Source organism: Rhipicephalus microplus, chromosome 7, assembly GCF_043290135.1.
Source record: "Rhipicephalus microplus isolate Deutch F79 chromosome 7, USDA_Rmic, whole genome shotgun sequence".
Taxonomy (NCBI): domain Eukaryota; kingdom Metazoa; phylum Arthropoda; class Arachnida; order Ixodida; family Ixodidae; genus Rhipicephalus; species Rhipicephalus microplus.
This window is the reverse complement of record NC_134706.1, coordinates 138141275-138213363: the sequence shown is the minus strand read 5'-3', so window position 1 is coordinate 138213363 and position 72089 is coordinate 138141275. Positions and strand designations below refer to the sequence as shown.

The 72089-nt window shown below is 46.8% G+C and overlaps 2 protein-coding genes across 2 annotated transcripts; both read left to right on the top strand.

The window, feature by feature from the left end:
- Window positions 1-40838: 40838 nt before the first annotated feature.
- LOC142767884 (pseudouridine-5'-phosphatase-like) lies at window positions 40839-49111 on the top strand. The gene is made up of 3 exons (XM_075870128.1): window positions 40839-40911; window positions 46607-46819; window positions 48849-49111. Exons 1-3 carry the CDS (start codon window positions 40839-40841, stop codon window positions 49109-49111), a joined length of 549 nt encoding a protein of 182 aa, XP_075726243.1.
- Window positions 49112-51388: 2277 nt separating this feature from the next.
- LOC142767883 (pseudouridine-5'-phosphatase-like) lies at window positions 51389-67110 on the top strand. Its single transcript, XM_075870127.1, has 6 exons — window positions 51389-51575; window positions 58593-58697; window positions 59199-59354; window positions 59686-59918; window positions 60432-60678; window positions 66821-67110. The coding sequence occupies exons 1-6, from the start codon at window positions 51440-51442 to the stop codon at window positions 67108-67110; spliced, it is 1167 nt and encodes a 388-aa protein (XP_075726242.1). The 5' UTR covers window positions 51389-51439.
- The last annotated feature ends 4979 nt before the right edge of the window (window positions 67111-72089 follow it).

Genomic DNA, 72089 nt, shown 5'->3' with positions numbered 1-72089 from the left:
TGCTCACCAGATATTTTTCCATTGCAAGCTTCTATCACGGCGTCTGCCAGTAGTGGACTAGTCAAGGTCTTGACCGGTAGCCCTTAGTGTGGTCGCATCACTATCTTGAAGTCGTCTTTGGGCAAGGGGGATAGCCGTCTGTGGGCAGGCCTATATCTACAGTTTCTGGTTGCTTCAGCTGGGGATAATTGTTGGTGGTACGACGTCGTCGAAAAATTTATGGACTTGTCCTTCTTTTCTTTCGCAAGAGCCTTCTTCTGCCACAGAGTGAGCACCGTTTACCAGGCTACATCCGCTTGGTTTTGGCTGTCAGTCTCGGCGTTCTGACTTGTTCGTTTCATTTGGCGTTGAGAGGCTCTTAGCTGTACAGTCTTGAAAATCCATATTTTCAAGCTTTTGGCGTCGCGTGTCCGTCATCCGCGAGGGTCCGGGACGCGCAATAGCGTCTGAGGGTTCATTCGCGAGAGACATCGTGTACGCGCGCAACGCGCACGGTAGCGTTCCTGCAGCCGCCTACATGACGGCGATGGCGTTGTCGAGCTCGCACAATAAGCAGGTGCGTTTGGGCTTCTAAAATAAAAAGTTCCGGCCACTTACAGCTGTGGTTGGTGTCAGTCGATGCGGAAGAACGTCAGAAAGCAATGGCAATAGTAACAAATGGCCGCACATATAAATTTCCAGAATGGAACCGGAAAATTCACGGAGCACTTGCGGACACGGCTCTTCTTGTCGGCGCCACCTAGCGTCCCACCGACACCCAACAACTTCTACAGTCTAACTAAAATTTGGTAAAGTGTGTGAGTGGCCCTTTAAGTTATGGCGGAAGCTAACGCACTGGTGCTTCGAACCACACAATGAGCTGAATAGTACAGGTGGATGTATCTTTTGGAAAAGTGTCGTGTCGCTACAACAGTAAATTTCGTTTGCCTAAGAGCGGCTTTACCGATTAAAGGGCCCGTAAACCACGCGGAGGCAGAAATGTAGATGTGGCGTTGCAGTTATGTACGAGTATGCAGTGAACGTAGGTGGAATTTCACGCGTTCCCTCATTTCGCTCTTTCCTTCACTACGCTGCGTTCGTCGGCTCCCTTGAACACCTTCCTCAGCGTCCATGGAGGAAACGCTACAAGCATGTATATGAGCTACTGAAAAGAGAACGGACGGATGGACGGCAAAACTTTATTCAGAAAAAGAACATGATTTCTTTCGCCCAATGATGGCGTCTCTGGTACGCAGCGTCGTTTGTATTGTGCGCAGCGTCAGTTGACGCCATGCCAGATGTCCTCCATACAAGAAAGGTACGGAGAGTAGCACGCGAGTGCCTGTTGGTGGTTTACAGGCTCTTTGAGGAACCGACGACGCCTAATTTAGAAACGTCCAAGAGCTACGCAAGACTTGAAACCTCGTGGCGCTTCAAGCAGACACTTCCGTGTAGATGAAGTCATTCACAGAGAAATTGTTGCATGTTGAGTGCTCGCAGGACACTCGAGACAGACGGGCTAAAGACAGATTATATTTTAAATGCGGAGCACCTACTCGCAAATTAGGCATCGGTGGTGTCGTCTACACCCCCCCCCCCCCTGCACAATCTCGCGTCTCATGCCGCATGCTCGCGGCTCGTGCCAACTGTTGCTTCCTCCCCATCTTTCTCTCTCTTTCGCCTCGCAAGGCCAACGAGGCAGCGTCTCCTAGTAAAAATTGACTGCTCGCACTACACAACCGTTCACTAGCACTGGATCGCGCGTTTGGAATTCACTGAAGGACATCTTTACTTGACTTTCGCTTAACTTGATGCTTTCCTTGACTCGAGTAGATGCGATGGAAGCAACAGTACCTTCAACCAGCAGTAGGGCACAACCTGACATCAGCGTCCCACCACTCGTTGAAGGGAACGCTTCTCCTTCATTCAATAGATTGCCATCTAACCAAGATGCAATGCGGTGTAACATAAAAAGCTGCAGAGAAAAAATTGGCCTGTTATCTGCATGTTTCACTGCAAATGTTGTCGAAAGACGATAGACTTGCGTCTGGAGAGTGTGAACAAAACGCTTATTTGATGATCTGCGCAAAAAAATGGGTGATTTGTATTCTGGAAGCGCTGTGTTAGAGAGTCTCGATCCATGCAGCGAAGGCCAACGAGCGCATCGAGACACGTTAGACACGAGCGCTATCTGGCAGTTATCTTCGCAAACGAAGGAAAGCGTTAACGCCTGTATCGGAGGCGATAGAGTGTAGAACGCAAAGCGGCGGCAGGTGCCACCACCGTGTCATCTTAGTAAAGCGTTAGAAGCACTTGCCTTTTTGAGCATCGGGTTGTACTGTCAGTGCTGTTTGATAAACGCAACGGTCCTTAGAATTACTTATGTGTGCCTGCTCTAATATAAAGATACATATACAAAATACTGGCATGTTGTTATGTTGCCTCAGATATGCACAATAATTGCTTTTTAATTCACAATCGCACAAGTATCAGCACTGAAACTTGGGCGCTGAGGATTGGGTTAGCCGTTTGGGTTGTCGCTTGGTGTCGTTTGGGTAGCGTTGTGGCAGACAGGCAAATGTGCAGACAGACAGAGAGACAGACCAAAATATTGGCGTCGAAGTTTCCCAAGAAAGACTATCATCTTTAAAAATTACACCATGTACCGGATAAGGGGACCATCATGCGATGCAGCTCGTTGGTGTGCCAAAAGCGTTTTAACCCGGTCCCACTAGGATACAACGCGTTCAAGCCTGCGTAAGTGACTCTGTAAGAGCCATTGGAATAAAACGCTATTGGCACACCCACGAGCTGCATCGCAGCGTGGTCCCACTAACTTAAAGCGCGTTGATTCCTCGCATGTCTGCCGAATCATCTTTGCCTACGCCATCACACGATTGCTGAGATGGTGTAAGGGAGAGAGGCCACAGCGTCTTACCCAGCTCCTTACCAGGCCGGAATGCGCTAGCGCGTGAGTGCTTTATCGAGCCAACTGCTGCGCAAGCGAAGCAAGGGTTGGCACGCGTATCGGATTGAGCTCCGCAATAAGCTGTTTTGCATCAAAGTAAGAGATGATATTTGGGTTCATTCGACTCTCGGAGAAGTAGCGTTCAAGTTCACGAAAAAAGGGACGTTGATTGTTATAGTGTATAAAATAAGCGGTCTGTTTTCTTTTTTCTAAGGGTAAAATGGCAGGATGGAGTGCACTTGGCTGTGAAAATTATTTAGGGGAGAAATGACCGTGACGATACTGCCAGGGTTGCCCGTAGATGGACTTCAAAAGACGCCCAAATTCGAGTCAAATATAGCCGTAGTAGCCACGTCGTTTAATACTGTCACCTAATTTGTAGCCAAATAGAAAATCACTAGTAATATGAACTTAACCTTTATTATTGATGAATAAATAAAGCAATTCTGAATATGTAAAACTAAAAGCCCAAGGCAAACCAAAAATAGCCATGGCGCCAACATGAAATTTTCGTTGCCAAATGGGTTGGTGCAAAGTAGCCACCCACAGTAACCCTGGATGCTGCAGTTAGCCCTCTCTCAACAGATTCAGCACAGGAGATATCTTAAAACAGGGAGGTCACTGGCTTCCCTCAACACATGTACCACAATACAGCTTATTTTCTAAACCTTAACGTGACCTTGGTGGAACAGTGGCTAGGGTGCTCAGCTTCTGACCCGCAGGTTACGGGTTCGATTCCCGCCACTCGGTCACATATTAAGGAGGCAACAGATAGAGGCCTTTGTAGTGTACGATGTCAGTGCACGTTTAGTAACACCAGAAATTCGAAACTTCTGTAACCCTCCACTAAATCATCTGTCATGATGATATCGTAGTAACTAGTCGTAACCAAGTAGTTACGATCACTCAATAAGAGATTTGTACCTGGTATAGGTTCAGTAAACTATGTTGCAGTAGAGGTATACCAGTGTCCTTTTTTTTTACTTAATGATCACTTTGATATTTTATCACACACTTCGTAGTCGAGTTTCGTTATTTTGCAGTTTGACTAGTTTATTATCTGCAACACTCATTGCATTACATAGCAGAATACATAGCAGAGCACATCAGAGAAGTTATTTCCACATTTTATAATATTTCCAAATGATTTAAAAGAGAAGCTGATGCCCCTATGGCCGCACCGGCTGCTCTTTCTCGCTTAGCAAACAATTTCTACAGCGCTAAAATAATCAAAGCAACAATATTTCCAAGCACTAGCACACCACATTTGTATATGAAGTTCTCGTGTCTGGCGTGAAAGCAGCCTAACGAACTGCGAGTGGGAACTGTGCCTTTATTGTGCTAGCAACTGAAAACGATGGGTGAACTGCGCGCGACAATGTTAAAACAAGGAATTCCCCTGCTAGTCACAAAGCCGGCGCTTTTTAAAGGAGCACTGACATCACATTCGAAGATCGAAATATGGCCGTCGTTTGATCACTAGGTATGCATAGGTCTTTTCGGCAAAATTTTAATGGCGTCCGTCGCGTCGAAGCTAATTTATTTGGACGTTAAACAGCATAGAAAAGCTAAGGAGAAAAAAAACTAAAAAAAGACAGCTCTACGACATCGATACTAGTGCTATGTGTTTGGTGTTATACATTCGACAAATACCATCCTGAGTGACGATAAGCTAGTAACGATGACGTCGACGATCTCTGAGAGTGTTTGGAGCCGACTCCCGGCCATGCTCTCACTATAGTGGTTCTCCTTGCTGTGTTGAAGCGTGTGGGAAATTCATCGTGTCGCATCGACTGTTTAACGTTGAGCTCCACTACGTGTGAGTACGATCATTCCGAGCGACAATACATGCCAGAATGTCTGGGAAACGCAGGGTAGTGAGAACCTGATCATCGAATCACGGGAAAGGCGGAAAGTTTGTGGCGTTTCATGCCTTTACAAGCCAGGAAAGTCAACGCAGCTAGTGGGTTATCTGCGTATGCGCCGTTGGACAGAGGAACTGGACGCCGCATTTGCTCCCTCCACTTTGCGGTAAGCTGCTACAGGGCAAATCCTGCGTTGGCGAACCAGTTACGTTTCACTGGCAGAACGAGGCTTCTTCTCGAGGCCGGAGCTATTCTCACCGTGTGCCCTCCTGCAGCTGAAAGCAGCGATTCATTCGCTAAACGTCCGCGACATGAGGTGCGTAGTTGGTGCTTCTGAACTCCGACAGTACGGCGGGTACTGATAAATACATTGCACTTAACGCCGAGCTTGTCAAGCAAGGACCATCGCGAATCACGGCGATACCGAGTTTCACGTCGCTTTCATCATCACTTGCTGATGTTGACCACGACGATGGTGAAGACGACGATGTTTGTGACAGAGGCATGTCTATGCCTTCAGAGACACAGCAGGACTGACTGTACTTGCGCGCCTAGCAGACGAAACGCCAGTGTGACGCCACCATTTTTTGTGAAAGCGGCATCAGCTGTGCAGCGGCTCCGACGTGGCCGCGAGGTAGCGCTGCCAGCACTAAAATTTGTCGGGCTTTCCATCCATTTTCAACCCTATTCTGTAGCGAATATAATAACCAATATTACAGATACTCATTCGTCTCTCAGATGCATTTGAGGTCACGAAATTCTCCTAGGGAGTCGATAGCTACTTCTAGACGCAAAAATATTTTATGAGTAAATTTGATGTCAGTGCTCTTTTAAGCACAACAATACTGAAGATGAAATCGGTGCGTGGCCGTGGCGCTAGATTGCGGCCACGCTTTATCGCGCAACCGCACGACATATTAGTAGTACAAACCAGGCAAAAATATTCATGCACATGACCAGGTTAGTTTATAAGTTCGCACGCATACGTACATTTAGAATGTTATTTTTGGCTAGATCAACACAATAGTAAAACACTAACATTTGTGTTTTCGCAAAGGTGTTGACGGACATCAAGATTGCAGTCTCTAAACTTAAGTGTATGCTCTGCCTATCCAGTTCGAAATTGCATTCTCTTCAACAAGGAATACGTACATCAAATAAACTCGGTTACATAAAACACAGAACAAAGCCTAACATAAACTTGCAATGTTGAAGCGATGATAACGAAGTGATTGAGTGCTTGGAATTTGGTCTTAAGTCGTTGCACGAGGCTGTGACTTTGAAGTCGATGCCATTTCGAAATATTATTTATTTGGAGGTTTCTTAACGAAAAATATCTTCGTTACTGCTAAAGTTAGGTGTCAGTGAGGGTAGCGATTTGGGCTTGTTGGTAAGGTAGCATGATAAAAATGGCAGCATATTCACGGAGTTAATGACGGAGCAAGGGGCGGAGCATCCGTCCATCCATGTGTCCGTCTGTGTGACCGTCCGTGCGTCCATTCGCCCATTCGTGCGTGCGTCTGTTCGTGCGTCCGCACGTCCCTCTGTGCGTTCGTTCCTGCGTTCTTCCATGCATCCGCCCCTGCATCCGTTCATGCGTCCATCCGTCCGTGCATCCATCCGTGCGTTCGTCCACTCATATGTCTCCGTGTCTGTTCGCCCATCTATTCAACACTCCAAGTATCACCATCTCGCATCTTTTCATCATATATTCCCCATATTGAAGCACCGCCATCCAGCGGACATTCCAAGAACTAAACGAGACGTGGCACACGCGCGCTTTCTTACGGCTTGCGCTTCGTGTCTACTTCCTACCTTTAACCACCTCGAATTCATGGTATATACCAGTTCACTGTATTCATGGCACTGCGGCCAAAAGCTCGCTAAACCTTTCTAAAACCAAGGAGGTTATGCCCAGCGAGTATAACGTAGCAACTTTCTTTGTCAGATAGTGCTCAATGTACATGGCATTGGCTGCTAAGGGGGAATGAGAAACAGGAGAATTTGGCTTTTAGTTAACGCGCACGCTGCGAATTTTTTATTGTTCAACAACGCACAGAAGAAATCTCTCACCGGCACCACCTTGGAGGTCAAAATGTAAGACTGGTTACACAATACTACTACAACTACGAGGAACGAATGGGTGCCGCTATAAGGAGCTTCGCCCCTAATATATTGTCATGACGTCGAAACAGAGATCTTGCCGCACAGATTAAGACACCAGAAGCAGGTCGGTCATTTAGTTAGAACACGCAAGCGGGTTCTGCTTTTTCGTCCATTTCGTAGTCCTTCGTGGCACATGCACAAGTGCCATCGTCTTTCTTGAGCAAGCACGTGACAATATGATAGCGTGCATAACATATGATGAATGTGCCTTCTTTTTTCCGCGTTAGGTGTCAAGTTTACCATGCTTCAATACTTCCAGGTTTATTCAGAGCCATCGCATTAGTTTGCGACCGTAAGGTAGCGCCAACAATACGACGACTTGAGTTAGAAAACACAAATTCAAGAATTGCGTCCTCAAGAATTGTCTACAGCAACACACATGAAAACTTCATGTCAGATGACATGCCTTACTTCAATGTTGTGGCATCCTACAACTAAAATTTTGCTAAACTGATAAAAACCTAAACACATATTGCTATCTCTATGTGCATATATTGACGCAAGGTAGGCTGGCAACTGTAATAGCCAGCCTCTGAACAGGACAACGGAGTAGTTCTCTGTGCGCGTGCTCTGGTGTTCGCGTTTTCTGGCCCTTGGGTTACGAAAGAGAAACGCCCTATTTTGTACCTGCGTGCCTGTGTCTTTGTGACATTTTCTGGTGGAGGTGAGGGGTACGGTAGATGATACGGTCCCCTGCGAGTACCCCTGACGCAAGCCCATCGAGTATCTCAGCCGAGCTTACCCCTGTGCACGTACGTTCCAGCCGTCGTCTCCAAGGACTCGAGCCACAGCACGGTTTGCTGCCTGAACATCAGAGGACTATGAATCAAACACCGCCTAACGTCACCGCGCCAGCACCAGCGCACCTGGTTATCAACCAGCCCAAGACGCCGAAGACATTTCACGGAGCAGCTTTTGAAGATGCCGACGACTGGCTCGAGCATTTCAACCGGGTCGCCGTCATCAACGATTGGACCCCAGAGCGTAAGCTACGCTATGTGTACTGCTTCCTGGAGGACTCCGCGAAAACGTGGTTTGAGTACCATGAAGCAGCGCTTACGTCATGGGATGAGTTTCAACGGCAGTTCCTCAAGGCATTTGCCCAAGAGGACAGGAAAGAGACAGCGGAGCGTGCTATAGAGGCAAAGGTTCAAGGCCCTAACGAAAGGGTGATGACCTACGTAGAGGACATGGATCGGCTTTTCAAGCGTGCGGAGCCCTTTATGTCCGAATCCAAGAAAGTTCGCCACCTAATGCGTGGCGTTAAAGAAGAGATTTTTGCCGGCCTGATTCGAAACCCGCCTGCGACACCTGCGGAGTTCCATGAGGAAGCCACTGCCATGGAGAGGGCCCTCCAACAGCGTGCCAGGCAGTATAACCGTGGTGTAAACCCAAGTGAGGTCACCTCTGTCACTCTCGGCAATGACATCAGCGCGTTGCGAGAGCTTATCAGAGCTCTCATTAAGGAAGAGCTACAAAAGATGCAGGTGACTGCTTCACCTGCAGAGCAGCTCTCCATTGCGGAGATGGTACGCGCCGAGCTACGGCAAGCCGTTCACGCTCCCCAACCATCCGAGGCGCCACAACAGAGGCACTGCGTCGAGATGAGCTACGCGGAAGCACTGCGACGTCCTCCATCGTACAGTTCAACCAGCGTGTTTTACCCCAATGAGCGACACGCTCAGCAAATGGAGGTAGGCTTCCGCCCTCGCAGCTTACCGTTGATCGCCGAAGCAAGACCGACAAAGAGTGACATCTGGCGTACACCCGACCACAGGCCCCTTTGTTTCCACTGTGGGAAAGCCGGACACGTCTACCGAACATGTCCACACCATCGTGTTGGTCTCCGTGGATTTTCGCCTAATGCCCCTCGTCCACGACCTGGCGAGCGACCACAGGAAATAGAGTTTCATCTCGAATCGTCGCAGTATCGAACATCGGTCACAAGAGCCTCGCTCATCGTCGCCTGCTCGCTACAGGTCACCGAGCCCAGTCTATTCATGCGGCGCTCCAAGACGCCGTTCACCCAGTCCTGCAAGTCGGGAAAACGGAGTTCAGCGACCTCCGGAGGTGAGGCCGCTGACGCTGACTCTACGGAAGATCCTCCACTATGACGACAGCGACAGCAGCAAAAATCTGTACAGACGCAGTCAAACGTGTTGCGAAGAGTGGTGACATCAAACATTGCGGTAACTGTGGACGACGAAGAAGTAATGGCGCTAATTGACACTTGAGCAGACACTTCCGTTATGAGCATGGGTCTTGCCTGCAGGCTGAAGAAGGTTTCTACCCAGTGGGCTGGGTCGCAGATACGTACGGCAGGAGGCCATCTCCTTACTCCGGTGGGGCGGTGCACAGCGCGAGTCAGTATTCACGGATTTACGTATCTCGGAGATTTTGTAATACTGCCGACTTGCTCGAGGGACCTAATTCTCGGACTGGACTTTCTGCGTGATAATGGAGCCCTGATTGATTTGCAACAGTCGCAAGTGACGTTTTCTACGGCACACGCTTTAGCGCGCAACCCTCACGACAGTTACGTCAATGCTTTGAGAATTGTTGACGATGACGTCACGCTACAGCCGAAGAGTAGCGTGTTCACCTTGGTAGCCTGCGACGTTTTTGACGAATTCAACGAATATAAAGGTATTGCAGAGACAAATATCCCGCTGCTGCTCAAACGAAACATATGCATAGCCCGATGCCTTGTTCGGTTAGAGAATAAACGCTCTCGAGTTCTGCTGACCAACTTCAGCAATGAGTTTCAGCACGTTTCTAGGGGGACTACCGTCGCTTTCCTCAAAGAAATCGCCAACTTTTTCGATATCGGCACATTGGATACGACTTCACCGCATGCAAAAGCTTGTGCTGACCTGGGAAGCCGCATTCACGTTAATCCAGACTTGCCAGATTAAGGAAAAGAGCGGCTGCTAAACCTTGTGAGGGAATTCTCGAACTGCTTCTCCACAGCATCGAAAGTTCAGCGTACCACCGTTACAAAACACCGCATTGTTACCGAGGGGTCGGTGCGGCCTCTTCGCCAACATCCATACCGTGTGTCCCCGAAAGAAAGAGAGGTGATTAAGCGTCAAGTTCAAGAAATGCTGAATGATCACGTCATCCAACCCTCGACAAGTCCGTGGTCGTCACCTGTTGTCTTAGTAAAAAAAAAAGACAACACACTACGCTTCTGCCTGGACTATCGACGCCTCAACAAAGTCACGAAACGCGACGTTTACCCCCTGCCACGGATTGATGATGCCTTAGACCGTCTACGCCAAGCCCAGTTCTTTACATCACTAGATCTCAAGTCAGGGTATTGGCAAATCGAAGTTGACGAGGGCGACCGTGAGGAAACCGCGTTCATGACGCCTGACGGGCTCTACGAATTTAAAGTGCTGCCTTTCGGTCTCTGTTCCGCTCCCGCCACGTTTCAACGCATGATGGATACTGTCCTAGCTGGACTAAAAAGGCAGACGTGTCTTGTATATTTGGATGATGTCGTTGTGTTTTCAACTACATTTGACGAGCATCTTTCAAGGCTAAAAAGTGTCCTCACTGCAATAAGGAGAGCGAACCTTACTATCAAGCCCGAAAACTGCTACTTCGGCTATCAGGAACTCAAGTTTCTCGGCCACGTGGTTAGCCCGGGGGGTGTTCGACCAGATCCGGAGAAGTTGGCTGCCGTTGCCGATTTCCCTCGTCCTGGAGACAAAAAGGCTGTTCAGCGATTCCTCGGACTCTGTGCGTACTACCGCCGTTTTGTCGAAGGATTTTCGAAAATTGCGGAACCTCTTACAAGACTGACACGGCCAGATGTGCCTTTCGTATGGACGGAAGAACAACAACAAGCCTTCGTAGAGCTGCGCAATCGACTGCAGACAGCTCCAGTGCTGGCACATTTCGACGACACTGCCGACACCGAGATCCACACAGACGCCAGACACGTGGAAATCGGAGCCATTCTAGTTCAATGGCAGAACGGCGCAGAGCATGTGATCGCTTACGTGAGCCGCAGTCTCACAAAAGCAGAGCCTAATTACTCTACCACCGAAAAAGAGTGCCTAGCAGTCGTTTGGGCCATCAGCAAGTTTCGACCCTACCTATACGGCCGGCCATTTTGAGCGGTCAGTGACCACCATTCACTCTGTTGGCTTGCCAATCTACGGGATTCATCAGGCCGCCTCGCCCGCTGGAGCCTCTGCCTTCAAGAGTACGACATAACGGTGGTCTACCGATCAGGACATAAGCATACAGATGCTGACTGCCTGTCTCGTGCTCCTATTTCCCCGACGTCATCTGACACTGAACAAGATTTACCATTTATTGGCATCGTTGATGTGGTACGGATGGCTGAGCTTCAACGTGAGGACACTGAGCTACTTCCTGTCATCCAGCATCTTCAAGGAGAAGACGTTATCGTCCCACGCCGATTCTCGCGTGGTTTGACTACGTATTGCCTGCGGAACAATGTTCTCTACAAGAGAAATCTTGAGAGCAGCCAGGAAACTTTCCTTCTCGCCGTTCCAATGGCACTGCGTGAGGAAGTTTTGCAGGCGTGCCACGACGATCCTTCGGCCGGTCACTTAGGCTTTGCTAGGACATTAGTGTGCATCCGCCAGAAGTACTACTGGCCACAGCTGTATTCGTCCGTTCAGCGCTATGTCCGCACCTGCCGTGACTGTCAGAGGCGTAAAGTTTCACCCGCAAAGCCCGCCGGTTTCCTCCAACCTTTAGATCCACCTCGAACACCATTTCAGCAAGTAGGAATGGATCTTCTTGGTCGCTTCCCTACGTCATCCTCTGAAAATAAGTGGATAATTGTCGCGACCGACTATCTGACTCACTATGCAGAAACGAAAGCTGTGCCTAAGGGAACTGGAGTTGAAGTCGCCAGATTCTTTGTCCACGACATTGTTTTGCGCCATGGTGCACCTGCTTTTCTCATAATCGATGGCGGAGCAGCATTTACGGCAGAGTTATTGCAACAAGTCACCAAGCTGACGCACACCAACCACCGGAAAACAACAGCTTATCATCCCCAAACGAACGGCTTGATGGAGAGGTTAAACAAAACATTGGCCGACATGCGATTTATGAATGTTGATGTAGAGCACAAAACGTGGGATAAAATTTGCCGTACGTCACGTTTGCGTATAACACCGCTGTGCAAGAGACCACAGACCTAACACCATTCGAGCTTGTTTATGGCCGTCGCGTCACAACACCGTTAGACGCTATGCTCCCCGTAGACCAGGACAACAGCGGAAATGACAGCGTTGACGACTTCGTTGAGAAAGCCGAGGGACCCCGCCAGCTTGCACGGAACCGCATTCGCGCGCAGCAAGATATCGACGCTCGCCGTTACAACCAAGGCCGAAGGAGTGTCCACTATCAACCAGGTGACTATGTATGGGTGTGGACACCAGTTCGACATCGTGGGCTTTCGGAGAAGCTATTGCGGCGATACTTTGGCCCTTACGAAGTTGTGCGCTGCCTCAGTGACGTGAATTACGAGGTAGTTCCCCAAAACTTCGACACCAGTTTAAACTGACGACGTCCACGTCCAGAAGTAGTCTATGTAGTACGGACGAAACCATACCACGCCCGCGAGTTATGAACACTTCGAACTTTTCCTTATTATCCACAACAGCGTGGGCTTTTTTTTCATTGACATGATCATTTTTTTTTCTTTCGTGGCCACCTCTAGCATCTCAGTCAATCGACCTGGACGGTCGCTCTTGAAAGAGGGGAATTGACGCAAGGTAGGCTGGCAACTATAGTAGCCAGCCTCTAAAGAGGACAACGGAGTAGTTCTCTGTGCGCGTGCTCTGGTGTTCGCGTTTTCTGGCCCTTGGGTTACGAAAGAGAAACGCCCTATTTTGTACCTGCGTGCCTGTGTCTTTGTGACAATATTAACATAAGTATTCAACTGCGCAAAGGCAGAAGTTCACAGAGGCCACGGGACAAGACCATTCAAGACATCCATAAGAGAGAACATTGCGATGTCTACAAGTTTTACTATACCAATTACGCTTACAATTTTGCTACTGTTTTCAGAACAATTGATAGCGATGTTCTCTACTGTGCGGACGCAGTCATCGGCTTACTGAATAAAGTCATGGGTGATAGTGATTTTCTCGTCTTTTGGAGTGTTCAGTTAAATGAAAGCAAGGTCGGTGCATCCTGTAGTGCCTGCTGTGAAATCCCCGTACCTAGGCGGGGTGACCCGGCATTTTGTTTATGAACACGAAATTAACTGGCCATCTACTTTTTGAATTAGTGGAGAGGTGACTGAAAAGGAATTATAGGAAGAAGACAACAAAGCTTAATATGCAACACAAACAATAAATAAGCATAAACGCCGTACCTCGAAGTAGCATTTCTTCGTCTTCGAAGAACCCGGAACAATTCCTTTCTGCCAGCCTTTCGAGTCGTATTTCCCAGCCGGTTTCGAAAATTCTGTGCACCACAGAAATCAGCTCCGATTGCAACAGAAAATCTCTCCTGACGGGGAAGCCGCCTATCAAACTATTAACCGGCTTCTTCCCTCTTGCTATAACTTTCTCGAATCGCATAAATCTGCATGGGCCGATGCTATCGGTAAAGAAGACGTGGGTGCCTCTTCTGGCACGCTCTAGGCATGACTGAAAGGTTCCTGTAAAATCGCGCCTGCTGCGAGCCCAATGCCTGCTGGCTGAGGCCATAGCATCGATAACACCGTGGCCGTTTCCAGTTGCCCTTGTGAGTACAACATCAAAGAAGGAGTTTGCTTCGGCGCAAGGTAGCAGAAGACCCTTCTGCAACTTGGGCAATATCTCATATAGGCTGTCGTCGGCCTCCCATTTTGGCCCAGCCATGAGTCTAGCTGTGAGTAGGCTCCGGGTGTAACTGACCAACGACAGGCAGGTCAACATCCAGGAAGCCATGATGAGGCGGATTAAAGTGCTGCGCGCGTGGTCATTCGCTAGCGGAGAGGAGAACGCTAAGGTTGTAGCCATAAGGGCGAGTACCACGTCACCCAAACCATCTGTGGGCTGCCTTCCTCGATGTATATTGAAGAAGATGATGCTTCCTGCTGACAGTAACATTGACAAGGTTGAAAGAAACGTCAATGGTAACCCAACGAAAGAAAATAGGTCTGTGTTGTACTTCCACGTCTTCTTTACGTAGAAGACTGCCTGTCCGAATCTGTTTGCCGTGAAGGCAAACAGGCGGTGACGATCACGAGTAATGCCTACGGAGTTGACTACTATGTCGACCTGCTTTCTCCGAAGCACTTCCACGAAAGTTCCTCTTTTTATGCCTATGACATCATAGGTGCTGTTAATCGCGTCAAGAGCCTGAGCTAAAGTGTTGTCGTCATGCGACATACAAGCCTCGCCGATGTGCGTCTTGTTCAGTACGATGCAGCCTATGGAAACTGTCTGACCAGCAAGTAAACCCCAAGTATTTGTTCCTTTTGGAGACCGTTGTTCGGAAAGTGTCGCAATGTTTCTTGTAGTTCTTTGCTGCGCTAGTGCGTAGATGGCAGCCCTCAAATGAGTGACATCACTGGGTGCGATTTTCTCCCTTGAGGTTGTAGCATTAATTTCCTTGATGGGTACCCACTTCACATGTGAGCACGAGCCCTGGCGCAGATTCTGAGAGAGGGGCAAGATGATCGACCGGGCGATGGTCGAGGCGACTATAAGAATGTGGTCGTGACAAAGGCAAGCTTCTGCTAGTACCTCTAGGTACTGGTTCCAGTCACCGCACCAAGAGAGAACGTGAAAATTAGTGCTGTTATCCAACGAAAAGAGCGGCCGGACATAAAGTCTTCTTTCACACAGAAAATGGATATGCGCAATACCGGTAGCGAAATAGTTCTCATTACCACGAGCGCCAAGTCCTTGCTGACCTTGAACGTGTTGGAGCCAAATGTAGAAAATAAGCAATAGGCGCCGCTTCTGGTTTGCAAATTCAGTGATTGGTAAAAGCACAGCCATGAAGTTGCAGGTTGCACTGTTCCTTTTATCATTGCAAGGTAAAACCTTATTAATCCTGATATACGCACTTGAAGATGGTGACAAACGCCAGAAATAGCGGTTTGCTGAGCCAATATGTAGGGTTTGGGTGAATTTTCCCTTTAAGCAGATCTACCACCGCCGTAATGCTTCAGTCCTTGGTGGTTATACTGCTGCAAATGCACTGATTCATAAGACACGGGTGCTCAAAGCAGTCCAATTTGCTGTCAGCCTTCGGGAATATCGAGCTTTTCAGTCAAAAAGCCTGCGTCGCAAAGCTGGGTTGGAAGCCTACGCGATGACAGGCCTTAATGAAAATGCCTGCGTTCTACCCTATCAATCGGCGTTTTGAGACTGAATGAAAACTGCAATTGTTGCTGTCGTTGCACGACATTCTTATTTATTACGTATGTCAAGTTTTATATTTACCCTTGTACTAGTGGAAACGCACTGCAGTCTTATTCCGATAAAAAATGCGCTGCCAAAACTTTAAATGAATGCCCACGATACAAAGGAAAAAAACAAAACAGATAGAAGAAGACTGATGATGGATGGTAGACAATAGATGTCTTGTTTGCGAGTTCGAACAAAAACGTGAATTGATCTGGAGCTTATGAAGAACAATGCCATTTTTACTTGTTCATTAGAGGTAAAGTTCCGGTGGCATTGTGATTCTTACACAAGTTAGACGCGTCAGTTGTGCATATCACTGGCGTGTTCGCTCTCTTGGCGTGGGGTTGGACCAGCGGAAACAGAATAAGGAATGAACGTGGAGATGAAATAATATTTTGGTGATTCTTTCGGAATCAGTATAGGTTCTCATCAACAGTACGTTAACCAACAATACTAAGAAGTCTATCTTTAAAAAAACATGGCACTGCATGCGAAACTGGTGTGAAAGGACTTTTTTTTGCGTCTAGAGGACATAACAAAGTTTTCAGGTTAGGCAGTTCTACAGTGGGACTAAGCGAAACGACGAAGTATTACAGACGGTGTGAAAAAAAAACGTTAGAATAGCCGTTCAAATGGCTTCGAAAACACAAAAACTTGGGCATCATTTGACTTTGGCTGAACATGTGAAAACGTTTCACGTCATTTTTTTGTCACGTTGCTGGACCAAGTCATTTATCTCACTCATACAGTTTGTGATTTCTGTGTGAGCCATCGCTTGTTCTTGCAAAGTTTTGTTGTTAATTTTCGTAAAGGTGTTTTTACTTGAATATTTTTGAAAGAGTCAGTTATGGCTGAAATTGTATTCTGGAAATACGAATGGACCTTTTATCTGAAAGCTCATACAAAAAAAAAGGTACCAAACATTCAAAAGAGGCGCTACCAGATCAATTGGTAAAGTTTCTGTCTTCTGCGTGAATATTCAAATTAAAAGAAATGAAGAGATAAAGGTAGAGCCCTTCTGAGACGTTTATTTATGTAGAAAATGGTGTTACTATACTGGACACGCAATAGTGGAATGACGCATTATGAACTCGTGAACCTTGACCCAGTAATGTGTGTAATCATTTGCGTGCCTTACAGTGCTCTGCATACGACGTCTTACCTTTGGTACGTTCTATAATCTAGTTACGTCACCTGAATTGTGAAGTTCCGCCTCTGCAGATTTGAGTTGAAGCAAGAGACAAGAAAGATATTTTGATTATATGAACACTATAGAAATATTACATTCTCTCTTTCTCCTAAAATTTTTATAAATATTTATATGTGAAATCACTTAAAGTATAAAGTGAAGGTCTTTTCAATTTATGATCATCGTCATCATCCCAATGACGGCACCCCCAAGAGGCAAAAGGGCTCTTTCATATTCCGTCTAACAAGGAGGTTCTTGCTTGCTGCGGCACCCGTTATGCACACAAACGTCTTCATCTCATCTGCCCACCAATTTCTGTCACCCCCTAGCACATCGTCTCGTCTTGGAATCTATTCTGTTATATTTAAGAACAAGTGTTTATCCTCCTTCTCGCAACAATATTCATCAAAGTTTATTTCTTTTTGATTTCGACTAACATACACTTAAAACTCGTTGTTTTTTTCTGCGACTCCACACTGGTCTGTTGTTTTTTTTAATATTACACCTAAAATTTTATTTCTATTGATCGCTTCCTTGTCTTCGTTCAAAGTTGAACCCTCTCTTTAAGCAAGCAACGCCAGCGTCTACCGAGAAGGCGGCGTTTATTCAGAAAGCGACGCAGTACGTGCGGAAGATCACCATGACGAGCCGAATGCCCAACCTGCCAACGGATGACTACAAGATCATCGTGCGACCCCGGGATGGCTTCAACGTATCCCACTACCAGAAGGACCGCGTCCACTGCTGCATACGCAACGCTGCAGGGCTGGGGCGTGAGGTAGCCGAGGAGGACAGCGTCTGTCTCAATGAGCGACAAAACGTTATTGTGGTAAGCACGCCGTCAGAAGATCGCGCTAGACAATATGGAGGCATTTGCAAGCTGCGAATTGGCGACCGTGAGTTCGAAGCGAGTGCCTACAGAGCGGCTCCGGAGAACACGTCCAAAGGCCTCATCAGGGGCATATCGCTAGACGAAAAGCCGGCGGACGTCGTGAGAAGTCTGGTTAACCACCGCAACCCGAACGTCCTGCATGCCAAGCGCATGGGAAACACGACCAACGTGATAATCCTTTTCGACGGCTACTACGTGCCTCGTTACGTGAACTACGGCGGGACGGTGATAAGGTGCACTCTTTAGAAGAAACATATCGATATGTGCTACGAGTCTGGTCGTCTGGGACACAGGGCCGACGTGTGCCCCAACCCGAACGACAAGAAGTGCCGTGGGTGCGGATGCGGTAACCCGCCCGACGATCATCGGTGCGAGCCGGTGTGCCAACTGTGCGGAAAGGGTCACCTCACCGGAGACCGCAAGTGCAAAGCCAAGTACAAGACACCCTACCTAGTCAAGCGCCGACAGTGGGAACGCAGAATGCGCGAGGAGGCTGAGGCCGCTTACAGCAGTAGCAGCACCGTCAACGACGGGGAGGAGGGCTACGGACGACGCCACGCACCGAGACGACGTCGCGGCAACAGTCGATCGGCCTCGAGGGAGACCCGCGCGCGGAGCCGCACTCGCTCCCGTACTCGTTCTCGAGCCCGCTCACGCAGCGTCTCCCGACCCCGTTCAGCGAAGCCTCGCAGCACGTCGATGGCCCGAGCCAACCACACAGCGGCAGCCAAAGGCGGAGGAGAGGTTGACCCCCATAAATTGAGGTGGGTGGACGTCGCCTCCGGACGCGCGCCCAGCGCACGGCTAACGCGAACCGAGACTGCCATTGATAGAAACCCAGATGTAGACAGACGCGGCAGCTCTGCTTACAAACGCAACAGCGACCCAGAAAGTCTAGTGCAGAAACGATTGGATTCATTCGAATCATTAATCCAAGAACTAAAGCAGGAAAATGCAAGGTTAAGAAACGAAATTGCCACGTTGAAGGGGGAGGCCCCGACAGTTCCCTTTCCTCCTCCTCCTCCAATTAAACCCGTCGCAGCCGACGCGGCTGCTAGTACGGCCGAGAGAGTGGAGGAAGTCATGGAGGCTCAAGACGCGCACCCCGCACCCACCAAACGTAAGGCACTTGACCCGGAACAATTCGACGCCAAATCGCAGAAACGCGAGGAGAAACTCCGCGAACGAGTCGATAGACTCGACGACAAGGTAGACGCGATGATGACCCAACACGCGCAGCAAACCGCGCAACTTAACAACGCAATCGCTCAGCAAACCGCACAAACCGAACAGTTGAGCATTGCAATATCTCAGCTCACAAAAATGGTCGCGACGCTGCAAACGCGCATAGACAATATCGAAATGCGACTTCCGGCCGCAGTGGGTCGCCCAGTACGAACGACTGGGAAACCGTACTTTAGGCCGTTACCCGACGAAGAGGCGCAGGATCAGCCGGACGGCAAACCATAACACGTACAGTCACCATGGCTCGACACGAAACCACACAAACACAACGCCCACAACAGCATAACACACAAAACACGTTCACTATCTGGCAGTGGAACTGCAGGAGGTACAGGAGGAAACGGGCGCTTCTCCAACAATTCTTACGTAGCCGGCAACGACCGGACGTAATACTATTGCAGAAAACCAATGACCCGGTCAAGCTGGCGGGGTACAAATCTATAGACGAAGCTGTGACTGCGGGAGCCCCACCGGCCGCTGCAACGCTAGTGCGACGCAACCTCACCGTGGCGCAACGTGAACTTATGAACGTTAGCATACCGCATGTATTCATAGAGCTCATTCCGACGAAAGGGCGCGGCCCCAGCCTGTTTGTGCTGAACGTGTATAGCAGACCCAAAGCCAGACACCGCTTTAGCACGTTACTGCGAGAGGCGCGCGAGGCAGCTGCCGACGGGCCCTTGCTCATCGCGGGCGACTTCAACGCGCCCCACGCGGCGTGGGGGTACGGCTACGAAACGCCAAAAGGTAAGCGCCTTTGGGACGATGCGCAGAATGAGGGCCTCGAGCTCATCACAGACCCTTCCGCGCCTACGCGCAGGGGTAACAGCGTATGTGCAGACACCTCACCCGACCTCACATTTACCAAGAACGTTGCTAGCGCGCGATGGCACAATACACAGGAGGACCTGGGTAGCGATCACTCAGTGATCGAGATCCAGGTCGACGCTGAACCTCACCACCGCGTTCATCGGGAAGGTACCAAGGGCAAGAAGCACCGGCTGGTGGATTGGGACGCGTTTCGCAAAGTCCGGAAAGAGCAGAATCGTGGCAATGTGGCTATTGAGGATATAGATAGCTGGACTGCGACGCTCAAGGGGGATTTAGAAACGGCGACGCGGGAGGTTCCGCCAGAAGCCCAGCTCGAAGTGGTAGACAGCAAACTCCTACACATGTGGGAAGCCAAGCGCAGCCTGCAAGACAGGTGGAAGCGTCAACGCCACAATCGAACGCTGCGCAGACGCATAGCACGGCTAAGCAGGGACATGGAAGAGCACGCGTTACAGGTATGCAAAACGCAATGGGAAGAGATCTGCAATGGGATGGAGAACCAGCTGGGACGGGCCAAGACGTGGCATCCCCTCAGGCACCTCTTGGATCCAGAGGAGACGAAAACATCGCACGCACATAAGCTTAACAAGTTGCTGCACGACTACAAAGGCACCCACGCGGACTTTCTAGATGACGTGCGAAGCCGTTACTTTCAGTCACGTAGCCCCCTCGCGCACTCGGCATACGCCTGGGAGGGTGAGGGTAACGCGGAGCTAGACGAGAACTTCAGCGTTGCAGAGGTGAGGGCGGTGCTGCACAGGCTCAACACAAAGTCGGTGCCAGGCCCGGACGGGATAACCAACAAAGCGCTACGTAACTTGGACGATGAGTCGATAGAACAACTGACGGCTTACATGAACGAGTGCTGGAATGCGGGCGCTATACCGAACTCGTGGAAAACGGCGCGCATAATTATGATCCCCAAACCGGGCAAACGAGTACAGATTGACAACCTTCGACCGATATCCCTGACGTCCTGCGTTGGTAAGGTCATGGAACATGTGGTTCTCGCTCGCCTTACCAACTACCTCGAGGACCGAAACATGCTCCCACACACGATGCTGGGGTTCCGTCGTAACCTTTCCACACAGGACGTTATGCTTCAACTCAAGCACGATATCGTAGACAATCCCACACGATCCACCAAAGCGATACTCGGGCTCGACCTCAAAAAGGCGTTCGACAACGTTAGCCATGCTGCGATCCTTGAAAGTATACGAGCGTTGGGACTTGGCGAGAGAACGTACCACTACGTACGGGATTTTCTTACGGGCCGCCGGGCCCGATTAGCGATCGGCGAACTAGAATTGCAGGACATATACATGGGTTGTACGGGCACGCCGCAGGGCTCCGTAATCTCGCCCATGCTCTTTAACCTCGTGCTTGTCGGATTACCACGAAAACTCGCTGAGATAGAAGGCCTCCACCATAGCTTGTACGCCGATGATATCACCCTCTGGGTTGCCGAGGGAAATGACGGCCACGTAGAGCAAACGCTGCAGGAAGCCGTCGACGTGGTGCAGGACTACCTTCGCGACACTGGCCTCGAATGTTCCGCTGCTAAATCGGAGCTCCTGCTCTATAGACCATCGCGCAGGGGCCGTAAACCCAAGAACGCCGATTCCGCATTCGAGTGCGCATATAGAGAAATTAATGTACGCACATCAGACGGCGCTGTCATCCCACAAGTTAACACAATTAGGGTACTGGGCTTGCGCCTGTCCGCCAACGGCCACAACGGCGAAACCGTTCGCAGACTAGAGGGCGCGGTCAATGAAACAATCCGGTTGCTGAAACGAATAACAAATCGGCATAGCGGAATGAAGGAAAGCAACACCATTCGCCTGGTACATGCTTTCGCTATGAACCATATAACGTACGTCGCCTCCTACCTCAAGTGGCAGGCGACTGAACGCACCAAACTAGATTGTCTCATCCGCAAGGCGTACAAACGCGCAATCGGATTACCGGCCAATACCAGCACGGAAAAATTTCTCGAGCTGGGGTTGCACAATACTCTAGATGAGATAATCGAAGCACACAACATCGCCCAGTACGAACGTCTGGCGAAAACCAGAACTGGTCGACACATCCATGAGACACTGGGTATCAACTACCATACGCAGCGCGGCGAAAAGGTCGGGATACCCAGACGTATTCGCGAGCGCATCGTCGTTCTGCCGTTGCCTAAGAACATGCACCCGACACATCACATCGGTCGGCGCAACAGGCGCGCCCAAGACGTTGAAAAGAAATTCGGCAATAGCAAAGACACAGTTTACGTGGACGCGGCCCGTTACGACTGCCACCGCGGCTTCGCGGTCGCGATCACGGATCATGTAGGAACTTGCGTCACGAGTGCGACGATAGGCTCGAAAGACATGGAGGTGGCCAAAGAAGCTGCCATAGCCCTCGCGATAGCCATCACGGACGCCGAAGTGATAATAGGTGACTCGCAGGCGGCGATACGCAACTACGCCAGCGGCCGGATCTCCCGCGAAGCGGCCCGCATTCTCCAAATTCACGAACGCAACATCTGCCGCAAAAACGACAGTTTCCTCGTATGGACCCCCGCCCACACGGACCCTCCGCTTGCGGGCAACGCGACTGCCCACGCCGCGGCTCGAGGACTTACACGCCGAGCTGCGACGCCTGCCGACAGCACCGATGTCTCGCACACTTCGACAGCGATGCGGGAATGGACGTGGGGGGATCGCATGACCACTTTCAGAGACATCACGCAACACTACAGACTGAACAGATGCAAATATCCACCACCCCACGCCAAACTAAACAAGAAACAGCAGGTTGCCTGGAGGCAACTACAGACACACACGTACCCGAATCCGGGGATCCTTCGCCTCTGCTACCCAGGCATTTATACGTCCGACGCGTGTAAGGCGTGCGGAGCCAGAGCGACGCTGCAGCACATGCTGTGGAAGTGTACCAGTAACGCGCAGCAGTCCCCTACGAACCCGGTAGACATGGCAGTCTCGAACCGCGAGGCGCGATGGGAGGCGGCTCTGCTCAGCCACGACCTTGCTGATCAATTGTGGGCCGTCCGGCAAGCCCAGGATGCCGCCCGTGTCCAAGGACTCGAGGCAGTACCCTAGGCCGGGGAGCTTGTAGCCCCACCCCGCTCAATGACGCCGGACATGTTAAATAAAGTTTTTACTCACTCACTTCGACTAACATATGCTGAAAATTCGTTTTTTTTTCAGCGACTCAACACTCGTCTGTTGGTTTTCCTTGATATTACACCTAGAATTTTTATTTCTATTGATCTTCAGTCAAAGTTGAACCCTCTCTTTAAGCCTGCCAGTTTATGCTCTGTAAATAAGTGCGTTTCTATGAAGAGATAGTGGTAAGCTACTAATGAAGAAGACCAGATGAATGTGCTGCATGCCATTGCTATGCATCTTGCAACTTGAAATTTATGGTCCAGCTGTGCGGTCACTACCTGCTCTGAGTAGACATATCGTTTATTACTTCCAAAGACTCGCCACCTATCACAAAGCACCTGCTCCTTTCATAAACTGTTTCATACATTGCTTTATTTTTCAACATATTAGGTTTTATACCTGCTAATCTGGTCATGAACCTTTCGATTCATCCCGAACGAACTTAAATGAGGTAGCTCACGTAGCTGCACGAGGGCTTACTATACGTGCACGACGCGCTCAGAATCCAATAACATGCACGCAACACGAGAACAGGGACAGATTGCTTGCACACAAAGAGGTCACAAAGCATTACTACATGAACAGAAGAGAATTCCTAGTGCCACACGCTAGACAAGCTCAACAGATCTCGAGTGGTTTCTTTGCAATTGTTACAAGCAAGAACTTACCCAAAATGGAAACTTTGTTAACAATATATATCCAAAAAGAGGTCGCCAGCAATCGCGGGAATTGTATGACGTCATTACTGTGGACCATATGCTTTGACAGTTTGCTGTCTCTTTCACACACTGTGGCAAGGAAAGAGCGTGCTATACAAAAGTATTTCCCTGTGAAGATATTTCAAAAAAGTACCGGCCGTCTGGAAGACCCACAGTACCGCAATAATATGAAACCCTACTCTCCCAACGTCGGAGCCGCCTGCGTCAACGTAAGCGTGCATCGTCAGGGCCGGGAGAAAGTTTACCATACTATACAATACCTACATTTGCTTCCCTTGTTCAAGTCAGAAATCATGAGTTACAGATGGTCTCTTCAGTCACTAATGCATCCAGTGTCATTAGCTAATCACCCGCCATGATGGCACTCTTCATGAACTCGTACCCTTAACTGTTCCGAATCTGGAACTCTGAGAACCACTTATTTACACACGTAGCAAATAGTACCGGAGGCCTCATGGTTCCCTACATTACATTTTTTGTTACTGGCAATGTTATGTGAACTATAAGTCGCGATCTGTACAATTCAAGATAGCGTCCGAAAATCGGTCTACCCCTTTGTCAACATAAAAACACATAGCCCTTATGGTTCATACCACTTTCACAAGATCAAGCCATGAGCTCCGCTGAAATAGATATGAAACCAAAATACTTCGCACAACCATGTCAAAAGCTAAGTGCTCGCCGCTAAATATCTGCCGTGGTGAGACAGGTTATATTTGCGCCTTGTTAACCTGCATGAGCGATGCTTAGTGAAACAAAACCCGCATGAATTACAAGGAATGTATGAACTGAAGGGCACTCCAAGCTGACCTGACGTATTTCCTGCAGTGGTAGGCCGCTAGCGAGTCTGATATCACTGCTGCACAGGACCCAATGTTTAAATGTTGACGGTTTCTAAACGTATCGCTCATTTGTTATTGATTACTTGCGCAGTTAGAAACACGGAGTTGCTTCTTCAACAAAACACACGCATTTTACATTATATTCAGATGCACTTGTAGGGAGCGTTAATTCTTTGCCGTTGCACTCTATAATATCCACAAAAATTGCTCCACATGCAATACACCAGAAAAACAAATACAGCATATGCACGAAGTGAATGATGGTCGCGGTGGGGCGAAGCGTTCGTCAATCCGTCCGTGCTTCCGTCCGTCCGTGCGTCTGTTCGTGCGGCCGTTCCTCTGTATGCCCGTCCGTTCGTCTGTCCGCGCGTCCATCAGTTTGTCCATCCGTCTGTCTATCTAGTGAACACTCCAAGTACCTCCCTTTCACATCTTTTCATCATGTATTCATCATATACAAGTACCACCATCCAGCAGATATTATAAGGGCCGCTCTCTCGGGTATGTGCCACTGGTGGTTACAAACGATAACGGGATGAATGCGTAACGCCATAAGGAGCTTCGCCCCAGAAGTGTGCTTTTATTTTAATCTCACTCAAGAGTGTGATATTTTAACATACAATCAAGGTGACTGACAAGCACGACGAAACATTAAGGCACGAGAAAACGTGAAGTCCGGCTCGCTCCTTGCGAGTGAGCAGCTGATCGCTCATGGTCCCATTATTTCTTGGAGCTTTGACAGCCTTCTACGTTCAGCTAAAAATCCTCGTCATCAAAATGGTTTCTTTGAACACTACTCCTGAAAGCAATCAGAAAAATCTCCTCCACCAAACGACTTTGGTCACTCCGCGTCACCGTCATCTGGACCCGCAGAATGTTTTGCTATGAAACCGTTCAACAAGCAAATCACTTGCAAAGTGCCGCCACCTATCAAAAACGCGCAAAAACAATTTAGCGCCGTGCTTGCAAATTAATGATGGCATTATTATAGAATAGCTTATCATGAACCTGTCCGAGTGCCCTCGTTCAATATCTTAGAATTCATTCACTACAAGAGCACTGCATAATACTACATGCAAGTAAAATCAGGTGAGTCTCCACTGAAAATATCAGGCGATAACATTCAATAAACCTACGTGGCTACAGAAAACCTCACGAAACTGATATGTGCACGTTGTTAGCTACCTTTTAAAGCGCGAGTTTCCACGCATTCTCACAAAAAGAACACTTCTCGCAAGAATGAATCGAATTAATCTTGTCATGAAGGGCCTAGTTTGTTCAATGAGGTAGCAAACATTGCAAAGTCGCAGTGTTGGTTTCTTGCTAACACGTTAACACTGTGGCTAGCACAGACGAACAAGGCAGCGTCTGCGTAGTGCTGCCTTATTACTTCTCTCCTATAGGGCGCTGCTTAATTCCGCTTAGATGACATGAGATGGACAATCCACAGGGTGACCATTCCTTAGAGTGACATGGGATGGACATCGTTCGAGTGCAGGGAAGCTAGCAGCAAGATAGAACTGAGGAAAATGGGAGAGGAGCGTTGGGTTAGGACAGTTTTCAGCTACTTGTACATGAAGAATGTTGATACTAAATGGAGGAAGCGAACTCAAAAAACTGTTAAACAAGTATTTAGACAACAGCAGCATACCAAGCCTAAAGGAAGCGTCGGTTAAGAATAAGGTGAAGGAAACAAAGAGGGAAATGTGGAAGATTGGAATGTTAACGATATCGTCACTGGAGACCTACCCAACTTTCAAGCAGGAAATTGCAAAAGAAAAGATCTACAATTATTCTTAGGGTGGTTCTCTGATGCTCGAGATCAGAACGGAAGTATTGCAGACCCAGACGTACCGAGCCAAATACGAAGACACATGCACGTTATGTAGTGCGTGTGGAGAGGAGGAAGAAACGGCTGAACATTGGATAAGGTTCTGCAAAGGGCTCCATGCGATAGTTCAAGATACAGGCACGCAATTTTCCAAAGATTCGGGGTTTAGGGACATTGAAGGCAAAATAGACTTTAAACGGGTCGAACTAGCCAGAAGAAAGTTAACTGATTGGTGTCTACAATAAAGGTGTGAGTGAAATTCAATCCTTCAAGACATATTGATAGTAATTAACTTTATGACCAGGTGGCGTGAGCCGCCGCCCGATCTAAAGGGCACAGCTGGATACATCCACACATTCATCCATCTATGGATGGCGCGAAGCTAGAGTACATTGTAGAGACGGTCTATGGGCATTGTTGTTGCTTTTCTTGTGGAGGACGGGTGGCTGTCGAGCCACTGTATATTTTTGTGAGCGTTTTAGGGACCAAGCTCCATAGTGTGTGGGCTTATCAAGAGCAAATACATGTAAGGTATAGGGATGATTGATTGATATATTTGGTTTAATGTCCCAAGACTACCATATGATTATGAGAGATGACGTGGTAGAGAGCTCCGGAAATTCAGACCACCTGGGGTTCTTTAACATGCACCTAGATCTGAACCCATGGGCCTACAGCATTTTCGCCTCTATCAAAAATTCAACCGCCGCGGCTGGGATTCAGTAGCCGAGTACCTTAGACCGGAGGTCAGCAGCCGAGTACCTTAGCCACGAGACAACCGCGACGGGGCGAAGGTATGGTCCAAGTCCGACCACTTCCTCAACGTCCACCGATCTTGGTATCAGCGTTTATACTTCAGCACCTTGTCGATGAAAAGGCAAATATTAGGCATATCTGAGGTGCAACGTGAACATGCTAATATTTGGTGGGGCGTTTCTTCATACCAAAAAGGGCACAGGTACACGTAATTATAAGGAATGTAGTGTTTTCACGCTGCGCTGACAAGGTGAAGCTATCAACAAAAATACAGGTGTTTTTGCTAACGCGACACAGTGCTGCAACCTACCCTTGGCCGTGTCTCTACGTTCTGTAAATTATGGCCTCCGAGCTGGCGGGCGCATGCCGTGCGCTCGTTGTATTGGAGGCCATGTACAGATATTTTTTTTAAGGTTACGGCCAGATGGCACTCATGTCCCCAGCTGTGCCTCCATGATACCATTTGCGATCTTCTCGCGCAAAACATGAGATAAACGTTTTATTCTCTCTCTCTCTGGACAGGATAATATTGTCCTTTGACGACATTTGCAGTGAAACATGCAGACACACGGCCATTTTTTGTCTAGATTTCTTCTTCAAGATAGTTTTTACACTTTGACACGAGCAGATATGCAAAATGATCCTTTACGTAAAAATGGTTAAATGTTCGCATTATAAATGGCTGGAAGAGCTGTATTAGCAGTTTCTATAGTAAAACACAAAGGCCTAATGTCCGAACAAACTATGGCGCATAGATTTTTTTTATGAACGTCACAAGAACAAGTTCATCTTTACACTAAAAAAACGTAGCTTAGCGGCTGTACAAAAGATGTTAAAGCACTGCCCTGAGTCATCAGGTTATCACAGAAAAAAAAACAGTGGCTCCAGATATCAAGGCTTATCTCAGATGATTGCTCAACACTCACCTTTATTTTCACATTTCAGTATAACTGAGACAAGTCATCAGCAAAATCAATTTTGAATGTTATATCGTTGTACAAGAAACGCTCGCTAATAGCGTGGTGGTACACCGAATTTATTAGGACTGGTTAAATTGCTGCAACAATCACTGCTGGTCCTTGAAAGTGTGGCAAGTCTACCCAATACTTTACAATGTTCAACACCGAGTTTCATTTGTGGCATGCCTGAAAGATGTTCAAGATAACAGGCTGGCCCACTTTGGTGCAGATAAGTTACAGACGCTTACAACTGAAATGTTTAATGTGTTCTTTTAAGCAGAGTACCACCGATATGTGTGATGGCTTAGCGGTTCCCTTTCGCAGGTTTTTGTTACAAATAGCATTCTTGGCTAATATTTGTTTCCACTTAGCGACGCCATGCAGGAATTTCGCGCGTCCCACGTGGCATTGGTAAAGGTGCTTCTTGTAGAAAAAACGGAACTCTAACTCAGAAGATATTCATGGCATAATCGAATGAAATAAAAAAAGAGATTTCCATTGTAAGCGCTCTTTGCCGTTGCGTAGCATTATAACTCCTTTGTTACCGCACGAACATGGTTAGTTTTTATAAGTGTTCCCGTGTGCTCAAATTTGGGTGCACGTTAAAGAACACCAGGTGGTCGAAATTTCCGGAGCCCTCCACTATGGCGTCTCTCATAATAATATGGTGGTTTTGGGATGTGAAACCCCACATATCGATCAATCATGTGTCTTGAAAAACTGGCTTTCGTCAGTTTGAAAACTGCTCCAGCATGCATTGCGGCAACTATATGCTCTTTCCAAAAAATATATGTTATCGAGTAACAAAGTCATTTTGGAACAAATAAAATGGGAAAAGTTTTTCGTTGCCAACTGAAAATCAGTGCAATAAAAATTACCATAGATACAAAAAAAATCGAAAAAAAAGTTGAGAATATACATTTGGAAGATAAATGACCCAGAAGCAGTGTACAAATATTAAATGTTGTACAAATTGCTTCTCTTCGCATAGGCAAATAACACTGCAACCGAGGAGCAGCTTCATTGCTCCTGCCATGCGGTGAGGCACTGCTTGGTTCCTTGTGAGACACAAGTGCTCACGAGAGACATATCAATCCAAGCATATTTCTTTGCATTTTGCGCATCGTAATAAAAAAATAAAACAACATCGCGTGCAGTTCTAAAACGTATTGTACTGCTTCGTAGTAAGTGTCAATATGTCCTACGGTGCCATACTTGCCGCGAGGAGAAGCTCTGCAGCCAGTGCCAGCACACAACACCCCACGACGTGTGGACATCGCACTTAGCCAGAGTAGATATAAGATTGTGCACAGGTGTCAGCAGCTACGCACTTTGAGCGCGAAAGATAACGTGAGGCCGTAAACAAAGTAACGGCTGCGCATGTTTCAAGCTGACGCAAAACATGGTGGCCATGAAACTTGAAGCTGACATGCTGTCATCGTCGGACTACAAACCCGTCCTCACTCGATTCAGGTGCAGCCGCAAGACAGCTTTACGCGGCACGTTTTTTTTTTATTCTGTTCGCACAGGTTCGCATCCATGCGCAAGTGACGCCACCGCTATAGGAGCGACCATAGATTGATTGATTGATATCTGGGGTTTAACGTCCCAAAACCACTATATGATTATGAGAGACGCCGTAGTGGAGGGCTCCGGAAATTTAGACCACCTGGGGTTCTTTAACGTGCACCCAAATCTGAGCACACGGGCCTACAACATTTCCGCCTCCATCGGAAATGCAGCCGCCGCAGCCGGGATTTGAACCCGCGCCCTGCGGGTCAGCAGCCGAGTACCTTAGCCACTAGACCACCGCGGCGGGGCAGGAGCGACCATAGAGTTTCCCACAATCCTTACTAGAGGGAACTCTGGCGCTAGTGTCTATGGGAGTTGCAACACATGGCGCTTCATTGAGCATGTAAATGATGGGTAGTACACACATTTGTCCAATTTTCGTACTTCTGGCCTGCTTCTGGCTCCGTGTGTGTTCGTGTGGCTTGGAGTTGTTTTTGACGAAAACATAAATAAGCAAATGTTCACCGTTCGCGCTTCACAACCTTATTCTTTTAATGATGAAGAACGTACAGCGCGAACACAAGACGGGAATACTAAAGAGTGGACACAGACAAGCGCTGACTAGCAACTGAATTTTTATTAACACAGAAGCGGAAAATATATACGGAAAAAACAACAGAAACAAGAAAACTGAAAAAATTACAGCATGACAAAGATTCTTTCAGTTTTCTTGTTTCTGTTGTTTTTTCCGTATATATTTTCCGCTTCTGTGTTAATAAAAATTCAGTTGCTAGTCAGCGCTTGTCTGTGTCCACTCTTTAGTATTCCCGTCTTGTGTTCGCGCTGTACGTTCTTCATCATGCAATACCAACTAGCCCAAAGTTTCACTCTTCTAACTTATTCTTTTAAGCTTACTATTTCAATCAAGTCCTTAAGTTCAAAAGGATTCGTTCTTTCTTTCAAAACAAAACCGTAACTAGTAATAAACAAAGCCGCAAGTACGATTCGCCGCCCGCAAGTACGAAGACTAGGCAAATGTGTGTACTACTCATCATTCCCATTGTCGCTGAACGATCGCAGCGCCTAAGTGCCCGCTAGCTGATTTTGGGAAACTCTATGGGAGCGACAATGAAGGTCAGGGGAAAAAAAACTGGAGTGGAAATGATTGCCCAGGAGTGAAGCAGTTGCTATGGCAAGATGGCGGCTGCGGCGGCCATCTTACTATGTGCATGATAAAGTATCGCCGTTCAGCGATCAAGAACGAAGCGTTTCCCTCGCACGCCCGACGAGTTTAATGTGGAAACATTTTCGGGTCACAGAGAGCTCCAAGTGCGTCTTAGTGTTACTAATTTTCCTTAGTGAGCCTCTAATTGGAGGCGAAGTTCTTTGGAGATTCAGTCATCCATACTTGCTTCTTTTCGTTATTTTGTCGGGAACAACCATCTTTTAATATAGAAGTAACGTAGCATTTACATTAACATATCAAAGCCACTTGATCTTTAAGTGGGCACTACCAGAAAAGAGCATGTTTTCGTCATCTTGGCAGTGGCAAAAGCTGGCTTGACTTCTTTTGGCAAGGCATCACGGGAGCTTCCACTCCGTGAATTTTTCTTTAACCCTCCTTGGTGACACCAGATGTGGCCCTGTAGCTGATATGACGATACAAGCGAAACCAAAGCTGCTGAAAGCTGGCTAAGATGACGATCTCTACACTTTATGCATTTTTATAGAATAAGTTTTAACACACTCGTAGCATCGGCTCTTTATTGAACAGCAGGCATAATTTTCTGACAAATATTAGTGCTGAACAATGTCATATTGTGACCCTGACACCTTTACTTGATATTGGACTTGCAAAGGTTCTTTTATTTACAGAAATTTGATGTTGCTTTAGAGTATACACGAGGGGCGCGCATTTATGTGAAGTTCACCAGCCGAGTAAAATTTCTGAACAGCACACGAACATTGCCCTTGGACAGACCTTTGTTCGCACAAAGGTCTGTCAAAAATCACTACGTTATCAAAACTGACCAACTCCATTTGATTCTGAAAGTTGAGTTGGCTGGACTGACTATTACTTAGTGCTGGGGCCTCGAGAAAAAAATTGAACATACCAAAATGGAGCATCTAAAGCGTCGATCACCCGTTATTGATTTGAATAGGTGTGGTACCGAAATAGCGTGAAAGCGTTAAGCATCTGCTTTCGCAAAAATTCCGGCGCCAGGTGGTTGTGAGCGAGAAATCAACTTGCGCGTGACCGAAAAAACAAGAAAGATGCAAATAAAATAAATTCTCGCCCAGGGTGAGGTTTCAATCCCACCGTTTGCGTGGTAAGCAAGTGTTCTACCGCAGCGCCACGCGTCGGCTTGGGAAGTGCAGTGAAAATCACTTCCTCGGCTTGGAAACACAGTGACAGAAACTTTCATTCTCTACTACCAAACACATGCGTCATTTATATGTGCTTCGGAATGTGGTAATGTAATATAGCAGTAATAAGTTGTGGTACAAGTGGACATTGCGACCACGCGTCAAAACATACGAGTATTATGAATTATTAGTTTAAAGCAGGCCACCCACAACAAAACACCCACATGTCACGATGTTTTTGCCCTTGAGGCCACGTGGTCGATGCATAGCAAGTTCAAAAATATTTGACGCGCACAATTTCCCGTGCTTTAAAGCACAATGCCCATTACACAGAATGCAGCTGTATGCGAAAGCTTTACTAATACAAATCATTTTAGATTCAGCCTGCATACGCGACAAGATATAACTATCGCGTTCAACCCTTAAAGCTAAAGCATAAGGATCCCTTAGTTTTTTTCGACAGTAAGGCAGGCTGGGCAGGCGTGTGCTCTTAACATTAAATGAAGCCCAATATCTCTTCTTTGAGCACAAACCTCGCCTTTTACAGCACCTCGAAATGGCCAAATGGAGTACTTTATAGGCGTTGTCATTTCTGCAGTATATTTGGTGCATATTTTGATACCAAATACACGTTTTGTCGTAACTTCATGAATGATCTGAGTTCAAGTAGAGTACATCTATAGAAAGGTGCTTGTGCCAAGAAAAATACAGCCTGTCTTGTTTTGTGCGCGTGCAATACAACACAGAAGTGACGGAGCTGTCAAGTTACACGGTAAGTCCTGCAACGACTGACTGGGGTCTCTTTTTATAGCAGCGCAGGAGGAATTCGGGTTATAGAATTTTCAACTATTCGATCAGTGGTTCCAGCAGAACACGCCGACCTACGCGCCGCCTCTAACGAGGACAAATAACTGGCACATTTCTATAGGAGGAAACGGTTGAGGTCGCCCATCTACTACTGCTGGTTTCTTTCTTCTCATCAAAGAGCCGTTTGTAAGAAAATTCAAGAGGTAGAGAAACAGCGCTTACAGCACAAAACCCGCCATAAAGATAAAACAAATGTGAAGTGCCAAATCCGCCTTGTCTTTTTTTGACCACCCCAGAGCAATTCCAGGCGAGTGACCTGCTAAATTTGATGTCCCAACCAGTTTCAAAAATTCTGTGAGCCAGCATGATGAGCTCCGCACGCAGTGGGTAACCCCTCCTAATCGGGAAACCACCAATAAGGCTACGAATGGGCTTCTCTCCAACTACAACATTCTCCTCATACCTTGAAAACTTGCAAAAATCAATGCCCTCGGAAAAAAGCACATGCGTGCCCCTCCTCGTCCTCTCAAGACACGCCTCAAAGCTGCCGGTGAAGCCCCGGTTGCCGTTCCTGCCACGCCTTGCAGCTGAAGCCATGACGTCAACGACATCGCTGCTGTTACCAGCGGCCATGCAGAGCAACACGTGAAAAAAAGAGTTCTTCTCAGCGCAGGGCACCAAGCGTCCTTGTTTTAGCTTGGGCAACATTTCTTCAAAGGTGTCATCGGCCTCCCAAGTAGGTTTAGCCGTGAGGCTGGCTGTGAGAAGGCTCCCTAGTGTAAGTGGCTAGGGAAAAGCAGGCGAGCATCGAGAAGGCTATTACCACTCGTCCGCTAGAACTGCGCGCATGGTCATAGTGTAGCGGCGATGTGAAGGACATCGTGGTTGCAGGGAGGGCGAGGACTACGCGGCCCAAGTCACTCATCGGACGTTTGCCTCGGCGCAGGTTCAGGAGAGCGAAGGATCCTACAGACAAGAGAGTCGACAAGGCCAAACGAGAGGTCCACGGTAGAATGCTGAAAAAGAAGTCAGCGTGGTGCTTACACTTCTTTTGCACGTAGTAGACAGCTTGCCCGAACTTGTTAACGCTAAAGTCGAAATCTTTGTAGCGGTCTTCGGTAAGCCCTACTGTGATGACCACAATGTCTGCTTTATTCTTTCCGAGGGCTGCCGCAAAAGCTCCTCTTTGCACCGGCGTAATGTGGGAAGAGACATTCAGTTGATTAAGAGCCTGGGTAAAAGCGTTCCCGTCAATTGACTCACAAGAGTTGACAGCTCCTGTCTGATTGTACTCAACGCAGCCTATTCTCACTTTTTTTCGCGACAGCTCAGTCCAGGACCTCGGTCCCCGTGAAAATGCTTGCGTCGAAAGGAGAGAGTCATAGCTCGCTATCCATTTGGATCCAGGGTGTTTAATCAGCTTCAATACAGAGTTCATTATCGTTTTATTCGCACTCACCTCGGATGAATTCTTCCCATTCGTTGTCGGCAGTTGCAGCCACTTGGCGTGAGGGCAGATAGCCTCGCGCAACTCGGTAGTTTCTCCTAGGATGCGTTTCCAGCGGTTGTTTTGTACCACTACCAGAATATCTTTTTCATAGAGACACGTCACTGCAAGACCGTTCACGTACTGGTTCCAGTTCATGTACCATGAAAGAGCCTTTTGAGGTCGAGTTTAATGGAAGTGGAAACCCTTTTGGAAGTATAGTATTGCTTCACAAAGCAAGTGAATATTGACATTTTCTGGTATTACGGGCTTCTGTGGATCCTCAAGTTTCACTTTGTCTTGTCCTTGAACGAAGAACAAGCCATAAAATGCCACCAGCAAGACAATTTGGCATGGTGACATGACTAACATAAAAAAATATCACCACTTGGTTATACTTGCTTGTAGTCTCTTTTATCCAGACAGAGCATCGGCTTTGAGCATGGTTGGTCTGGTAAATTAAGGATTTCACTAGATAGATGTTCGCTGCGTTTAGTTCTCCTAAGTCCAGTCGTTAAAAGATCACTCGAGAAGGTGCTGGTGGGACTGACCGACAAACGAATTACACTTCTGAAGCCAACAGAGATTTCTGGGCGTACCGCTGTTAAATTTAATGTTAAATTCAATGTTTATTTTTATTGAAAGAATGGCTTATGAGACACCAGAAGTCACTGGACAGGTTTGAATGCTGCCATGTCATCATCTTTCGTTGTTCTTTTTTTGTTGCCTTTGCCACGAGGCTCATAACGCAACATTGGCAATTGTGAGGTGCCCTTCTTGCCAAAGTGTAAATGCTCAATTGGGGGTTATGATGAAAAGCACAGTGCTGTTGAAAGAAAATCTTGAATGATTTTGTTACGCGAGGTCGATCAATATAACAGGTGATCGCACAGTATTTAAACTGGGTGTTCAAATTTCGACAACTAAAGTGAGCCTCATCGATTTGCGGAGAAAGCCGCCAATTCGTCTTGCTCAGCCATATAGCGCGAGCTAAAGGCCATGGCCAAAGTTGCCATGTTCGCCTTGCAGCTTTTACACAATAAGGCAGCATTGAGTTTGATAGAAAAGAGCCTTTATAGGCAAGAAAGCCATACCTGCTAATCATATGTAGGTACCATTTTGTATGACCTGGTTCACAATCTTCCTTTAATATCCACAAGGATGTTACTCAAAGAAACATTTCACAATAGCACACATATGTGAATATCAGTACACTTTCTTTGTTACCACGTACACCGCGGTGATGTAGAGACCAGGGCGCTCGACTGCTGACCCGAAGGTCGCAGGTTTGATCCCGACGGCAGCGGTCGCGTTTTGATGAAGGCGAATTGCTAGATGCTCATGTGCAGTGCGATAAAACTGTACAATAAAGCACATCAGATCATTAAAATTTTCGAAGCCCTCCACTACAGCGTCTCTCATATTCAAACCGTAGTTTTGGACGTAAAACCCCAAATATTGTTATTTTGTCTTCATTGCTGCACGGTCTAAACTGGATGGTGACACGACAACAGTGTTGATTCAAACACACGGGAACTAACCTAGCGTTATAAGCGTTGTTATACACCGGAGATCCACGAAAATGTGGCCACCTCCTACCCAAGCAGCATCGTATCCCGCTTATGACTCAATAGCAAAGTGAAATGAATATAAATAATAAACGAATACTTGAAGTTTTTGTAATAATTTGGAACAAGGCTTTGCGTCGTTACTGGCAGCGTGGGCTAAGCGACACTTTTCGAAGAAAACGTGCAGGCGTAGCATAGTGGGGAGCTCTTCCTCCGAGAACCTGATGCAGCCTGCTTCAAGTCAGGTTTATGTTTGCGCAGGTCAGAGCATAAACAAAACAACATGCAGGTGTATTTGAACAGCACATTAATAAGCTCTCGTTGCTTCCAAAAGTTCATTCACAGTTGTGGAAATGAACTGCGCCACCTACTTTGACAGATCTTTTTTGTTTTCTTGGCTCACATGATTTGACGAGTGCATGAAGGGGAGTGGGGCTATAGCTAAGATGAGCTCACGGAATTATAGAGTGTCAAAGGAATGCCTAATGCAATGTCAATGGCCCGCTCTCCGTGCTTATCGATTCGGGGTTCAAAAATGGCGGCGCCTTCTAACGACGCATCATAACAAAGTTGCCTACGTTTGTCCGGCAAAAATTTGTACATCGACTCCTCGTACTGTAATAATATAGTGGGGGTGGGGGGGAGAGGAGTTGGCAAGTTTTATTTCCCTAAGGCACAATGCGTTTATGAGAGATGCCTTAGCAGAGAGCTTCAGATATTTACCACTTTAGTTTTAAAGACGATTGTCATTCTTGGGGACCTTCGATGCAAAAATATTGGTCTGTCTGTCTGTCTGTCTGTCTGTCTGTCTGTCTGTCTCTCTGTCTGTCTGTCTGTCTGTAGATTTGTCTGTTTGTCCACTCTTAGCAGTACCGGGTATTTGAAACGGCCGACCCCATTCGCGGCGCCCATTATTGTTGCTCATGCTTAAGCGTTCATACTTGTGCGATATTCAATTAAAAAGCAATCATTGCGCATATCTGAAGTGACATAACAACACGTCAATGTTTTTATGTGTGCCTTCATACTATAGAAGGCACACAAGTAATTCATACTATAGAAGGCACACACAAGTAATTCTAGGGCCGTAGCGTTAAACACGCTGCGCTGACAGTGCGATGCGGTGCTCAAAGGCAAGTGTTACCAACGCTTTGCTGAAACTACACGGTGGTAGCACCTACCCGCCGCTTTGCGTTTTACACCTTGTCGCCTCCGAGAATGGCACGCAACTTTCTCCGCAGGGCGCATGCCTTCCTTCGTTTTCGAAGATAACTGGCAGATGGCGCTCGCGTCTAACGTGCCTCTATGCGCTCGTTCGCCTCCGCTGCACGCTCGAGGCAGTCTAACGCAGCGCCTCCGGAATACCATTCACCACTTCTCTTGCGCAGAACATCAAATAAATGTTTTGAGCACTCTCTTCACACGCAAGACTATCGTCTTTCGACGACATTTGCAGATAACATGCAGCTACGGGGCCAATGTTTTTAACGTGCACTTAAATATAGGCACGTGGGCCTCTGGCATTTTGCTTATCAGTCAGTCTAAAATAATATCAACCTAAATTCTTCATTTTTTAAATATTTGATTTGTAGTTTTTCTTACTTAAGTTTATTAAAATACCTATTTCTAGCCTATAGAAGAACTATTGCAAAGAGAATGCTGAAAAAGTTCACCTAATGCTCAGTCAATCCCCTGCATTAAGTATAAGGCATGAGAGGAAGACAAGAAGAAGAAGAAGCCGTCGTCTCTGCTTCATGTTCCCGCCTCAGTAACTTTAGATATTGCTAAAGCTTACACGTCAAACTAATTCGCTTACGCAAATGGGTTTAGCAAATTACTTCGTGGTAACGGTTTACTTCTTTTTCAAAGTTAGAGAATTTTAATTCTCTTAATCTGGCGTGTCTTCTTCAAAGTATGAACGAACTAGAGGTCTCCCTCAAGGTTTTGGTACAATCAGTATTAATATTTAATGTTTTATTGTGCACCATTCCAGTACAATATGACGTACAGGTGTATGTATACACTTACGACATCGCAGTTTTTGCTACTGCTACAGATGTACATACACTATATCAGATGCTACAGTTTCATATGAACGCTCTGGGACGTGGTCAGATGACATTATTATGTCATAAACATCAGGAAAAGAGCGATCGTATTTTTGCCGCTAAATGTTCCAGAGCAGATTTCAATGCTTTACAGACAGGACATTATCTCACAGATGAAATAGATTAAATACTTAGGAGTGACTTGTACTAAAAACCTCAATTACAGTCCGCATATAGAAAATGTGGCAACTAAAGGAGCACGGGCACTTAGGATGCTTCGTAGACTCAGCAGTAAACGATCGGCTTTACGTCGTGGTGTGCTGGTCCTGACATACCGTTTGTGTATTCGCCCGCTATTGCAGGTTGGCTGTGTCTCTTTTTCTGGAGCACCCGCCCACAAAATTCAACCACTGGTACTTCTAGAACGCGAAGTGTTACGATTATGGCTTGGGCTCCCTGAATTTGTCGCAATTTATATTCTATATAGGGAAGCACGCCTGCTTTCTCTTCGTGCAACGTTCCAAGTACTGGCGTTCCGTACCTACCTAAAAATATATGCATCCCCACAGGGGAGGTCAAGGTAAGTTTTCATTAATGATCCGACGTCTTTTTTTTTAACCAACAGTGGTCTAGATTAAGGTGCCCACAAGTCATTGTCGTACAGGAGCTCTTGGAAACATTACAAGTAAACCTTCGTGAAGTACGACTAAGAATACCTGTTCAAACATTGAAAATAGAATTTGAGTATATATTTTGGAATAATTGCGAAGATCTTCCCAGTGGGTACCTAAGTGGTATTTCGAAAGACACTAGGCAAGATTAGAAATAAAGACCGTAATAGCAACTGATGCTTAAGTTTGCGAAGAAAAGGAAGGAGTCGGAATTGCATCTTCAGAGTTAGATCGATCTTTTTTAATTCGTTTACCTGATTTTATACCTCTTTATCTAGCGAAATTACTTGCAGTTCTCTTAGCTATATGTAAAGTGTCTCAATCTTTAACAAATTGTATCATTTTTACAGACTGCCTGTCTGCGTGTATTTCACAACTGCATCTAATATGTTCAACACTTTTCGGAATGTTTCACGCTTGCCTCAAGACATTTACGAGTCATTCTCTTGGTGCGGATGCCACGACATAAAGGTTTAACCCTCAATGAATATGCAGATGCACACGCAGTGACCACACATAATGGTCCCATATTTTCTATATTACCGACGCTAGCATTTATCGCCGTGGCACACTTTGACAAAATTGTCATATTCGATCATTTTGAAAACTCTCGCTTGGCAATATCAGATTTTTTTCATTGAAAGTGCCACCCTTAGAAAAATCGACGGTGCTCCTCTAAAATGGCGGAGATATCAATAAAAAGACTACGATGCTGAGTTCCCCCCCCCCCCCCCCTCCCGCAAAATTTTTATCAACACAGGTCTGGTCTGGCACAGTCTCCCCTATGCCTCCACTGCAACGAGAGTGAATCTCTGCATCATTTCTTCTTAAAATACAGGTTATTTACAAATCAAAGAAAATGACTGTTAGAAGGACCTCTCCGTAGGTTGCCTTTAAATTCATCCCTTCCGGTGGATCTTTCCTTCGGAGGAACGCAAAAGGGATTTCGTCACAGGAACGTTTGCAAGGCTGTATTCAATTTTGTAAAGGAAACAAAACGAATAGAATGTCAAGCTGACGCATAAATTCACTTTATTCTCAACCATAGCAGCTTGCTGGGTTTTCTTTTTATTACTTCTATTTACTCTATATCTAATCATTGTTTACCAATCTGTTTTTTGTTAAAACATACATATCTAAACATCCCGGCTGGTAAAACATTTAGATCTCAATGATGACGCACCGTCCGTTGTACGGCCTATTCCCCATAGTTGGTTGCGCCAGGGCTCTCAGTAACAACCAACCAACACCCACAATCGCGTTGCATACGTCGTCGAGCTGGCGCAGTCGTCGACGAACCATGCCAAGGGAACCGGAGCCACTCACCCGGCTGCTCAGCCTGCGCAAGGCAACCATTGCCCGCTCTCCGTTTGTTGCGATATATTTAATATGAGATTGCCAGTTCAGATGTTCAATATATATAACTCTGATGTAATTTAATAAATCCACTTGCTGGATACCGTGCTGCTTGTAAGAGATATTCTCACCGGATCGCTAATGAAAAAAACAATAATAGCACAGTTATTGGTATTAAGACTGAACTGTAAACAATCTAGCCAATTCTCTAGCTCACTCAAATACGACTGAAAAATATTGTGAAGATGTTTTGCCAGCAATCATAGCAAAAAAAAAAGCTATGTGGTCCGCATAAACATAAGCCTGCGGCCCTGATCGAATGGGAATAGTACACATCAAGATGTTAAATATTGCTGGTGAATGTGCTGACCCTTCAGAGACGCCTCGCCTAAGCTTGTGCTTGCAGGAAGAAAAGCCATCCTCAACGCAGTAAAACTTACTTTCTTTTAAGAATTTTGTCAGCCATGCTTCAATAAAAGCATGGAATTCGTTGTACCATAAATGATTTATTAACATAGATTGTGTTGACACTATTGAATGTTTTATATATCTCAAAATAACGAAAGTTACGTACTGTTTTGTTCTAACGCTCGGCAATGCGAACATTACTTTCGTGGTCTACATGCGTATACCATATTGAATGTCCAGATCTAAAGCCAATTTGACTAGGGCTCAGTAGCTGTTGGTCATTAAGAAATGTTATTGTATAACCATGAAGGGCCTTTTCAATAGGTTTTACTACATTTGATGTAAATGCTATTGGTCTTATATTGTCAATATTAAAGCCGGCCCGCCACTTTTTAAGCAGTGATATAATTTTAGCAATCTTCCACTCATGAGCTATCCATGAATTCCTAATCGAGCAGTTTATTAGGCTTAGGTTATCATTGGGGAATTCCCGATTATGATTAGCATTGCGCTTTTGCACTTTCATTAACATCGGGTGCGGCTTCTGTACAGTAACTGTGCGCGCGCTCTTAGAAACAGCGCTACGAAACCAGCGTCCCGGCTAGATCCACATGAAACACAAAGGCTACCTGCACTCTCACACTCTTCTTTTTTTTCTTTTCCTTTTGTTTCATTTTTCTTGTGTCACAGGTCCTACTTCTCTAGATGGCTGGTGGCCGATCCCCTGGGGTGGGTTGTGCCATTCTTTCGGTAACATCATCATCATCACTTTGGTCAATCAGCCGACCAATCATGGCGGCAAACAAGCAAGCAAGCTTCAATCCTGTTACGCGCGTCATTTTCGACCTCGATGGCGTCGTTTTAGGTGAGTGGAATAATTATTAGGCACTGCAGCTTGCATTCTCTTAACTCTGAACATCATTCATGTGCTGGATAAGATACTGCGTGCCAGCGGCTTTTTTTTATCCTTTTTACAACTTGGAATAAGTCAGCGCAGCGAACGAATATTACCTATTCCGAACTCCAGAATGTCGCTAAATAAGAATTCACCACCCAGTAAGGTTAATCAGCGAAATTGAAACGTGCGTCTTTATTGAACGGTATCCTGTCCTACCTTCTGAATTTTTTACCACCACATTAAAAGATGCGGATTTCAAACTTTTCGTTTGTTGACGTTAGTTTAAAGGATTATGAGGACACCCAAAGGATCTTACGAGTAGTGATTCACGATGTGGCTGGTGTCATTCCCAGTAATATATGCTGAAAAAAATCTGAAGTGAAACTAAGGCAGTCGCAAAGACTCTTCGAGGTAGTGTATGGTAAAATTGTTTCGTCAATATGTTTTCTGAACACTTACACAGTGCCAGGTTTTCCCACTCGGCATCAGGCTCAAATGCCTCAGAAAATGGCTTTATTAGGAAGCCCACTATCTAAATAACACATCTAACAACCTTCCTCTATATTCGGCATCGAATGGCTCTAGCCATCCCCAAAAGCGCCCGCAAGTTTCAGCAGTCGAGCAGACCATAATCAATCAACATGATTTTAAGGCAAAAGCCTTTAATATCTCATACTGATGGTGTCCGTCCGTCCATGCCCTGTAACCGTGTCAGCTGTGGCCTCTCACCGTCACACTCTTTCAGCAGTTACGTCGTTGTTGAAAGTGTAAAAGAGGAAGAGAAACAAAAACAAGAAGTATAACAAATGAAAACAATAAAGAGCTGGAATAGTCAGTTGAATAGCCAAAGGCTTTCATCGAACACATTTTCAAATTTACAGTGTCCATCAGTATTCTTTATGGAATATGCGAGAATCGTTAGCCGATTTGAATAATCGGTGTTACAGTGTTGTTAAGTTGCAAGACCTGGCAGGGAACAATTAGGAGCTGCAAGACAGTTCAATTTAATTTCATTTACAAACAGCGATTTCAAAGCAATCATCAAACGAATCGGAAAACGCATTTTGTCTGGCGATGCTTTTGCAATATACCCTTAACCATCAAAATCCATCATTTGTGTGAGAAAAAACATTTTTTACTATAACAAGCTTTTTATGTCGTACATTGTGTTCGATGAGTGAACACAGTGATTTATGCATGAATTATTCCTTGGTTTTCGGACTTAATCAGCACATGTGTAGGCTAGCGTATACAGTGAAAATGTTGCAAGTTGAAGCATACATTATTGATCACAATTGCTTTAATGTACCAGTGCTTTGAAAAGGCCTGTTTTTCGAAAAATAATAAATCCATGACTCGTCTCTTGCTTATGGAGCAAAAGCAAGCATTCACCTGGAACAAATAAACATTCAAATAATGAGTATTTATAGCTGTCTCGTCATATGTACTGAACGTTGACTGCATTACTATTTGCTCTTAATAGTTTTACGTTTCCATACTCATGCATTCGTTACAAGACACATTGCATGTTTGATCTTATTCTTAGTAGCCTGATCAAAATAAAACTTTTGTCAATGCGCCATTAAAACTTTCTCTCTGTTCAAATGCACTTTCAGTGTTTTCAGTCGGATCACATTATATTCGAGCGCTCCTTGGGTGAGAATGCTAGAGTGACCACTCTATTCCTCGCAATACCAGCCCAGAATACAACATTTTGCTTGCGGTTGACCTCTGAGCTCAGCCAATGTCTGCTTGATTGATTTGTGGGGTTTAACGTCCCAAAACTACCATATGATTATGAGAGACGCCGTAGTGGAGGGCTCCGGAAATTTCGACCACCTGGGGTTCTTTAACGTGCACCCAAATCTGAGCACACGGGCCTACAACATTTCGGCCTCCATCGGAAATGCAGCCACCACAGCCGGGATTTGATCCCGCGACCTGCGGGTCAGCAGCCGAGTACCTTAGCCACTAGACCATCGTGGCGGGGCCCAATGTCTGCTTCGTCCTCGCACGTGTGTCATAGCTTCAGCGCTATATTTATCGTGGTTCGTACATCGCCACCCTGGCGATCGAAGCACGTAGTTCTCAGCCGCTTCCGCGGTCGAATGTGGCCGCTCGCTGATACGATGCCAGCGCGTAACGTCAAAGGCTGGCTATATTGTGGCATATTCAAATGCAGTACTGCGTATCATATTACCCTATTCATTTCTTTTGTTTTGAAAGCTATGAATAAAAACAGGGGCCTCGTTCTGCGCGAGCAGGCGGGCGAGCAGAAAAGGTTCTGCTCTTGCTGTTCTGTCGCGCAGCGTCAGACAGCTCACTGAACCAAATTTTGCGTGTTTGATAGATTTGTTAATAGAGAGACGGCATGCAGTGGAACTCAGGATGAATAGGCCGAACTTACCCGGTACTTTGTCAAGAATAAAATGATCATATGTTGCATCATACGGCATACAAAAATTTCATCTTATCATCTTATAGAAACGCCAAGCCACTTAAACAGCACCGTGCCATCAAACATGCGATACGCATATAGTCTGCATGGTTTGCAAGAAGTTACGTAAGAGGAATCTCTGTTGTTGAAAACACATGGCGACGCAGCGATGCTTGTTGAGTCATAGCTCATCGAGGTTCGTAGAGTCATACCGTTTCAATCACACTGCTTGAGGTTTTTCAAAAACGTTCTTTTCACCGTGTTAAAGGGGCCATCTAACACTTTCGATGGCTTCATAGTTTTACATGTTTGTCTAGCTGGTTGCGTACACTGACTGCTTAAGAGATAAGTGCCGCAAAAACAGCATTGATAGGGCCACGCAGTGCAAAGCCAGTCAGCATAGAGATATCGAAATACAATAAAATGTATGCTTACCATCAACTCAATTTTCGCGGGCTCACCTTACTGCGTTTCCCTCGCCCTCTGACGTCCAAAGGTTGCCCAATGAAATGAACTGAAAACTCTACCGTACAGGAAGCTCGCATGACATATTGCCTGTTACGTCTTGCGTAATAAGGTGTCGCTGGTGATGCAGACAGTTACGCGGCTCACTTTTATCTTCTTTCCTCTCTTTCAAGAATCACTTACAGCGTAATAAGGACGCCATTGCTATGGTAACAAGCAAGGCGGTACTTGAAGAGGGAACGACACATGCGAAACGAGCCAGCTCGCGAACGCTTCTGTATTGTTTTGTAGCTTTACGGATATTTATTTTTCCAATTACGTGTATATATCAACGCTCTTACGTAGTTTTTTATTTTATTTTCTTCAATAATGGCGCCAGCGTCTCCAGCGCGTTTTCTTCAGCACATTGCGTTCGGCGCATCCTTTGACCAGCTGGGCAGTTTTCAAGTTGGAAAGGTTGAAGAGCTTTATTCTCTATCGCGCCGAGGGAATAATCATGCTAATTAAAAAATAAAACAAATAGCGATTTCTATTTTGATGCAATGCTGTGATCACATTTAACGTTACAAGTATCAAGTCATATGGCGGCAATCTTCCGGCGTCGTTTCCGCTCGCAGTAGTTCTTGTGAGCGCCACAACGAGTTATGCAGTCGGCACCGATGTTTTCAAGCTTTAGAGGACCCCTATAGGCTGTTCGACACTGACTGACGACGCACACGGTAGGCATAGCGAGGGCTAAGCCCCCTCAGAACATGCGGTAAAATACAGTCTCACGCAACGAGTAAAACACAAAAAAAAAACACTTGGATGTTGCGCCAAGTGAGCGAACGCAACAGGTCACGAAGCCTGAATATATTTGAACGCGGATCCAAGAAAATCACTTTCGCTGTTATTCCTCAGTATGCACACTCAAAACGCGAAAATCGCCATGTTGTCTCTTCTTTTCTAGGTTCCTATAAATTCATCATTTGGACCACAATAGAGCTAACCTACGCGGTTTGTAAGTTCTCTTACGTGATGTTTCACTGAAGTCGCATGTTGATGCCTATGGCGGCCAGTATGTTCGCACGGTCGTTGCAGCAGCCCGAAAAAAGTGAGGTTTAAAACGGGCATCATTATTATAGGCAGGATATAGAACCGAAATACGTCAAAATTGGCATGTCGAATCTTTACTGAAGAAGGGAAAATTAGAACCGGGCAGCTTCATTTTCATTTCACGGCCCCTTTAAGCTTTGTCTTCCTCCATGGTTATTATCTTAGCTCTGAAGAGCTCTCTCATTTCAAAGGTATTGACGGAGGTGCCTAGGAAGGCATCCGCATGGTGTTCAAGGTAGAGCACCGGATGCCTAACCTATAACGAGCGTGCCAGCGTTACCTTACGTACAGAACCCAAAAGATGCGCTCCCGAGAGAGGGCACATCCGCTTCTCTTCACCTACAACTTGTAAACAAAATGCGTACATCGTGCTGCTGCTAGTCAATCGACAATCTTGATTTAACCATTCTACCACACTATTTTTGTTGGCACATTAAATTTAATGGCACCGTCTCCAACCAGCAAAACTCTTATAAGCTGTTAAAGGATGGGCTAATTACCCCAAAGTTGCAAACGGGCTGCGCGATGTTTTGTAGTGGAGTACTCGCTGTTATTCTTCGTTTGCTGCTCTTTTCTTTTGTTTTTGTTTTTTTGAATTCAAACAAAGAAACACATAGGTGTATTTCTAGGTATATAGCATTCACTAAATATGCTCGCTGCAGAAGTAGCGGCCACATTTTATACATTGTTCTCTACACCAGAACGTTCTCACTCAATTTATCTTCACTAGCAGTATATAACTTCCAGTTGTGCGTTACGCGATAATGAGCAGTGCACTAACGCTTCACCAATACGCTTATGCTACAAAGTATTATTATGATGCACTTCAGTGTATGTGTTGCTTCGGAAAATACTTATTTAATGCAAAGGAGTTCTGCGGAGACCCGATGGACGCGGGATTGTTAAGAAAAATAAAGTAGACGACCACGTGCTAGTAGCACGAACTCACAACGAAATCCGTGTGGATTGCTCAGAAAGACAGGCCTCTTAGTTGCCGCAAAATTCACCCAGCTCCAGGGATCGAAACAGCGAGAAACGCCTTTCTGGATAAACGCCTTTCCGGGGTGGTCGCTTTACTAATTGAGCTCACCAGGAAGCACAATTCGCAGCGCGAGGGCGATTTTATCAACAAGTTGAAGTACATGGACACGAGTAGTGCAGTTGAGTTCTGCGGAGACCGGCAAGGCGGTAGAAGCGATAAGAAAAAAAAAATAGAAAACCACGCGTTAGTGCATGGTTGTCTATTGGTACTGTATTTTTTCTGATAATATTTAGTTTTATAGCGTGGTCACTGTTCGTCTTTCGTACATGGAGATTGAAGCATGTTGTGTTTGCCCTCTGTGCGGCGTCTCACTTTAGTTTCAATACTATTCATCATTCATCTGTAAAGCCATGCCCATAAGCGGAACATGGAACTGTTTATTTAGTCTATAGCATATCATCACACCGTTGTTGTTGTTTCTTACCACTACTCTTTTGTGTGCATGTGACGAGCTCAACTTTCTCAAAGGTATTACAGCGAGCACCATCCTTCTTTCATCAGCTTCACCAAATCAAGTCTTTTTTATTTTATTCCAGTTCTATTAGGTAAACTACTAACAAGTGAGGAAGCTTTTTAACCTACCCCTAAGTATATTTTGTACATCTTTCGTCTCGAAGATGCAGACAAGGTGTACACAGCCGCCGTGGAAGAAGTGGCCGGACGGTACGGAAAGACATACACGTGGGAGCTGAGGAAGAGAGTGATGGGAATGCCGGATGCCGATGCAGCCCGGATCGTCATTGACACACTGGAGCTACCGATCAGTCAGGACTACTACTTGTACGAACTGGACCACTTGTACAAAAATTCACTACCCAACTCAAAGGTCATGCCCAGTGAGTCTCCTCGAAAAAGAGGTAATCGGCTTTCCTTTTCTACACATAGGTTACCGAAACTTGCGCAATAAAGTTAGGTAGCATTGATCCCGATATATTACCACGCTTGAGGATATAGACCTTAATGATTATTTCTGATGCGTCCGGTTGCTGTACTCGATGACCATCTATTTATGCAAAAAAAATTTCGCTAAGAAAAACATGTGCAGAATTGCGCCTTAAGACAGAGCAGCCGGGCTCGTCAAATCATTTCGGCAATGCTGACTTTAAACCACCTCCGGAGCTTGGGCAACAGATACCACGCAATTGAGGGCACATTCATAATGGTGAGAAGTTGCGTACGTACATACTTGCTAGCTTGTATACAGCTCCTAAGATATCAGTGGAGTTACTCCCGGTGAAGTCGCCCCGCCGCGGTGGTCTAGTGGCTAAGGTACTCGGCTGCTGACCCGCAGGTCGCGGGTTCGATTCCCGGCTGCGGCGGCTGCATTTCCGATGGAGGCGGAAATGTTGTAGGCCCGTGTGCTCAGATTTGGGCGCACGTTAAAGAACCCCAGGTGGTCAAAATTTCCGGAGCCCTCCACTACGGCGTCTCTCATAATCATATGGTGGTTTTGGGACGTTAAACCCCACAAATCAATCAATCAATCAATCCCGGTGAAGTCGGTAGGGCTTCCGTAGTAGCTCAAGCTTACACGTTCCCAGGGTTCGGCCTTTATATAGGCTTGATGTGATAAGAGACACGCCGTTAGTTGTTCATCGTAGGCCTGGCCAGGGTTGCCGCTGAATTTCGAATGAGGTTTGCCAAACGACGAGCAAAACAGCGCCAAAAGTCGCCATTTTCATGAAATTTCGCCAAGAAATTTGTCCCAGTACATAGGTCTGGCGTGCCTAGAGATAAAAATTGAAAATCATGTATAGCCCCGTAAAGTATGTTGCCATTTAAAAACTCCAGTCGCATCACTCGCTTCACCAAGAGAGCAATTAGAAAGGGCATGCATGCACTAGCATCATTTGTGAATCTAGCGCCTCATAACAAAGTTTTGTGACGAGTTCAGTCGTAGCGAATACAGGATGAAGCAGTCGCTACAAGAGAGCGTCAGCGTGCGTAGCTTTGCTGCATATTTCGAGAATTCCGCTGCAGTGTAATCATACGTATGATAAGCAAAGAACCTAATTACGAAGCTTCTGAAGTATATTCAAAAGCAATGCGCAGCTGTTTCAATGCGCGCACCACTCTTTCTGTGTGGCCACGCTCGCGCTGTACATTCGCCGAGCTATATAGTTTCTGAACTATGCCCAAAGAAGCCCCACTTCTTGGGCCACCTGAAAAGTATATTGAAGAATTTATACTCAACATACAAAATTAAAGGGTGCCGCAGCAGTGAAAACGTTGACAAGCTATTCACGACAGTTGGAGCTGCGGTGGGTAGACAAAACCTATATCCATCAAATAGCCACTTCAGAAGCGAAACATTTAAGACGCTAGTGTCCATTCCTATGCTGGCAATGAGAAGCCGAAGGACTGAGCGTTCTTTGTCAGAGTTAGTGTCTTAATGCAGTACTTCTCTTATCCACTCTCATGAGCGAGAAGCAAATACTGCGGGTAGAGAGCGAAGGAGTGTGAGAAGCACAAGGAGTGTCAAAAATGTGATCTCGGTAGGCGCCGATGGCTCAGTTGGCTAAGCACGTGGTTCCTATTGGCCCGGATTGATAAGTCATTGGTTTGATGTTCGCGTGTCCACATTTCCAAAGTTTCTCTTTTCTGGTTCACTTTTTTGATGCTGTACATGTTTTAACAACGACATATGCTTGACAGAAATACGTCAGTAAGGACTTGGTGGACCCCATCATGCAACGCTTTTGTGCTGATATATCCTGACGGTGCACAATGCTCACAACATTACTGAACCAACATGACATAACTAGCACGTATATATATTTACCTTCTCTAATGGCGGGTACAATTTACCTGAAAGTTTGCGAATTCCGACAGCATTACCAGACGTACTATTCACTTTACAACCAGGTGCCGAGCAGCTGATACGCCACCTCCATGCGCACGGCGTTCCTATCGCGGCCAACACTAGCTCCGTACCGCTTTCTTTCGGGCTCAAGATGACGCACCATGAAGATGCCTTGTTGCTCTTCAACCATGCGTTCATATCGGGTGGTGATCCGGAGCTGAAACATGGCAAACCAAACCCCGACATCTTCCTCATCTCAGCGTCCAAGTTTCATGACCATCCAGCACCCGAAAAGGTATTGTCACGGCCTGAAAATATGACTTAGTATGACAATGACGAAGTACTAAGTAGAACGCACTTGGACTGCAGCAGCGTTTTATGCTTTTGCTCACAAATATATCCCATATACCTGGAGGATTACAAAAGGAGCTCAACCTAATTTGAGGGCGACACTTCGAGCAACAGAAAGTAAATAAATAGGGGTAACTCTAAGGAACAAGAAGAAAGTTGAGTGTATAGGGGAACGAAGGGTGTTAAGGAAACCGTAGTGGAAATTAAGATGAAAAAAATGGCCATGGGCAGGGAGGGCACTTGGCTTGAAGGCAAGACAACCTCTGGTCATTATTGGGGCACTGACACAAAGCCTGTGTGGTCTATTCCCAGAAACATTTGTATATCATCTGCAAAATGTCAACTGCGAATATTGCTTGGCAGGTATTTTAAAATAATTTTGATGTTTGCGTGAGCCCTCAACTCTATCGGGCCATTAACACCATAGAGGGGACCCTTTTGGTACCCCCTACTACCCTCACGTCACCACGCTGCAGTTAACAAAACTAGTTAGGGTGATGTCATAGCTGCCATTTTTCTTTTGCCACGCTTGTTCCCGCAGTCTTTTATTTCTCGGACGCTGGTTGCGAGTGCGTGCACGTGGCGCACGCTTAGAAAGTTTCGTGTTTAGCGACATTTCAGTACCGTTTTCTATTCGAAAGCAATTCTTGATGCGTACCGTGCGAAACTGTGTCGATGTTCTATGTGGTGACGCAGTCAAAAGCTGCACATGCTAGGTGGCGACAGTTGCACCGAGTTTTTGCAGCTCTTTCAAATGGAAACTGAAACCGGTCGATAATGACGAGCCTGTAATTATTTATCTGCAGCAAACAATGTGTCGTGTCATGACTAACAGGCTCCCAGCAACACATTGAAGCATGAAACCTTATGGCAAAGTTTTAGCAGCAATATGGCAAGTTTGGCCAGTTCTGTTACGTTCATAATTGAAAATTTTCTTGAAGCGCACTAAAAACAGATGGACATAAGAGGCTGACAAGGACAGTGCTTGTTTTCACACTTATCTCGACACCTAGTACTTGTAAAATATAACAAATTATACATAATATGTACAATTTTTGTAATCCTGACAAGAGAGGTTTCTGTTGCACCCTGTTCTGATGCACATGCGCGAAACACTATGTATCCGCTTTAAATACCTTTTCTGATTAATAAACCATCAGTTGTGAGAGCAAGCGCTCTCCTTGTCAGCCCCTTGATTCCGTCCGTTTTTTAGTGCGCTTCAACAAATTTTTAATTATGTCAAAGGTTTGGTTTCAGCACCCCTTTAAGGATCACAGACTGGATTCCAAGAGAAGGCAAGCGGGTGAAGGGGAGAGACAAAGTCGAGTGAGCAGATGAGGTTAGACGTTTGTGGGTATAAAGTTGCAGCAACAAGAACAGGACCGAGTTTAGTGGCGGACATGGGAAAGGCCTTTGTTCTACAGTGGGTATACTCAGGATGATGGAGATGACGATGATGATGATTATGATGATATCCCCGTCATGTCCTTGGTGGAGGTGCCAAGCTGCTTGGTCCGTCTTCATAGTAGCATCGATCGCCGTCCGCTGCAAAGATATACCTCTTGGGGTTGTAGTGAGTCGTACCCTGTGAAATGCTGCAACAGATACTGACTTCTAACGAACAGCAAATTTTTTCTGTGCACACAGCTGTCTAACATATTGTCATGTTTACATCAACTTCAGTAAAAAAAAAGGCGTTGCTTCAATGCAAGTAGAGAACGCATCGATGTAATTCATGCGTTTCGGTTTCTCTAGCTTATAACGTGTCGATGGCTCGTCAAGCGAAAAAACTTATGACGTCATCGGCGTACCACGTTGGCGGTGTTTTCGGGGCAAATTTAACACGAGTTATGCAAAGATCATCACCACGTGAACAGGTCACACGGAACGTCATCCTGACGTCATAGACAACCATGTATCTGATGCCATCTTGATTTCATATAGCACCAAAAAGCCTTTTCTTAACGATGTCAATATTAACTATGATATCATCATTTAGTCTTAGGTGACCTAGTCACGAAGACAATGCAAAACAAGGTAAGGTGCAGAAAGCGCTTCCGTTAAGAATTGAAAGGTGGAGGACTACTATAACGATTCAGAAGCAGACAGCTTTCATCATCGATTTGTCTAACGAGAATGCATAAAAACCCCGTGCAACTTTTGAAGGGCTCAGTGCTACACGCGTCTATTTTATGGTATTGTTCAAAATGTGCTGTTCACCCCCTTTATTTATTGTGCGCGAAACAATGTTCTGGTATTTGAAGACACGCCCGCTGGTGTGACGGCTGCCCTGGACGCCGGAATGCAAGTCGTGATGGTGCCAGACCCTCGGATGGACCAAGAAAACCGAAATAGGGCAACCCTGTGCATCGATTCGCTCGCGGACTTCAAACCAGAGCTATTCGGACTGCCACCCTATCCGGCAGCGGCTAAAAAAAGTGAGAACGGACTTCTTTTCGAGCTCTGTCAATGCATAACAATATATTTGCGAAAAAATTGATGAATTGGCTACTCACACAAAGAACAAAGAAATCCAACTTTAGGGCCACAAAAGAGCTGTGTCGCTCCACAAAAAGTTTTGTTCGCATCGCCGATCATTTAATACTCGCCAGCTCAAGCATCTCAAGAAAAACCGGGATTTTTCGAAATTAAAAGTATATGTGCATCCCGCCTATGCAACGTATCTGACGTTTTGATGGAACAGCTAGAAACTCAATGACATTAGGACTGGGGCCATAGCACGAGAAGGTTCATTCGCACGACGAATGCGATCGTGGACAGATAAGTCATGTGACATGGGACGTGATTCGCATCCCTCGGCAGCCAGAATTTACTCGACAGGGGAAAATCAACGCAACAACGAATGCCAAATTCCGTCGTTTCACGAATCTTTCTGCACTGACTGAAGTGGAGACGCGAGAACGAGTGTCATGTGGTGACGTAGTAAGCAATCCTCGGGGTTGAATCGTGATTTCATCCGTCGTCTAAATACAGCCGAAAAGAAACCAAGGTAGAGGATAGGGCATGCGCTATCTTTCAAGTGAATTATGGCTTCTATGAACGTGCTTAGGCAACTAGGTCAGAAGTTTCTCCCCTTTGAACTTAATTACATTGGTCCCGTTGGATCTTTATACCGCAAATACCATAAGAAAAAATAGTCCCTCACGCAATCTTTAGCGACTGAAGTTCCTTAGCAGCTTACCTATAGGTGCACATCTAGCAGAACGCTATCGTGTCCAAAGCATATATATTGTCGCGGCTTATCAATTACAGGGGGTTTATTTAAAAAACACGGACTGTTGAACTCGTAGACACGCTCTCAAAAGAAGGCCGCTAAGATTGTCGTCTTCTTCACTCGCCTGCACTGCGGCTCTCGAGCAAATCCGCGTTCTTCGTTGTCGTCGCTATCTCGCCGCTAAATGCAGCTACGCACGCGGCATCACCCTCCCGTCAGAGTGAGCGTCGTCCCGAGGAGGAGAAGGATGAGGAGGAAGGGAAGAAATGAAAGTCAGGGAGGTCAACCAGACGCACGTCCGGTTTGCTACCCTGCACTGGGGGAAGGTATGAGGGGATTAAAGGAGAAGAGAGAGAGAAGTGAAGGGCAACGTGTGTGTAGATGTGACCTTGTCCATTGCACGCTTATAAGCGGTCGCGTAGTCCGGTCGTCTTTAGAAAACTCAGCAATGCCCGCGTCGCTTTGCTGGCCTGCGACGCGTACAGCCATGAACCAAGGATCTTCTCTTCGGTGCTCCTCACGTAGAGATGCGGCTAGCGGGTGTTTACATCGCTGAGAGTAATAAAGTTTCATGCGGACCACGTGCACAATCTCAGGCATATGCTGGCGACGCTTCGAACAGGAGGAGGCATCGGGCACGACTTCGTACGTCACGTCGCTAAGACGGCGCAAAACCTTGTGGGATCCGAAGTATCGGCGTAAGAGTTTCTCTGAGAGGCCTCGTCGTCGTACAGGAAACCAAACCCGGACTCTATCTCCTGGTTGATAAATGACGAATCGATGGCGAAGGTTGTACCGTTGAGCGTCAAGTTGTTGCTGGCTCATTATTCTGGCGCGGGCAAGCTGCCTTGCTTTCTCAGTGCGCTCAGTGAACTATGCGGTGTCTGTCTCTGAATCATTGCAATCGTAAGGCAGCATGGCGTCAAGCATTGTAGTAACTTCTTTGCCATGAAATAGTGCGAACGGCATCATTTTTGTTGTTTCTTGGCGCGCCGTATTATACGCGCATGTGATGTACGGCAATATTCGGTGCCAATTCTTGTGTTCCACGTTGACGTACATGCAAAGCTTGTCAGCGATTGTCTTGTTAAATCGTTATGTAAGCCCATTCATTTGTGGGTGGTCAGCCGTTGTCTTCCTGTGCGCTGTGCCACTGAGCGTAAGCACAGTGCACAAAAGCTCAATGGTAAACGATACCTTTGTCTGTTATGACGACAGCTCAAGCACTATGTCTCAGGACAATGTTCTCAATGAAGAACTGGGCCACTTCAGCTGCAGTGCCACTCGCTGTTGCCGTGGTCACCGCGTATCGGGTGAGGTAGTCTGTCGCCACTATAACCCATTTGTTGCCGCCTTCCGATGTTGGGAATGGGCGCAGCAGACCAATTTTGATTTGAGAAAACGGAGTTTCTGGCACGTGCACAGGTTGTGAAAGCCCAGCGGGTTTGACTGGTGGTATCTTGCGCCGCTGACAGTCAATGAGTGTTCGGGCGTAATGTTTCACCTCTGCTGCGATTCTTGGCCAGTAATATTTTTCTTTGACGTGTGTCAGTGTTCTTGTGAAACTGAGGTGGCCCGCAGTGGCTTCATCAGGGCAGGCTTGTAAAATTTTGCTGCGGAGAGCTTCAGAAACTACGAACTACGAGCAAATAGCTTCTACCCGTTGATGAGAATTTTTTTATATAATTCCGTCCCGTAAACAGAATGACGATAAGTTCTTCCAAAAACACTTTTGGTGCATTGGCGGCTCGTCCGTTCAAGAATTCTATAAGCGAGTTAAGCTCCCGATCATCTTGTTGCTGCCGAGAAACGATAGCTGCATCAACAACTCCTAAAAAACCAGGGAATTTATCATCCTCTGTTGCCGGTGATTCAATCGGTGATATTGACAAACAGTCAGCCTCTAAGTTTTGTTGCCTTCCGCACTTGTAAACTACGGCCATGTCGTACTCTCGGAGCCGTAAGCTCCATCGTGCTAAACGTCCGGATGGGTATTTCATGCTGGTCAACCAACAAAGAGAGTGATGGTCGTTTACAACATGGAAAGCGTGGCCATATAAGTACGGGCGCAACTTCGCAACTGCCCAAACGAAAGCCAGACACTCCTTCTCCATTGTTGAGTAGTTGGACTCGGCGCGTGTCAACATTCTGCTAGCGTAGGCAACTACTCTCTCCACACCATCTTGGCATCGGACAAGAACAGCACTTAGGCCCATATTGCTGGCGTCTGTATGGATGGCTGTTAGTGCATTCTCGTCGAAGTGGGCGAGGATGGGTGGAGTTTGTAGATGCTATAGCAGCTCGTTGAACGAAGCTTCTCGCTCTTCATCCCATACAAACGCAACGTCTTTCCTTGTAAGGCGGATCAGTGGAGAGGCGACGTGTGCAAAACCTGCTCTAAATCGCCGGTAGTAGGCGCAGAGACCAAAAAAAAACGCCTGACCGCTCTCTTGTCAACAGGCCTTGCGAACTTTGCAACGCCCGCAGTTTTATCTGGGTCAGGCTTCACACCTTCGCGATTGACCACGTGTCCTAGGAACTGGAGTTCTTCGAAGCCGAAGGGGCATTTTTCCGGTTTGAGTGTGAGTCCAGCGGACCGTATGGCTTTAATGACTGACAGTAGCCGCTTTATATGTTCTTCAAACGTGGCCGAAAAAACAATCACGTCGTCGAGGTACAAAAGGCATGTTTTCTATTTCAGGCTGGACAGAATGGTATTTATTAGTCTCTGAAACGTGGCTGGGACTCAGCATAGACCGAAAGGGAGGACTTTGAATTCATAAAGCCCCTCTGGCGTCACGAAGGCGGTCTTTTCTCGGTCGCGCTCATCTACTTCTATTTGCCAGTATCCACTTTTAAGGTCTTTTGACGAGAAGTAGCGCGCATGTCGTAGCCTGTCCGAAGGGTCATCGATCCGTGGTAATGGATAAACGTCTTTTTGTAACGTGGTTTAGCCTACGATAATTGATGCAGAAAGGCAAGCTGCCATCTTTCTTTTTCACGAGTACCACTAACGATGCCCAAGGATTCTTTTATGGTTGGATTACATCATCCTCTAGCATCTTCTTGACTTGCTGCTAGATTACCTTACGTTCTTTCTGAGCGACGCGACATTGGTTCTGTCGAATCAGTCTTGTTGTGTCTTCCGTAATGTTGCGATGCTTAGTCACAGTCGTTCGACCCACTCGTGATGTCGATGAGAAGCAGTCCTTGAACTGGTTGAGCAGCTCCATAAGACGCCATCTTTCAGTCGGTGTTAGACTCGGACCGATATCTACTGGACTCTTTCATGGTTGGATTACATCATCCTATAGCATCCTCTTGACTTGCTGCTGCATTACCTCACGTTCTCTCTGAGCGACGCGATATGGGTTCTGTCGGATCGGTCTTGTTGTGTCTTCCGTAATGATGCGATGCTTAGTCAGAGGCTTTCGACCTACTCTTGATGTCGATGAGAAGCAGTCCTTGAACTGGTAGAGCAGCTCCATAAGACAGCATCTTTCAGTCGGTGTTCGACTCAGACCACTGTCGACTCGTGGTGTATGTGGAGGTGATTGAGCTGTGGCTTCCCCCTACATAAGAAGACAGTCGTGAGAGTAGTCGAGCTCTTCGAGGTACGCCACAGTGCCTTTACCGTTGTGCCGGCACTCGTTCGTGAAGTTGGTCAGAAGCATCTCTGCGCGCCCATCCACTAAGCTGACGATGCCGCAAGCGATGGCGATGCCTTGGCGAAAAAGAAGGGCAGTGATGTGTTCGGCTATGGCGTCTTCATTACAGTGCACGCCGCAACACACGGAAACAAGACTACATGACAGTGGTGGCACGCAGACGTCGTCGTCGACCACACGTAACAACCTGGCTTCTTGGTCTGGATAATGGGTCACAGGCTTGTCAGCGGCATATGTAATCACACCATCGCGTATGTTGACCACAGCAGCGTACTCTCTTAAGGAATCCCTTTCCTGTATCATAGGTTTGCAGCACTCTGGTAGGATCAGAAATGTGGCTAGAAAAGCCACATTCTCAACCGCGAGTCTTGCTCTACATTTTCCCGTGGGTGTCATTATCTGGCATCCAGCATTTCGGACACACGGGCCCGTCCATTCCATCCTGACTTTATTGAGTTCATCTGCCAATCGTTCACTCATTATGGAAAATTCTGCACCCGTATCGACTAAGGCCGTCACTTCAACGCCATCAATCGTCACAGCGAAGTCGGCAGTCATAGTTTTCTCGGCGGAGTCTTCATCGTCGTCTCTCTCGTGTTTCGGCAGCAGTGGGAGATTTTCGGCAATTCGACGGCTTGAAACCTTCCCCCCAGAGGTCGCTGCTTTCAGTTTCCCCGCCGTGGGCTTGGAGACCGACCTCTGACAGCGTCATTAAAACTACTGCGGCTTGGTGAACCAAAGCGAGCCGGGGATGGTGAGCGCGTCCGGAAGGTAGCAGAGCCTTCCCGCCGGCCAGCCTTGTCGTCGTCGATGGGGCACGACTTTCGTCGAACTGTCGGCGCGTAGCTGTAGGTGCACTACCGCTGTATTCAGCTCGGTGATGTGGGCAACAACGTTAAATTTGCCCTGGCTCTCCACAGTTGCAGAAGAGTGGTCGGCGATCCGCAGTGCACTATATGTCGGTCTTCCGCATATAGGGTCACCTGACAGAATCATGCTGAGCCCAGGCTGCCACAGGATACGGTTCGATGTACTCCGGTGCTGGCATGGGCGTGGGTCGACGAACAGCGTCTGCATAGCTGTATTTGTTTGGCTGGTAGGATACTTCTGGACCCAATGGACGACGCACAGTAGCTGCGTAGGTACACGAGTTCGGATGGTACGGTGGAGTGGAATATTGCTGAGAGGCAAACGCTTGTCGAAGTTCCTGGCGAACAAATTCTGCGATGGAGGCTACCGTGGACTCCTGCTGCGGGGGTGCCTGTGACTGCAATATGTACTTTGCGTTCTCCTTCGTGATCTTCTCACGCCCAGTCAGTCTAATCAGGTGGCGTAGAGAAAACTCGTCGTTGCGGTGAGTGTGGCGGCGCCAGCAGCTGCGCCGGTGGCCGGGTGATCAGACTGTCGCTACAGTTGCTGGAACGAAAGCTCTAATGCGGTGGCCTTCCTGGTGAACTCGTCCACTGTTGTTGGCGGATTGCGCACAAGACCAACAAATAGCTGCTCTCTCACGCCCCTCATGAGATGGCTTAGCTTTTGAGCCTCGGGTGTGTTGGGGTCCGCGCGGTGACACGAACGCACCATATCTTCAGCAAACATGGCGACCCTTTCATGCAGCTGTTGGGTGCGTCCATCAAGAAGGCTTTGTGCGTTTTCGCGTCGGTCCGCGTTACCGAAGCTGTCAAGAAACCGACAACAAAACTCCTTCTATATCGTCAATGTTGCCTCGCGGTTTATAAACCACGTTTTCGCGCCGTCTTCAAGGGCAAAATATACGTGGAAAAGCTTTCCGTCGAGGCTCCAGTAGTTCAATTTAGCTACCCGCTCAAACTGCTCAAGCCAGTCGTGCGCATCTTCGTTCGGCCGGCCATGAAATGGTTCAGGAATGCGCATACTCTGAACCGTCACCAGTGCAGGACTCCTTGCCATTTCTTGAGTTGGGGTGGCTGTCGGAAGTGTTGCTTCCTCTAAAAGGCCAAACTCTGGTTCATGACCTTGAAAGCGACGGCTTGAGCGGTGCACAGGCGTCTCCACGCGTGGCTGTCTCGTAGGGCTGGACTCAGGGCTTGTCACAGGGGTGCAGATCATGAGGTGGTAAAACGCAGCTTCTCCACCAGTGTCACGGGTTATAAATGCAGGGGGTTTATTTAAAAACATGGAAAGTGGAACTCGTAGAGACGCTCTCAAAAGAAGGCCGCTAAGACTGTCGTCTTCTTCTCTCATCTGCGCTGCGCCTCTCGAGCAAATCCGCGTTCTTCGTTGTCGTCACAATCTCGCCGTTAATGCAGCTATGCACGCGGTAATATAAACTAAAAATGGAACAAATTAAATTGGCTAAACTCTGCAGCTTTTTTTTTACTTCTCTGAGTGATTTTCGTCTACCCTCACTGAGCCGGCACTCCACAGGTGTGAGCTAGTGCCAAAAGTTTTTTTCAGAACGTTCAATCCCTCTGTTGAGCAGCATTTCTTTTGATATTGGTTATTCCACCTGCCGACAATAAATGTTGTGTAATTACGTCTCTGTGATTCTGTTTCAATCATCTTTGGCACAGGTCCGAGTCGTTCGGAAAGCATCAAAGACATAAAGCCACAAGCACCCGGGTCTAAGTTCAAGCCAGTGTCTTATGTCATCTTCGACTTGGACGGCCTTCTTTTAGGTAACATAGAATCATACTTATTGTGCAAACTTCGATACAAGTGGAAATGCATTTAGCAATATCAAAGTGCCACAGTGTCTGGTCAGGATGACATCGCTTACGGTTAACCCGGTAAGAAGAGTTCTAGCAGGAGGCCACACTTAATAATGGGTCAGGTGTGTGCGTGCGTGTGTGCGTGTGCGTGTGTGTGTGTGTGTGTGTGTGTGTGTGTGTGTGTGTGTGTTTGTGTACAAGTTGCTATTTTCCTATAAGTTTGTTTTCGTATGCACGCACTCTTGAGCTCAAGCTACAGAGCACGTGACCTCGAGATGTACTTCACACTTCGCCGCGCGACACGTGTGCTGACCAGATCCTCTTGTCTATGCCTATTTTCTCGCTGTTTGACTGTCTTGAAAGAATTCAGTGTTGTCATGAGGCGAAACATTCTCAATAATAACGCTGGTGAAGCAACGCGTTCATCGTTCTTGTACATACACGTACCATTTTTGGCACCACCACAAGACACGGAGAAGCTGTATTCCGCTGCTGTGGAGACCGTGGCCTCACGCTTCTCAAAAATCTCACCTGGAAACTCAAGAAGCAGGTGCTGGGATTCACCGAAGCTGACGCAGCGCACACGATCGTCGAGGCCCTGGGTCTGCCCCTGGAACCAGACGAGTTCATGGTGGCGGTGGACTGCATATACAAGGAGATGGCCCCCAGCGCCCAGTTTATGTCCGTTGAGCACGAATGGGCCAATTATGGCGAGACAGAGAGCACGTTTCATTTAGCTCTAAACGAATATAAAGATGGAACACACTATGGCATAATTGGGCACCACTCTCTCTTTTCGATATAACGCTTACTACGGTGCCCCACATAACCACTCAAATCTTACGTGGCGAATGTGTGCGACGCTCATTTTCTCCTGAGGCGCGTTTCAAGTGTAATATATGTACTAATTTTGTTTGGAAAATAGCAAATATACTCCCTTTACCACGATTTCCAGGTGCCGAAAGGCTTGTGCGTCACCTACACGAGCATACTGTGCCCATGGCCATTGCGACCGGTTCTGCTGCGCCCTTGTTCGACCTGAAAATGACGCGACACCATGATGTGCTGGCTTTGTTCCATCACGTTGTCTGCGCGGGTGAGAACCCCGAAGTTAAGCGTGGCAAACCACACCCAGATATATTCCTCGTCGCGGCGTCTAGGTTCGACGGGAAACCACCATCGGAGAAGGTGACAGAAACCCGCACACTTGGCAGAAACATAACCTGAGAAGAGCGTGTCGGTTCAATGAATTGATTTGTATTTGCGTAGATATAAGGAAGCTTCTATGCGGCATTCACCTTTTAACGTCCTCGTTACTGCGTCAAAATGCTCTTGTATACACGCATGTACATTAACGAACCTGCTTGCGCATGCCACATTTCTAGGTTGACTGTTTGGGCAGCTACTCTCTAATATTTTTCTCTTACTTCATGAAGATGCGGAATCAACAAGACAGCAGCAGCCAGAATTTGAAGTAAGGGAGAAACCTCAGGAGGGGACCAACTTTAAATCTTGTGTCTGCAGGTTGAACACCTTTCTTCAGTACGTGCCGTTCAGACAACGTATTTTTACGTGCTGTGTTAATTTCCGCCTACCTGGAAACTCCATTCTCCGGCCACCATAGTGCGTCATTTGACTAAGTTCAAGAGACTATGAATAACAAGAAACGTGTATTGCGAAGAGACACACCGTCTCGTGCAGGTTCTGGTGTTCGAAGACGTGGTCAACGGCGTGACGGCTGCCCTGGCTGCCGGAATGCAGGTCGTCATGGTTCCCGATCCTCGCATCGGCGAAGAGCACCGAGGTAGGGCCACTACTTGCGTGACCACGCTGCTTGAGTTCAAGCCCGAGCTATTCGGTCTTCCAGCTTTCGACACTCCTGCACAAGACCCGAAGAAACTTAAGCACACTTCCAGTGGACCGTCGTCGGTGCATCACTCCCTGACCGGTGCAAGCCTTCCGACTTAGGTGTGAATAAAACTCACAAAAACAAATGGAGCTCGCGACCTGCATCAGTTACTGATATTGATCGCTGACCGAGTCGCCATACAAAGTGTGTATGTTCTCTTCACTTCTGTGCAGAACACGCCGAGAGTGACCTTTAGCGAAAAAAAAAAAGTTCTGTTGTTCCATGGCCGACTAGCACAAGTTACATCACACTCGATGCCGCGCAAGAGTTATTATCTTCGGGGTGAACATGGACAGAGGAAAAAGCAAGGCACCATTAAGCCGAAGTTTTGTGGCTATCACTTCTTTTGCGTCGGTGTTCTCCCACTATGTTTTTTAATAGCGGAGGCCATTCTCTACTGTACAGTTCAACATTCTGTAAACACAAGCACAATGTGCCTCACATGCCCCACACAAATCTCCTTGCAGGGCTGCTCCTGCAGAAAAAAATGTATTCATCAGTCAGTAAAGCATTTTCCAAAGACCTTAAAAGTTTGACCTCCCGGGCGATCCAAGTTCTTAGGCGAAATCCATTGTCTTTTGGTCAGTGGTCAAGCTCGGGGCTCCCGAGTTCCTCTTTCCAGTCGGATTCACTGGTGACAGGTCCCCGATATTCTGTGTTAGACTGCCAGAGCATGTGCGAGAGTGAAGAATAAACATCTGTGCATTGTGGGCATTGTGTCTGGGCTGTAGCGCGGAGTTGTCCGGATGATGGGTACGATCTTGTACGTAGGCTACCGCTTGCGTGTGTTCGCCGTGTGTGTGTGGTAAGGGGCATTCCTTTTTGTCATCACGATAGTGAGAAGTGAAATCATGGTAGATGAGGGGGGGTTATTAAACTCTGTTTCACGCCAAACCTCTTCAATGACTCATTGATTATCGTGGATGTTCGACTCTAGCGGTGGGTCCTGAGGCATTTCATTGAGGTTGGGTTACTCTTAGTGGACGTATTTGTCCATGTGGACAGCAAACCAAGAAATTTACTACTAGGCCATGTGCTTACACGTTTGTATATTGTGGGCTGCTTCATGTGAGATATTTCAGCTTTAATGGTGTCGCGGGACTCTGTAATTAGGTTCGTGTTGAGAGGTTGATCATCGCTAGAGCCACAATGATCTGCTCGACTATGGCACTCGTTACTAGCCTAACAGAGGCAGCTGAGCATAGGGATCTGCCGTGACCTACACTACCGCGTGCGCAAAGAGAACGGAATGGAATGAAAAAACTTTGTTTCAGTCCGGCAGGATATTCTTAGCGCGTAGCGAGCGTCTCCCACGCAGAGACCGGCAAGGAGTACCTGGCGGCCGATTCGTGGGCCTGCTGGGCGGCCCATTGCAAGTCGGTGAGAAGTGAGCTCCTGAGGGTACTCTCCCACTTGTTTGAGGTAGAGTTGGGAGGAGTGTTTCTACACTCCCAGAGCATGTGTGAGAGTGTCGCCGTGTGTCCACACGAGGGCATGTGTCGCTCGGGTGTGCATCAGTCTAATAAACGAAGTTTGGCAAGGTTTTGGGTACGTGTGTGTCTGTAATAGCCGTAGGGGTTAATAATGCCTGTGGTCTTTTAAGTTTCGAATGTTGGGGTGAAAAAATGCGGCGTTCAAGGTGAAAGTGCTTTGTTATGTCGCTGTACGTAATGGTTGCATCCCGATTTATCTCTAGCTCAGCAAGATGGGGTTGCCCTGTGGTGGTGCATTTGGTAAGTGCACGCGCTGCATCTTGGGCGATCACGTTGAGGTTGGATGGGGCACCCGGAACCTGGCCAAGATAGGCGGGGAACCAGATGACAAAGTGGTGCTATAGGGCACTAGGACGCGCAAAGAAAGAGAGAGAGAAAAACGGAGTGGTTGTGAAAAAGGGAAGATAAAAGGGTCTTAATTTCTGCCTCCCGTCATGGGGGCCCCGCTCAGCGGCCATGAAAAGAGGAGGAGTTACGGTATTCGCCCCATCGACAAATACAGTCAGGGTGCGTTCAAGATATTGAGAAGGGGGGGAGGGGCTGTTGAAAATCGCCATTAAACACGAAACTCGTAACACACCAGCAAGCATTGCGAGAGGACCTTGGTGAGCTCCGACTTTTTTAGGTACGCCGCAGTAATTGTGCAAGCTCCACAGGCCAACGGGGACGAATATCCACTTAATACAGCAGGTGTGAGTGCGAAACTATGAACTTTGGGGAAGCTTGGTGAAGTGGAGCATGTCACACAAGTGAACGATAGAGATGCAGAAGAGAAAATAAAAAAATAAATACAGAAAGTGAAAAGATATAGTGAAAAAAAGATACATATTGAAAGGGTAATTGTGAGCATAAGGTGATGAACCTACTGAAACATGGTAGAGAAATTGTGTTTAAAAAAAGTCACAGTTTTGCCAAAACGGCCAATCAGTGAATGTGAAAGCAACATATTGGAATCTTTTACGAAGCAAAGCTAGCATATTTATGAGAAGTAATATTTTAGTAAACATGCGCTTGCTAAGTAACCAAGTTTTCTGCAGTGTGGCTATAGCGACAAATTGCAATATCTTGCAATGTTATACGAAGTGAGGCTGGCGGTCAACTGATTTTAATCTGATCTCAAGTAACTCTCAAAACGCTGGTGTAAGAGAACATGGCCGCACCAGGTAAACGTTTGGCACCGTTTTTTCGTGTTGACAGCGCAGCCAGTAGAAGCTCTTGCCTACTGGAGGGGGGACAAGCCGCGCACTGTTCGTTGCCGTGATAGCGCGGCAACGATCAGTCTTGAAATTGTAAAGGAATATGTCTACTTAGGACGGGTAGTAACCGCAGAACCAAATCATGAGAGTGAAACAACTAGAAAAATAAGGATGGGGTGGATCACATTCGGCAAGCATATTCATACTATGTATGGTAATCTGCTGCTAACCCTCAAGAGGATGGTATAGAGCAGCTGCATCTTGGCAGTATTTGCCTACGGAGCAGAAACCTGAAAGCTTACAAATAGGGTTCAGCTGCAATAGAGTACGACACAATCATCGATGGAAAGTGAAATGATAGGTGTAACCTTAAGAGATAAGAAGATGGCAGAGTAGGTCAGGGAAGAAAGCGTGGTCCAGGATATCACAGTTGAAATCAAAAAGAAGGAATGGGTCGACTTGGGCTACGCACGTAGCACGTAAGCAGGATTAGCGCTGTCCATTAGGGGAACTGACGGGATTTCCAGAGAAAGCAAACGAAGGAAGGGGAGACAGAAGGTTGCGTGAGCTGATGAGATTAGAAAGTTCGCAGGTATAACGTGGCAGCAGGAAAAATAAGGCAGGGTTCAATGGCGGATCATGTGAGAGGCTTTTGTCCTGCAGTGGCCGTAGTCAGGCTGATGATGATGATGAAATATAGAAAAAGGAAGAGAGAAACCGGTAGAATGAAAGACAAAAATATTACAGAAATGGGCGCAAATGAAGGTAATAACAATATAAAAATAATACTTGATTACTTTTAACATCCCAAAACTACGATATCGTTTTCGGAATGCCACAGTGGAGGGCACCAAAAATTATCACTACCTAGTCTTTTTAACGTGCGCCTAAATGTAAAAACACGGGCCTCAAAAACTTTCAGCTTCATCGAAAACACAGCCGCAACGGGCGGGGTTGGATCCCGCGGCCAACAGGTCAGCAATGACGTCAAAAAAAAAAAAACGAAAACAGCGAAATACATGAAAAGAGAGTGTAAGGATTATAAATTAAGACAGGAAAAGGGGATGGAATACACTGACATGTAGCTAGGCAGAAAGGAAGAAATGGACAAACAAATGGATAAAAAGAAGCAGAAATATAGTGAATGGCTTAGAAAAGAAGATGAAGAGATAGAGAGAAAAAAAGGCAGGAAAGACAAACAAAGATAGAAAGTATTAGAACAGAAATATGCAGAAAACGATTTACAGAGAGACGTACAAAAAACACATACAAGAAACAGAGACAGAATGAAGAAAGAAGAAATCTTTGCATGATGATGAGGGGGGTGAAGCTTGGGAGGATTTTAATGGGAAACCGTGAATCCGGCGTTCGTCTGTCCATCCGTCTATTCATCCGTCCATCTGTATGTATGTATGTATGTATGTATGTATGTATGTATGTATGTATGTATGTATGTATGTATGTCTGTTTGTCTGTCTGTCTGTCTGTCTGTCTGTCTGTCTATCTGTCTGTCTGTCTGTCTGTCTGTCTGTCTGTCTGTCCGTTTGTCTTTCCGTCTGTCCATCTATCCGTCCGTCTGTCTGTCCACCTGTCCATCTCTCTGCTGAGTGAGTCATGCAACTAGGTGGTCACGTACGGAGGATGTACAGACCCACGGCTTTCGGAGCTCCGCCCCTAAATAATAAAAAGAGAGAATAAATGCCACCTAGTTTCGCTCTTCTTTCTGGCTTGGCACTATTTTAACGAAGATGCCTTTCTTTCTTTTATAATCAAAGGTCTAATGTGCGTCATTTTACAGTGACTTTAGGAACGCGGTGCACGATAAATAAGAGGATTCGCTACCTAAGTGAGTGTAATAGAGATAAGTCAAACATCATCACCGCATTCGCAACCGGTCTACATAATAGAACATTGAAGCTGCAAAGGGCGGCCCTGATGTGGATCGCTGGGTTTATCACCCAGGCATAGTAAAGTGTTTCGGAGCTGTGTTGTGCGGTTTCGTTGTCGCTTTAGGTGCACATGTGTGCCTCGCGAGCTCCAACATCTTTGACCTCGGCCCCAAATTACCACAGGCGAGCTGCTTCATGGCGATACTGTTCCTCGCAGGCCATAAGTTGCCCGTATGCTTCCTGAATTTTGTCTTTTTGAGCAGCACACGCTATTTTGTCGCAGCATGCATCCCCTCGAGTAGGCTGCCACTCGCTCTTGTCGTTTCATGCGCCATCTTGAGACGAGCTATTACTGAGCAGCACGGGACATTTTGACACGTTCCTCATTTTGTGACGCATTAATGCACTAGGTGTAAATAGTTGGCTTTGGCTCATTGTGGTGGCAAAAACGATTCCTCTCGTGTACAGCTTCATGCTTTACGGGAAAGAAGGCTCGGCAGTTGGGCTTGTGTCATTTCTGTGGCATATGCAGTGTATGCTGCCTACGAACATTCCTAACGACTTTGTATATATTCCTATTCCCTGTAAAATCATGCTTCGATCGAGCTTGCATCTATAGCTAAGGTATGCACACGCTGTAAATACGCATTCTGCTGCAGAGCCAGGTCAGTGCTTTGGCCGTATTCACTCGTCATCTAAGACAATGGCTCACGTTAACAGATTCAAAATTGCGTGGGAGAAGTTCAGAAGTACACCAAGCATCACACCATGTGAAATGCGTAACAAGTCGCTGCTTCAAAGCTGCCAACTCATTCAGTTCCAAACTTCATTCCCACTTTTGATAAAAGCCATGCAAGAAATAAAGGCAGAGTTTAAATCCACGATCATGATCAGCCGCAGCACGAACAATGTGTAGCCTTTCACGTGACGTTTCGGGCCCACTTTACGATGATGATGATGATGATGATGACAAGATAGCTACACAGGATGAGTTCGCTTTTTAGTAGCCTTAGCAAAATTCGCTGGTGACACTTCGAATGTTTTTTGCTTTCTTTTTTCACTGCAATCATTATAATCTTTCTTTGAACACAAATGATTACTTGGTTGTTACCCAACCATAAATACGCATGATCACTTGCTACTTTTTGTTCTGGTCCTACCCCGTAGCAGGTAAGCCGCATTGCTGGGAATCAACAAAGAAGAACAGCAGTAACTTGTGGTGCAATTATATACAAATTCCAAATCCCGACGGAGGCGTTCTGTCAGTGACGTCAAAAAATCGGCGTTCCGCAGCAGTCGCGAGGACGACGGTAATCAAACAGCCAATGAGGGAAAAGAAGGCGTGCTTCTTCATTTTTACGTTAATTCGGGGACCGTAGAGAAAAAGTGTTTGTAACGTGTTGAGAAGTGTTTAAATATTATTGTTCAATATTAAATTGTGTTGGCACTAGTTTTGAAACGTTGAAGAAGTAATACGGCACAATCCAAGCGTATTTTTTGGTTATTGTTTTGAAACAACGCTAAATTTAGCGGGACGGTTAGTGGCGGCCGTAGGTACGACCCCGTTTCAAGCAGTTACTGTTCTCATATCTCCACCACCAAGCGGCGCAACTTTCGAAGCCGTTGGCTCAGTCGAGCGCAGTCAAGGCGGAGGGCAAGGGCACCGCTAGCCACCAGCAGCAGCGGCTCATCCACGTTTCCGAGGGTCAGCGTACGCTGGTGCTCGCCTTTATGACCGAACATCCGCAGCTCATGGCGAAAGCCACCGAGTTGCAGCACGGCGTCACTGTCGTCGACCGGCGACGGCTGTGGCAAGAGCTCAGCGACGCGCTCAACCGCGGCCGCACAGGCGAGACGAAGAACCTTGGCAGTGGGAAACACCATGTTGTCTGAGTGCCCGGAATCCGAAAAGTCGTGAAGCCCTTACATTTCAATCCAATCCATGCCACCTTGCAGCCATTTCAATCCATCCGGTTCCTTTCGGACGGTCTCTCCGACTGTTCATTCGCCTTCCTCCGAAAACCGAAGAAAAACAGTCACGTGACACCTAGTCCCACGTCACATAGAACGTCACAGCATTCGTTCCGGCTCGAATGGGCCAACCGCGTGCGACTCAATGGAACAGACCGCCTCCGTCCGGATTCTAAATTTGTATTTTGTTACGAGAAGGAGACCGACTCGGAGGGGTAGTCACCGATGTATTTACCACCGGTTAAGCGAGCAGCGCCAGCCACACCAATTAACTCGCGCCAGTCTATCTGCTTTTTCTTCTTCAACTCCATGCATTGGCACGTAGCACGACCCCCGGTGGCGGAGGCACCGTCCCGGTGATATAGAGGTCGTTATCCGACGCATTCTTGTAGGGCTTGATCCGCGAGACGTGTACAATATCATTGGACCGCATAGTAGATGAAGATGGATAGATGAGGCTGATCTCGTAGGTGACAGGTGTTACTTGACGCAATATACTGTAGGGTCCTGTGTGATGAGACAGAAGTTTTTCTGCCAATACAATCGCACCATTGAAGCCGAGGGCATCCGGAAAGGGCAGTCATCTTAAATGAAGAATTCGTACGGCAGCAGTCTAAGCACTCCAAAAAACTGTACTTGCAATTTGTGCTGTGACTGTGATTGGAAGCGCTGGAGCTTTACACCGGCTTGACATGCCATTCTACCGCACACCAGGTTCCGTGGCTAATATCTTATCACACCTCACCCAACCCCGCAGTGTCTATTCTCCCGGCAACCGGGATCATTGTTCAAAAACGTTTTTTCCCGGCGGTCAACTCCCATTGGCTTTCGTATGTCACGTGACTAACTGCCGTGTGGAGAAGAGAAAAAATTGGCTGCTGCGGGACAGACTGGGCATACGTAGTCTAGCGTACCCTTACACATGCTTGTTAAAACTGGTGGTGCCAACATACAGCAGTTAATGCAGGGCTAAGAGACCAACAGTGGAATAAGTTCTAGTATTACTTTATATAGCGGTTAACAGCGACCACCAAATGCGCAATATCACGATAACGATAGTTGTAGCGCGAGAACGAAACGACGACACAGAGACAAGAAGGACAAGAAAGACACGAGCGCTAACTTCCAACTGAGTTTATTGCACAGAGCACGAAAATATATAGAGGAGACAGTAACGATGTGACAAGAACCATATGGCACAAAGAGCAGAACATGAGTAAGAGAAAAACAAAAAAACATAAAAACAAAAAACAAACGCACAGAAAAACGGCAAAGAAAAATCTATAAGGAAAACGAAACAGAAGCGTAAATATAATATATAATATGAACGCACCCGAGTCAACAATGACTCGGGTGCGCTCATCTCTGTGCTTGTACAGCGTCGCTGTGTCCTTGAAAAGGGGCACACAATTGCACTCAGTGCAGTGCTGAGCAAGAAAACAATCTTTCCCGTTTCTAACATTGTTAGCGTGTTCTCTAAGCCGATCGTTCAGACTCCTTTTGGTCGTTCCGACATAACAAGCACCGCATGAAAGGGGGGTCCTATAGACAACTTCCCGGGAGCATGCCGCATACCTGTTCCTATATTCAACTCTGCATTCCGTTGAATACTGCGTTTTCAGGGGGTTTGTTGATTTGGTGAAGCTGATTAATTTGAACGGTGCCGAGAACAGGACACGAACTCCAACACGTTTTGCGATTTTCTTGAGCCCGTGTGATATCTGGTGTTTGTAAGGAATCACGGTAATGCTTTCACGTTCTGTATCCGTGTTGCTCGGATTCGGTCGCTGCCTCTGCTCTGCCTTATTAGTCCGCAGGATAGTCTCAACAACAGAAGCGATAAACGCCTCGGGGAAACCCGAAGCCTTAAGCCGGGAAACTTGAGCTTTAAAGTTCGCAGAGGTAATGTGGGCGCACGACTTATTTAAGGCATTCTCAAGACAGGTTCGTGCAATGCCTCACTTTACGAACTTGCTGTGAGCGGAAGAAAAAGGAAGTACAGGTTTCTGCTCACGTGGTTCATAACACCAACAGATGTGCTGTGAGCTAAAAACCAGTCTTAAATCCAAAAAAGCGTAACTTGTCATTCTCGGGCATTTCATGTGTCAACACAAGAGGCTTTAAACAATCTTCGAACACACCTATCGTTTGAGTCGCAAACGAGTGGTACATAGAAGAATTACAATTTAGAAGAACCAAGAAATCATCCACGTACCTGAATACTTTTACGACATTCGAGCCTTCTAACTTTTCCTGCAGTTTTTTGCCCATTTTCGCCAATAGAAGATCACTGAGTAGAGGTGGTATGCATGAGCCGATTGAAACACCCTTTTTCTGCAGATAAATGCAATCATGCTATTGAACGAAAGTAGAGGTAAGGTACAGCAAAACCAGGTCAAGAAAATCACGCGCACTGATGCCAATTTTTATTTGGACGTTCAATTCCCCGAAAATTTCTATGTTATCCCTTATACATTCTAATACCTCATCGTGAGGCAGAGAGTAGTGTAGGTCCTTTATGTCAATTGAAAAAACTAAAAGATTAGATTGATTTGACTGTTTGAAAAATTCTATCAGAGCCTGCGAGTTTTTGATCAAAAATGGATCATCACTTTAGATTGGTCGGAATAAACAAGCCGCGTTGCTTTTGCCACGTACCACTTTCTGTCACAATGACATACAAGGGCATGTCAACCTTATGTGTTTTGGCAGAAAAAAACATGCTGAGCCCATTTTTGTCTCTTTTGCTAATATGCTGTGCTAAGCGTTTTAACTCTAGTTTACGACACATTTCCTTGGCCTGCGTTTTTACTCTATCTAGACGAATGCCGGTACAACATTTGAAAACAGAGTCGATAGCTGTGACCGCCTTTTCTAGGTACAAGCAAATAGGAAAGACGGCGAAACCACCCTCTTTATCTGACGGCACGGCACAAAGTTCATTGTCTCTAAGGAACTTGGTCGTCTTCCGCACCGGAAGGCTGTTGCTGGTAGGCTTACCCCGCCGGTGCACGTGGACGCCTTCAGAGATGCACTTGTCCGAATCCTCTGGTGAAGCACGGCCAGCAACAGAGCGCACCATTGAAAGAAGCTCGGGTGCGGACCTCTCTCGGTCGACGGCGAACTTCGGACCTAGGGCAAGGGTGTTGTGGACGTAGTCTGGGAGGATGACGTCACTGCATGAGTGGACCACAATTGATTGCCGGGGCTTGGTTGGGCGCTGCGCACGAAGGCCAGTGAGCTCACGTGACCACAGGCAGTTTGCAGTGTATTCGATTCGGTCACAGTACTCTCGCCATCTTCTTCTCTTCACTCCCGGTGCTAGTCGACCGAGAGAGGTCCGCACCCGAGCTTCTTTCAATGGTGCTCAGAACCGCGTAGAAGACGCCTTATTATCGCCGTAAGTTAGTCTTTGGTGTATCAAGAGATGACGCCGTGAGAGCGCTGAAAAGCTTTGAAGACCGTACGCTGAGTAGACATGCTCTTTCCGGCTGCGAAAGGGGACGACTCGTCTGTTCTAACGTGTACACGTCAATCCGGTGAATATAAAATGACTTCAATTGTTGTGGAATATTGGTTGAATTAGAGCACCAGGGAATAATTATTTACAATTATTTGAGACATTCATTTGTGCCACAATCAAGCCAGCTAAGTGCGCATGTTTACCAGATGTTTGTACAACTTGCGGATCATTCTTGCACAATGGTGACAATGGCTATGGGAGTTAGGCGGGTGCGGTGTAAAGTTCTTGCAACCCCGCCCGATTTTCTTTTTTCTACAACAGTTACCAACAATAGCATGGTTCACTAAAAGAACAACATTTTCCCACGCTGATGCCATGGCTTTGATTCTCGCTCAAACCAAATTATTTTACCATTTGTATTTGCTTCTGTAACAATTTTTCTCATATAGACAACGACAGTTTATAGCTCGCAAAGACGCCAGCACCAGCATTTCTCAGAAGTGAATTGGTATCTCAAGCTTTCGAACTCAAAAGTTTGCCTTAGAGAAAATAATTATCATCATCCCGAGAAAGCGCGTTAGCTCGAGGAGCTTACTGCCGCGCGTGCACGTGACAGAAGAAGATTTGTCCATCTAGGATTTTGCTGGAACAAACAGTGGTGTATATCTCGGCAGTTAGAAATTACAATCACCAGATTACGATGCAGAATTCCGCATCTGAATTACTACCTACATAAAGCTGGACTAACAGCATCTCCGTTGTGTCTCTTTTGCAAGGAATCGGAATCAATAGATCATTTCTTTTTATGCTGTCAACGATATGCTTACCAAACGTAAAGATACCTGGTCGAACCAATTGAGAAGCTAGGTTGAAAAATAAACGTGGAACTAATTTTATCCTTCGGAGGGATTACATTAGGTTATAGCAACAGGGAGGTTTTCTCTGCTGTGTGCGAGTACATAATGGCAACAAAAAGATTACCCTGTTAGTCTATTGTTATTATTTACGGCTACGAGACTACCTGAATGCCTGACTTAGCACGCTTGATGATCCTGCCACCTGGTTCTTCGCCGATCCCCCTTTGTGGGCAAGTGCCAGCAAAGCTGAAGGTTCATCATCATCATCATCATCATCATCATCTCTTACGGGAGAATTGCCTGTTCGATTCATGGCGACAGCTGATCCTGATCGTGGGATCCGACAAGACCAATGTTCTACGAGGCTTCAAGAGCCACGACACCACAGAGACGCAGTGACAGGCCACTCGTCACCTATCGGTGGGCCATCGCCAGAATCGCTCAGCCCTTCGCCGACTCCAGTTTGAGTTCGCGAGCTGGTAACGCGGCCACCGCAGAAAAACCAGACGTCGGCAGGCGACGAACCAGGGCAGCGACATCCGGATGATGCAACGCAAGACATGCAGGTGCAAGACGAGCGC

Excerpts from the sequence above, each read along its gene's own strand:
- LOC142767884 (XM_075870128.1), top strand. The coding sequence starts at position 40,839 with ATGGCGGCAAACAAGCAAGCAAGCTTCAATCCTGTTACGCGCGTCATT. Across the intron at positions 40,912-46,606 it reads CCTCGATGGCGTCGTTTTAG|ACAAGGTGTACACAGCCGCC; the intron begins GTGAGTGGAATA and ends TCGAAGATGCAG. Across the intron at positions 46,820-48,848 it reads CAACTCAAAGGTCATGCCCA|GTGCCGAGCAGCTGATACGC; the intron begins GTGAGTCTCCTC and ends CTTTACAACCAG.
- LOC142767883 (XM_075870127.1), top strand. The coding sequence starts at position 51,440 with ATGCAAGTCGTGATGGTGCCAGACCCTCGGATGGACCAAGAAAACCGA. Across the intron at positions 58,698-59,198 it reads CTTGGACGGCCTTCTTTTAG|ACACGGAGAAGCTGTATTCC; the intron begins GTAACATAGAAT and ends CACCACCACAAG. Across the intron at positions 59,919-60,431 it reads GGAAACCACCATCGGAGAAG|GTTCTGGTGTTCGAAGACGT; the intron begins GTGACAGAAACC and ends CGTCTCGTGCAG.